The sequence below is a fragment of the Leiobunum rupestre genome, chromosome 8 (assembly GCF_980474605.1).
Source record: "Leiobunum rupestre chromosome 8, qqLeiRupe1.1.hap1, whole genome shotgun sequence".
NCBI lineage: Eukaryota > Metazoa > Arthropoda > Arachnida > Opiliones > Sclerosomatidae > Leiobunum > Leiobunum rupestre.
The window spans coordinates 43,093,520-43,165,608 of NC_143391.1; the positions used below are offsets into that span (position 1 = coordinate 43,093,520).

A 72,089-nucleotide genomic window follows, 5' to 3' on the forward strand; every position below is an offset into this window, starting at 1 on the left:
AATATTTGTCACTTGAATTGCTTCTTCAAAATATTTGTTATTTGAATTGCTTCCTCAAAATATTTGTTATTTGAATTGCTTCCTCAAAATATTTGTTATTTGAATTGCTTCCTCAAAATATTTGTTATTTGAATTGCTTCCTCAAAATATTTGTTATTTGAATTGCTTGCTCAAAATATTTGTTATTTGAATTGCTTCCTCAAAATATTTGTTATTTGAATTGCTTCCTCAAAATATTTGTTATTTGAATTGCTTCCTCAAAATATTTCTGTAAATTTAATTGATTCCTCAAAATATTTCTGTAAATTTGATTGCTTCCTCAAAATATTTCAGTAAATATAATTGCTTCCTCAAAATATTTCAGTAAATTTAATTGCCCCGTCAAATTTTTTCTGTTTAGTTTTTTCTCAAAATTTTTGGTTATTTAATTGAATTTGTGATTTTTATTGATTTCTCAGAATTGTTTCTGTGATTTTTATTGAATTGATTTCTCAAAATTGTGTCTGTGATTTTTATTGATTTCTCAGAATTATATCGGTGATTTTTATTGATTTCTCAAAATTGTTTCTGTGATTTTTATTGATTTCTCAAAATTGCATCTGTGATTTTTATTGATTTCTTAAAATTGTTTCTATGATTTTTATTGATTTCTTAAAATATTTTTGATCTGAATGGCTTCCTCAAAATATTTCTGTAAATATAATTGCTTCCTCAAAATATTTCAGTAAATTTAATTGTCCCGTCAAATCTTTTTCTGTTTAGTTTTTTCTCAAAATTTTTGGTTATTTAATTGAATTTGTGATTTTTATTGATTTCTCAGAATTGTTTCTGTGATTTTTATTGAATTGATTTCTCAAAATTGTGTCTGTGATTTTTATTGATTTCTCAGAATTATATCGGTGAATTTTATTGATTTGATTTCTCAAGATTGTTTCTGTGATTTTTATCTATTTCTCAAAATTGTTTCTGTGATTTTTATTGATTTCTCAAAATTGCATCTGTGATTTTTATTGATTTCTTAAAATTGTTTCTATGATTTTTATTGATTTCTCAAAATATTTTTGATCTGGATGGCTTCCTCAAAATATTTCTGTAAATTTAATTGCTCCTTCAAATTTTTCTGTTATTTAATTTGCTTTTCAAAATTTTTGGTTATTTAATTGATTCTGTGATTTTAATTGATTTGTCAAAAATGTTTCTCTGATTTTAATTGATTTCTCAAAATATTTGTGATTTCCATTGCTCTCGTAAGATATTGATGTTTTTCATTGATCTCGTGAGATATTTGTGATCCCGAATGGGGATTTGACCGTATTAATTTCACACACAGTGTATAGCCGTCGCTGTTCTGGAAAACTCTTCAACCGTGAGGGTTTAAATGGTAAATGATACCTCAAATTACAGAGAAGTACAGATCCTCGATATCCGAGTATTAACTTTGGCGATTGGGGTCTAAAGTTGGTTATTGGCACATTTTGGCGCTTTTGGGCGACTGGCGCTTTGAAACCAAAATTCGTATTTCGATGAAAATTATATTTTTGGTTAGGCCATCTATCTTCAGATATTTAATATAATAATATAATAAAAATAATTAATTTATAGCTTGGATATGATTTTTTATATGTTAATTAAGGGTGTATTTAAATACTAAACACTAAATATGAAACAATAAAAGTTTCAAGTGAGAAAACCTCTTCAGGACGGGCACGCTTTCTCTAATAGAACAATTGGGTGTTTCTACTATCGTTCTAGACTAGCGCCGTGAGCGAGAAAAGAGAGAAACAAGGAGGGTTCTACTCCCTTTAAGCGAAGCGGTTCCTCATAGTCCGGTTACCTACTTATCTGTTCAGGAGTGTTCATTTTCGTTCTGTTATTAAAATATAATACATTTTTCTGTGTGGTAAATAATAACTCTTAGTACATTAAATGTTAAAACATCTTTTGTTAATGGAAAGGGTGATTGACATATCTTTGTAATGGATTTTTCTTTGTGGTAAAGTTATTCTTCATGATGAATGCACTAATGATGTTGAGGGACAATGTGATTGTGATATTGTTTGATAGGTGATTGGGAAAACGTTGTAATGGATTCTTTGTCGTAAAGGTAATCTTAGGTTGTTAATGCTGCGCGCGCTAGTTACGTTAAGGGACAGGGTGATTGATATATTGTTCGTTAGAAAGCGCTTCTTTGAGTAGATTGCAAAGATAATGTACAGGGTTATTTAAATACTATCCCTAATGGACAGGGTGCTTGTTATAGTGTTGTACTGGGTTTTCCTTTTTGTTCAAGATAACTCTAAGGTTGTTAATGTTTAGTGCACTAGTTATGATCAAGTACAGGGTGTTTACGAAATTAATTCTTAATGTACGCTAATTTTTGTCAATACGCAATCTATAACGATTATAGTGCGCTTTTTAAGTCCATGTACAGGGTAATTAAGAATGTATTTTGAATTTCCATTTAACACATCGGGGAAATTGTGTGTACTCAAATGTCTGCGACATCTTGTTAGAAATATTTCTGTGATGTTCATTGATTTCTCAAAATCTTTCTGTGATGTTCATTGATTGTTCAAAATACTTTTACGATGTTCATTGATTGCTCAAAATACTTTTATGATGTTCATTGATTGCTCAAAATACTTTTATGATGTTCATTGATTGCTTAACATTCTTCTGTGATGTTCATCGATTTCTCAAAATCTTTCTGTGATGTTCATTGATTGCTCAAAATACTTTTATGGTGCTCATCGATTTCTCAAAATCTTTCTGTGATGTTCATTGATTGCTCAAAATACTTTTATGATGTTCATTGATTGCTCAAAATTATTTAATGATGTTCACTAATTTCTTAACATTCTTCTGTGATGTTCATTGATTTCTCAAAATAATTCTGCGATTGATTTTGACAAATATTGTGTTGACTTTCACGGTGATTTTATAAACCTTAGATTTGTACGTGCACTTCAGGACCTAATTGACTACCCCTCGATCACTTCTCATTCGTTCACGCGCGCAGCTGACCATTTTGAGCGGTCCCTGTTCTCGTTCACTCGCCGCAACAGGGACATTAGCAGCCTAACCCGGCCAAGTGACAAAGTTCCTTCTAAAAGCGGCAGAAGAGAACGCCCTATTATTTTGAGTGGGCCTAAAAGGGGGGGGGGGGAGCTTCACCCCCGAAATCAATCGGCCACAATATTCAATCGCTCGAAACGGGACACATTTCGGCGGAGTGGCGGCCGGGGGACATTTCGCTCATTTTCCACGTGCGCGAATCCGATAGATGTAATGAATTAGATATAGTCATTGGGACAGCCTGAACCCGTGATTAATTTTTGGACTGGTACCGGGGGTCTTAGAACCCCAGCTTCTATATATATAACGAATGGGAGAGTTTTAGGGGTCCATTATTGGTTCCCCTTCTCGTGTTCTCCGTACAGTCCACTATTACCGGGGCTAAAAGTGAATTTGTAATGGATGATACATCTCGGCTTACGTTGATGGCATTCTAATATCTCGATGGTTTCAGCCCTTTCCAAATTTCAGGCTTGGACGATTCGAGAGAGAGTAGGTCCCCCCCCCCCGGACGAAACTTAGCGAACGGAAACCATACACCTGCGACACTCATTTTCGGTATTAAAGGCGCCACCAACCCGCGATCAATAATTTCAATTCAGTCTACAATTTAATCTCGCGTATACCGTCGTTGCGAAGCGGCCCTCCTTACGTAATTACTTTCACGTATAAGATTCGAATCCCGCGCCCAACCACCCCAATAAGTTTCTCTTATCTTTATAAGTAGCCAGACAGTGTATATAATGTACGTCGTTCTCCGGTAACGGACTGCCGACGGCCTGGAACAAAGACACCTTCCGAAACGATTTTGACTCCAGATAAGCGAAACACAGCGCCGCCGAAACAGGACGCTAATATATTGAATACTCGTTACAGGTATTAAAATGTATTTATTTTTACCGTTTTAAGTAATTGAAACGAACGGCACGCGTGGTCCAAATCCACCCGCCAAAGGCTCTTCTCTCTCTCTCTCTCTCTTTTAACTAATACCGAATCGTGCGGGAACTTTCTATTAGCGAGAGTAGCTCGCATTTTACGGTCATTCTACACGGAACATAAACTAAATTACAAACGCCGTTGACCCTGAAGTGCCGTACCCTAAAATAGCCAAGTCCGTTACTGACTTTCAAACCACCTCGGCACAAAAAAACAATAAAGAAGGTTCATAAAGTTTCGAATAATTTTACACTTGAGAATTTCGTCTTATATCAGAAGTAGATAATATTTATCTTACTAAAGAAGTATCCATCGAGATCGTAACACTGAAATATACCAGTGGCGTATAGAATTGGAAGTTTCCGTGTGCAAACTTTACTAAATTTTCACCCCTTTTCTACCCCCTGGGTCAATTTTCTTGCTACGTCACTGAAACATACGTTCTTTCGCGGGTTCGAAGTATATACACCACATCACTACTGAAAATTAACCACCTGACGATTTAAAATATAAAAATAACACTGGCTAAGGATTTTTTGTTATTTATAAAACCAGGAAACTATAGAGGTATACACTTGGAATGTCTAAGGTTCCATTGGGACGGTGATACGAAAGCGCGCCGAGAAAAAGGCGGGGCTTAACTACGTCAAGTGTAAGACGTAACACGACATTTCAAATTCATTGGCTCGAGGTTTGACGCGAAAAGAATGCGTCGTCATGGTAACAAATAGGCGATCTTCCCGCGCAAAAAAAAGCTTATAAAACAATGGATTTAAAAACCTCAATTTGTTATCGTGCTTAATATTTTGAAGTAATTATAATGTTCTTCGCGAAAGAAGTGTAGTGATACCTAATTTCAGGTATTTGTATGGTTATAAAAGAGATAATCAGGTAAGCTAATAATATAATAACCATGACTAGGCTTAATGACGAGTGTTCGTCGAATGAGGGTAGCGAGGCGCGAGAGTTTTTCTCGTGAGTTTTCCCGCTTTAAGACACGCCCATTTCTACAAGCTTCATCACGGCCGTAAAAATCTTCCTTAGACATTCCAAGTGTATACACTCTTTTTTTGGGAATTTTGCTGGGCGCGTTCATGTTGAGTTTACCCCCCTTAACCCCCATTCTCCATATCCTGGGACCAAAGACCCGAGCCTAGACCCCCCACCGGTGGTTCCAGGTAATGGCCGACTAGCGGCCGGCCAAAAAGAGGGGTCGAAAAGACCGCAAAAAAGAGTGTATAGTTTCCTGATAAAACATATTTTCTTATGTATTAGTTTTCAAAATGGACATAGTCTTTGAACAAGCTGTTGTAAAGGTACGTGTTTCAAGCGAATAAAGCTACTTTCACATAGAAAACAGTTTAAATGGGTTTAAAACGCCTGGTTCACACCACTCCTTCGGGACGTTTTGAATCGATATTAAAGCGAAGTGAGAACGCGACTTAACATTAACAGGATAAGGAAATTAATTAACATTAACCGGATAAGGAAATTAATACTTCCATATATGATATACGTTACTTAATCCTGGTTGTATTGATTTTTCCCCCTTAAAGATCTTGTTCTTAAAATAAGGATGACATTCTTGTCAACTTTGAGCACCTAGGATTAGGGTATTTTGCTTGGGTTATTAAAATTCACCAAAACCAGTTTTATCATGATAGAACGGAAAAATATCTTTCCCAAGAGTGCCTCGGGCAACCGGCTTCTACCATAGACTATTCAAATAAATAGACGATCAAAATCGGCCCGAAAGAGATACAGCGTTATATTATTTAGAACTTTTTGAAGGTCATTAAGATGTCGACGTAAACAGTCGAGCTACGTCGAGGAAATTCGCAATTTATTTCTGGAAAAATGACAGTTGAAAGTGGACAAACATCTTGGATTTTTTCCTCGTAATTTTTTATTTTTTATTTGATAAAGCAGCCTTGATAATTATACGTTATTATGTCACGAAAAATGGACAAGTACTGCTTATCCGTACAGACTTTGTTCGTGACAAAATGTAGGTGGTGTTCAGTGCTGGATTTCCCATTAGGCAAATTTCTAGGGGCGGACAATTTCTGGGCCAAGATTTTGAAAATGTAAATATGAGTGCGAAACCCTACTCATTAATCGTTTAACTTTACGAAAACCAACCATGGTATGCAGTGAAATAACGTTTTACTATTTTTACCTATCCGAGGGTACTTTTTTTTTTGAGATACACAAACATCGGTGTCGACCCGAGGCCTTAGACACCAGAACACACACAATAACTGATTAATCAGGGTGAGATATGTGTAACGGCCACGCCAACGGGGGGATACGTGGGGACAGGGGTGGGGACACCCGTGGCGGAAGTATCCCGACCACCCGTTGGGGGATTGGTAGTCGTCCTCACACGGCCTTCCACAAACTCTGCCTCCCGGACGCCTGGGATTACAGGAGTGAGCCACTACTCCCGGCTATCCGAGGGTACTATGTACCCTAAGAGGGGTTTTACAATCACCGTGTGTGTCTGTGGGTCGGTCTGGGCTACGCATTTTCGGGGGAAAGTGTAATCGCTGCGTACGCAGTTTTTTAGAATTAGGGAAAAGGTTTTTTCCAAAAGCCCCCTCTTTTTATTTTACGATTTGTGATTGTACGTGACGCACCTTTGACGAATTGTGACGGATCGAGTGCTGAAGGTTACGTTAAACTTCTAAACGTCCAAATGGCTAGGTTTTTACCAAAGTCTTAATGCGAATTTGCGATCGCATCGGGCGGGTTTCGAACTCGAGCCCTCCTGCGTGACAGGCGGGCGTTCTACCACAGAAACACGGATACACATTACGCTTCACTGAAAATTATAAACTCTTCCGAGGATAGGTATATTTTGGCTTGCCAACTTGTTTTCTTATTATTCCATTTATAAATTTAATATACTTTGAAAAATATTCTATTCACAAAAATCGACTTTCTGGCTGGTGAGTTAAGAAATATCAAATTAAATGGTAATAGGTCAGTTTACAGTTCGTTCGACGCAGAGTTTGCTTAAAGCCTAGTTCCCACTTAGCGAAAAAAACAATTTTCGCGCTGAAAATTGACGCTCGCGAATAAAATTTGCAATTTTTTTTTCAAATTCGCCGCTCAAGTCGCGTCTCCGCGGTATCTAGCGAATGTTCTATTTTTTGACGTCCACACCTTGGCGATAAAAAGCTTCAGCCAATCAGAAAACGCGTTCCCTCGATCTATTCCGCTCCCGTCCGTCACTTATTAAGCCTAGGTCTTTAGAAAAGCGGCTCAGCCAACTTGACCAAGATACTGAAGTAAAGGTAATTATCTCACGAATAGAATCGTTTATTTATTGAAATTATCAACAGGAACATCCATTTGGTTCATTTTGAACTGATGTTTTATATTAGGTCTAAAACATTACTAAAAACCGCACGAGTTGTTTTCAGCGTTTTTAAATTTTCGCGCTAAAGTGAGAACCGCTTCCCCAGCGACCAAAAAAACGCGTCTTTTTTCGTTGCGCGAAAATTTTATTCGTCTCGAAAATTCGCCAAGTGGGAACTAGCCTTTACAGGGGTACGCAAAAACTCGGATTTTTTTTAGCTTCTTTCAATCGAGAGATGGCGCCAATAGTTCCTAAATTGTAGCGAAAACGTCCTAGTGGCGCCATCTCAAGAACTTCTGAAATTAAAAACAAAATTCTAACATCGCCCTGCCCCTGTGACTTACTACCCAGTTATACATCAGTAAACCCACCTATTTTCTTACAATTACGAAAGCAATTTGCCGTTCATGATTTGTACAAAATGGCACCCACATTTTCACGAGAAATATTTAAATTAAAAAATTTACTCTTACAGCACGAGCGAGTAATTCATTCTTTTAATGAAGTAAAACTTAATTATTACAAAAAATCGGCACACATTCTTGGTACTAATAAACAATGACGTTAGCCATTAGACACATCATTAATTCCTTATCGACGTACAGCTTGAAGAAAGTCGTACACTTCACCTGAAAAAGAAACAGATTTCGATTTTCTGACGAAGTTAAGAATTCTGATGTATTGAACTGACCGCTGGGAATACGGGTAAAATGTTGAGATCAACGCTGTATTGTTGGAAATCTCCTTTTTTGATCGGACAAGTCAAATTTCCGCTTTTGCAGGCGTCTCTTTTCAACCCGGGGAACGTGACTCGAATATCTTCTCCCAAAATGGCGCCCACTTCGTGACGTACTTTAGTCGCGTCCAAAGCTAAAATTCCACCATTTTATCTTAATTCATTCGTTATTTGAGTTATACCTAAACATATTGCACACTCTCCAACAAACTAACAATTGTATGTGACCCCACTGACTAGTGAATATGAGTAAGGGGTAAAGTTGTGTACAAACAAGCCTAAATGTTGAAATGTTACGTCATATGTATCATAATTGTATTTCTAATTTATAATTAGTTTTCTAGAGGTAAAAATAAATTGAATAAATTTAGGATTCATGATGCCATTGTAATTCAGAGGTTTTGAATATTTATGACGTAATTTAGGGCTGGGGGGTCTTACCAAATGTTACCAATCATTTCGAGAGAGAGAGAAGTGGTGGTGTTAATTTTACGGAAAAATTTCCAGAAATTTTTCCGCAAATCGGAAAAATAAAAAATATAAACAAATTACTTTTTAATGGTTTTGAATTTTTTAAACTTTTTATCGATATAAAATGTAATCATACTACAAAACATTAATAGTGTTACATTGTTAATCAGTTTGGCCTAGTCTAGGGGTTTAGTTTTACTTTTAGATTCGAAAAAATTAGGCGAAAATGCCGCTTTATTTCAATTTGCAAACAATAGATTAGACTAATCATGGAATGAAAACGTTTTTTTATTTTTTTCGGAAAAAACGCCTCGGTCATTTTCCGGGATATTTTCCGACTTACAACACTAGAGAGAAGTTACTGTAAGTATCGAAAAAGTCGAATATTGGGATAGCGTAATTACTGGAAAGCCTCTAAATGTTGCTCTACATACGTAACTGAATTGCCTCACAAAACACAACTAATTCCATAATATTAGGAAGACTTACTTGACGTGAAATTAGCTTGAACTCGGAGTGGATTTGTACCTCGTTTAACTTCGCACGGATCGGTTTCGCAAGGCGTCACGTGCATTTCCGCGATGTCCGTAGCTCCTTGTTACGGATACAAATATAAATATATATAATAAAGAAAAACAAAACAAACATTTTTGTCTCACCTCCGCAGTTTTCAAATTTAATAGATTTGGATGACGCCAAAGGCATCCAAAAGCAGAAAAGGCTGCAGCCAACGAGCAAAATCAAACGACTATCAAAATCCATCGCGTCGTCTTGAAAACAAGCGCTTACTGTTTTAAAACCGTTCAACCTCAAAATGAAATCCAGTCCCGCAGCTGCAGGACAATCTTTTTCTTCCTTTCCTTTCGTTTTACAGCTTCGGGGTCTCTACCTTCGTTATCAGCCAAGGTCACACCCCGATTTTCCAACAACTTTTGTATCCCTATACAAAACTAGCTAGAAAGCTCGGCCCCAGCTAGTTGTAGTTATAATTAGTGTACTAAACTAATAAAAGGACAGTTCTTGTACATCATTAAGATATTAAAATAACTAAAAACCACTGTTGTACAATTAAAAGGTTTTATTACAAAAAACACAGCTACGGCCGTTTCGACGCTGGTGTTGGATAATTGGCAAAAATATCCTGGAGTTATACTTACCGCTGTGATAGAGTAGTATCGCTCTGTAGCTATGGCTGCCATTTTGAGGGCAGTTCTGAATAGAGTGGTAAAATTTAGGTCTAGTTGTCACAATGTAGCATATCATACCTTTGAGGTTTGTAGTGCAAAGGACCCCCCCCCCCCCCAAAAAAAACGTTATAGAGCTGGCAAATCTTTTAATTGTTTTCCAAAGTTTTAAATAGTTGCCCAATTTAGGCCTTATTGAGTTTGAAAGTTGTAAAGAACCCCCCACCTACTACCCCCTCGAAGAGATACAGTCCTTTCTAACTATATCTCAAGGTTGTTTTATTATTCCATTTATAAATTTCTGATATTTTGAAAAATATTCTACTCACGTATAGATTACCTTAGCTATATTAAAAAAACCGACCTTCTGGCTGGTGAGTTAGAAAATTCCAATGAAATGGTATTTTTCTTACTATATCATTTGTACTGCCTACTTATAAAGCAACCATGATAACAATTAATAGTTATGTTTTATCGATGTTTCGACAAAATGATAAAATGAATTGCCCCTCACCCCCTCATTGATAAAAAGTAGAAATATATGATTGCAGAAGGTTGGATTATGACGCTGTACCAGTAATAGAAACGCGTTTTCACAATAAGTGAGATTTACTACTACCAGCTGGGCAAATGAGGGAGATTTTATGTTGATTTGTCAACAGCGCACTCATTTCCAGATAAATAATTATTATATTTATAATAATATTATAATTACAGTGTCACTTTTTTAAATAAAGTCCATGTCAGTGGCAAAAAGTGGTAAATATGTCAAAAAGTGGTAAATATGGCAAAAAGTGACAAATTGCGACTAATAATCAGTAAATGCATTTAAATGATGTAAATAATATCTTTCAGATATATAGCATCACATTTGAGATAATGTTTCAGATTTTCACAAAAGAACCATTAAAAACACCTTAAAGATATACAGGGTGTTAACTAAAAAACGATACAGAGCCAATTACTCAAAATGGGTTTTAGGTATGATTTTGAAATTTGCAGGTTACATAGAGGGTGCAGGGGCACAAATGACAACGAAAATATCAATGACCTTGAACCAAGTCTTCAAGGTCATTCAAATTTTATCTCGAGAGCCATTAGGACTAGAAGAATGATTCCAATTAGAAATGTGTTCTAGGTTTAATTTTAAATCTAATCAGCTTTAACCTGATCTAATTTGACCAATTGGAAGCCAATAAATGTTAGACCAAAACCATAAGGTCGTGTGTGCTATCTAAACAACACTTGACATTTAAGGGCTTATAAATCGAAAACTACCAGGTCTAATGAATAAAAATTGTCGTGACACTCTAAACTGAATGTGGGAGTTCGAAATCTGTAACTTAAGATAACCTTGAAACATTAGTTCAAGGTCATACAAAATTTAACTCGAGAACCATTAGGATTAGGAGAATGGTTCCAATTTAAATAATGCCCACCAAGGTTTTTTAAGTTTTATTACCTTTTACCCGAGGTAAATAAACCAATAAAATTCCAAAATAAACGTTAATTGATTTTAGACGTAACAGGTATTTTTAATAGTAAAGCAATCTCCATGGTAACAGTTTTTAACGTCTTAAATAAATTAATTAACGTTTATTTTGGAGTTTTATTAGTTTATTTACCTCGGGTAAAAGGTAATTTGACTTAAAAAGCATTGGCGGGCATCTTTCTAATTCGAACCATTCTCCTAATCCTAATGTTTCTCGAGGTAAATTTTTGAATGACCTTGAACTAATGTTTCAAGATCATCATAAATTACAAATTTAGAACTTCCCCTCTCAGTTTAGAGTGTCACGACAATTTTGATCCATTAGATCTGGTAGTTTTCGATTTATAAGCCCTAAAATGTCGTGTCTTGATTAGAATACCACACACGACCTTATGGTTTTGGTCTAACATTTCTCGGCTTCTCATTAGTCAAATTAGATCAGGTTAAAGCTGATTAGACTTAAAATTAACCGTAGAAAACATGTCTAATTGGAACCATTCTCCTAATCCTAATGGCTCTCGAGATAAAAATTGAATGACCTTGAAGACCGGGTTCAAGGTCATTGAAATATTCATTGTCATTTGTCCCCCTGCACTCTCTATGTAACCTGCAAATTTGAAATTCTTACATAAAACCCATTTTGAGTAATTGGCTCTGTATCGTTTTTTAGTTAACACCCTGTATAGCAGACGAATTCAAACTCAGGAAAAATCGTTGGAAAATAGCCAAAAGAAATAACTAGATTGGGCTATAAACTCAATTATAGCCCAATCTAGTTATTTCTTTTGGCAACTTAGCCAGTATATTTGTCTAAAATAGCACAAATATATTTTTTTCTTTGGTATTGTTTTTTATTTTTATTAAAATTTATTATTTGCCACTATTTGGCATATTAGCCAGTAAAAGAATTATTCGCCATGTCGGTATTTACCACTTTTTGCCACATTACCTGACATTTAACACTTCGGAACACTGTATAATTATTATATATTATAATTATAATAAATATTATTAGTTTTCTAGAGCGTTACGTAATTTATTTTAATTATATAATGTATATATAGATTAATAAATCAAAATTTAATTAAAAGAGCGCTTTTCATAAAATCCATTAACTTTTAAAATAACTAAGTGATTGGTTGGAGAATAGCAGCTTCTCCTAAATGCAATACGAGCAATTGCTACACCTACAATAATATCAAGCGAATGCACAAATTAACTTTAACTTTTAAACTAATACTTGTCTCGAATAATTTGACGGCTGTTGACAGTAACTTCGACTAATTTCCAACGTTTCAAATGCTAATATTTACAAGGGAACGAGTTATTTACAAAACCCAAATTTAACAAAATCCACATTTAATGAGTTCCAGATAGAAGCTTCAATAAAATCTCAGTCAAAGTGAAATATAATATAAATTACAACAAAAACAGTTCTTCGAACTGAAAAAACAGTTTAGAGCTCGTTAGAGGTGCGGCCTTAAAGGGACATATATTATTTTTTTTTGTTGATTAATTTGTCAAATTAATTGAAATAGTATTAAAAAATACTCCTGTGAACAACAGAATGACGTCATTCTGCTTTCAAATCACAGTCCACTGCTCCTCCAATTTTTAACACAAAATCTTTGGTCAAATTTTGCCCACAAAGGTATCATATTTATATTTATTTTCTTCACACTCATTTAACATTAAAATTTTAAAATTTATTATTATTAGTTTATTAGTTATTTATTGCAGTAATCTGCAACAAAAAATAAACTAATAATAATAAATTTTAAATTTTAACGTTAAGTTGACGTGACGCGGATTCCCCCGTTTTGGGCTGCCTTAAAAAGCATCCTATACAATTCAGCGTGTTTTTAAGGCGGAGGGAAAAGTGAGCTCTAAATATACTCCGCTGCCGCGGAGTATAATATAATATATAGCGCTACTGGGAGTGGGCCAGCGTTGCCAGACGTGCGATAATTATCGTACAAGTCGTTAATTTCGAGCTAATTTGCGGGACGTACGATATTTTCAATGGCGTACAATATAGGACGCATTTTTCGATAATTCAGCTTGCGCGTACGATAATGTACGATATTTTTTTAATAAACCAGCTAAATCTGCGACTTTTAAACATAAGTTTTCAATCGATCGAACTTTAAGTGTTATTGAAAATCTTTGATTTCACAAGTGTAACGTCAGTATTTCACACAAAATTCAAATTTACCGCCAGTTTTCACGCCTACAATAATAGTTTTTACACACAAACCTAAGGGATTTGTGTGTACTGGGCCCACGTACAGTGTAGCCGATGCCGCCGCTGCCGTATTCCACAGAACTATTCAACAATTAGGTCTAGAAGGGTCGCTGATATGTCAATCGAAAGCATAAGGCACGCCCTCGGAACAAGAAGTTAATCATTTTCTCATTTAAGTGGTTTTTGTCGATTTTTGCCTTAAAAGTTACATACATTTTTTCAACTAAACACGACTTGGTTGAATATTATATTTTTAGTTAGTACTGATCATTTCTGAACTACGTTTTCGGTTGCATCAAGAAATTTTAATTTTAAGCGAGATTTCTGGTAACTCGAAAAATTCAGTTTGTTTAAAAATTAATTGAAAATAAATTGTTTGCGTTTCGCTACTTTATTTCCAAAACCAGGTAACTCGAAAAATTAGGTTCGTCTAAAATTTTATTTAAATTAACGTGTTCGCGTTTCGCTACCTTGTTTCCAAAACCAGGTAACTTCAAAAATTCATTTTCAATAAAATTCCTCTTGGTTTTATTAAGATATTGCACAAAATGATTGAAAATGTGTTCAAATTTAAATTTAATATTTAAAATAATAGTTATAACAATAGGGGGGGGGGGGGATTGTGTGTACGTAAATGTCCGTGACATCTTGTTTTAAATCGATAATTTTTTCAGGAACTGGCAACGCTGGAGTGGATTCAAGTAATATTTACTAGGAAATAGGAAAGGCGTAGCACCAAGATCATTTAGCTGCGCCCTCTAGCTTCCTTTACGGAATTCAAGTGTTTTTTACGGTGGCATTCGATAGCCCTTAGTGAACGCTATTACGTGGGGAAAATTCACAATCATAAGTTACCCAAAACATGGTTTATAAGTCCAAAAGATAACTTTTTATTATGTTGACATTTATTCCAAAAAGAGCAAGCGGATGATCAGAATTTTACTAAATAAAACTCTTGTAAGTCCATTTCGTAAGTATTGTAAGTAAAATAAAATTTGTAAATAAAACAAATAGACGCCCAAAATTTACTAGAAATTATCAGTTCGAAAAATTGTTTAGGAAAAAATCAACATGCTCAAAAAATACCTTTTTGAACCATAAAAGTGATTGTATACACTAAACAGTGATTGTATAGCGGATGAATGAAAAAAATTCAACAGTAATATTTTTTTTGCTTTTGTGAACGATTTTAATCCTGTTAAACACAGTGAAACAAAAAATGTATTCGATAACTCGAAAAAGAGAAAATATGAGAATAAAGCACTGAATTTGTTTATCACATATATACAATGTTAAAGTTGGGTTTTTGCGTGAAGCTGGTAAACACAGTTGATAAATTTAGAAATATTATACATCAACTTTATATAAATTAATTTAATTTAATAATAGGATAATATTATTACATTACAAATATATCTATTTTATTTTTATTTATAACGATAAATAATTAAAAAGTATCTGAAAGATTTGCTATTTCAATAAACATTATGCTGCTATGGGCTAATATGCGTTACATACTATACTTATGAATGTACTGAAGCCACAAGTAACAACATAAAAATAAGTAGGACACTTGGTGTAAAATTTGACGTCCTTTCAAATTTGGATATTTGTGAGCTCACAAATATCCAAATAGCGCCACACGGTAGAGATTCCGTAAACTATACTTCCGTTTTATTATCATTTGATAGTGGCGTTGATGATGGTAGTTAGAAACATACGCGTCGACATCCCTACAAGTGTCATACTTACGGATTTATGTTATTTAGGCTAAAAAGTATTGATTTCTACGAGAAAAAAATTGATGGCTTGCTTTTTAATTTAAGATGCTTAATTATTTCGCTGGCTATTTTGGCCGAAAATTTTATTTCTAAAGCCAAGATAAAATTTGTCTATACACTTTACAATTTCAATTAAATACATAAAATTCTAGCGATGGGCATAAACCGATATCGCGATTTTACCGATTAATCGGATCGTTTATAAATTATCGACTTTGGCGATAACGATTTTACCAGATTTTTCTTGAATTGGATGGGACAGATGGCGCTTTTGAGAAAGCTTACAACATTGAATTTTCGCTACTATCTCAGTTTTTTTCGGTAAACAAAATCGGTGTCGCTATAGATTTAGCACATCATTAAAAAATTATAGGTATGTTTTAAAAATCGTTATCGCTTTCGATATGCCATATAAAAAAAATTATAGGTATAATTATCGTTTAAAAATATCGCTATCAATTTTTCATATCCATTGAAAAAAAATAGTATCAATATGGTTATCAGTAAAAAATCGGTATAGCTATTGATTTGCCATATCAGTAAAACATTCGGGTAGGTACCGGTATGGTTTTCGTTTAAAAATCTGCATCGTTATCAATGAGCTAAATCGATAAAAAAAGCTATTGGTATCGTTTAAAAATCTGCATCGCTATCAATGAGCTAAATCGATAAAAAAAGCTATTAGTATCGTTTAAAAATCTGCATCGCTATCAATGAGCTAAATCGATAAAAAAAGCTATTTTTATCGTTTAAAAATCGGAATCGCTATCAATGAGCTAAATTGATAAAAAATAATTATATGTATCGTTTACAAATCGGTATCGCTATCGATTTGCCATATCGGTTGAAAAATAATTTTCTATATCGAGATCGGTGAAATGACGATATCGGTCAACACTGGAAAAATTCATACAATTTGTGACGCAACTTTTGTAGTCATGGACGAACTAAGTAAAATACCAGTTTTAAAAAAATGGAAGGGACGTTTTGGCGGTAACCTAAATACTGCGAGTTTCTTTGGCTTTTAAAATTGTAATCTCTCGCGATGGGGAAGAAATTGTGGGGGTCTTAAGTAAAGAATAGGGTATAAAAGTGTATCTGAATCGTTACGAAAATGTATTTACAACGACGACGCGTCAAATACTGACAGGAAAAATAAGCTCATATGAAGATGATTAATATTATGATATAAAATAAACATCGCCAAATATATTTCAGACTCGTAGTTGGGCCCGACGAGAGAGGGAGAAACCGGCCCCACTGAGGGCCCTAAATTTAGTTAGCTCCAGAAAAATGTCTCTCTTAGGGCTCAGAATTATTTATTAGAGGGGTCCAGGCCCGTTCTCGGCAGCTCTGCTGGAAAATATACGAAGCTTTTTGCGCCATATACGATGCGGTAACAAGGAGAGTACCGATGTGTTTATTGCCGATTTGGTTCAAAGTCGGCCATAATGTAGACCTATATGAGATATTAAATATCCCAAAAAGAGACGTTGCACTACCCATTCAATTTGCCATGGCAACCGAAAATGTTTTCGACCACTTAAATCAAAAATAAGATTTTTTCCTTATTTTACCCCAAAATTCTTAAAATTTCACCCCAAAAATTACCAATTTACCCAAACTTTATGAAATTTACCTAAATGTGGTCCAAATTACCCATTTCGTGAACCCGAGAAAAACCCATGCTTTTATAAATGGAGATATTTTGTTTTAAGTGGTCAAAAACATTTTCGGGTGCCATGGCAAAAATTGAATGGCTAGTGCAACGTCTCCTTTTTTGATATTTCATATCTCATATAGGTCTATATTACGCCCGATTTTGAACCAAATCGGCAATAAACACCTCGGGTACTCTCCTTGTAAGTTAAATAAAATTCTGCTAGTAATATGCCATCTGAGAGAAGTACGCGTTTCAGTGCTTTGCTATAGTTACTCACTCGAAACATTAAATTTCCCAACGCAGTGTAAGTTTTGAGATTTTAAATTGATACCCGGCAGTGTTGCTTGCCTAGTCAGAAAGTTTTATCGAACCAGCAACTTATTTGAAAGATGAAAAATACCTCATATTGTCTGAAAAATTTACAAAAAACAATATATTTTTGAAATGTAAGGTAAATGAATTATTTTTCGATTGTGACAAACGATAATTATCGATTGGAAACGTTGGTAAGCAATATAAATTTTGATTTAAAGGCCTAGGATTTCTTCTGCCAGTTTTCCCTTAAAGTTTTCTTCCCGCCGCGCAAATATCCTGGTGGTAGGCCAACGTGTTCTGCGGTTGGCCTACCACCAGGATATTCGCGCGGCGGGAAGAAAACTTTAAGGAAAACTGGCAGAAGAAATCCTAGGCCTTTAACGGTTTAACGGGAAATTTAGAACGCGCGTTGGGTTTCGAAGGTTCAAGATTCATTTTTATGCACAAACGGATACTTCTCTCATAAGTTACTTATTATATACTTCTGGTACGCTAAATGTGTCTTTAAAGTTAAAATAGCTATCCTTTGCATTTCTAAATTGTTTAATAAATGGTAGTATTCTATTATTAATTATGATTTACGTCTTAATTTCTTAAATATTTGTACTACCGATAAAATAAAAAAATACATAATAATAGAAATATATTTGGAATTCAAGAAGCGCAAAGTTGCAAAAAAGTAAGCTTATTGAATAGGCGAACCGGCCTGTGACAGGGCAATTAAATTCATAGCTGCTTCTTATAGCGGGAATAAATAACGCTACTAGATTAAGCCTTGACAGAAGTTAAATACCTGAATTACTAATTAACTAGGCACATTTTAAATTCAGAGTTTTAAACATCCAATTTTAGCGTTGTTTATTTCAGGTATTCTTTTTAACATTTCGAAAGTTAAAATTTCGACGTTTCAGTTTTACGTCATTTAAGCGCGACAAATGAAGTTTATCTACAAAATATCACGCGGGGTACGGATGGAAAGTCATTCCTAGTAGCGTTATCTATTCCCAGTGATTAAGAGGATTGTATTAACGGTTACCTTAGCACCTCATTTGGTCATGGAAGCTATAATTGGGAGATCAACCTCCATTCTTACGCAATTTCAGCATTCTAGCACGCAATTTACAGTAGGAGGGTCGCGGCAACCACACGCTCGTCCAACAGAATTAAGAATAGCAAACGATAAAGCCTAGCAAAAGTTCGCTGAAATTGCGCCTAATCTTTGTCGGCTCAAATTTCTCGTTCCAAGAGCTCCTCGGTTTCCGGCGTTTTCACCTCGTCCAAGGATATTTTGACGGACTTGCCGCTGTTGCTGGGACTGGGTTTGCGGCTGTTGTTGCTAACGTTTAGTTGGATCATCATCTTGGCGTCTTCCGCGTTGGCCGCGGCTTCTTCGCATTTGGTCAATTTCGTTTGTTCGGAGGTCGTGTTGCTCGATTCGTCGTTCTCGATGGAGGCGCGCTGCGGTTTGCGCGCCTCGTTGAACCACAGCGTGTTTTCCTTCTGAAAGGCCTTCATGTCGTCGATGGCCTTCAACAGCTCTTTGCCCTTGCTGTTGGACATGAAATCGCTTCCCGGCATTTTGGGGAATATCTTAATTGGAAAGACTTTCGATTGTTGACAGTGTATCTGAAATCGGAAATGAGGCTCTTAAATGGTCTACCTTAAACGCCCGCAACAATTTTAGGGACAATGTCACGTGAAAGGACGGACAATTTTTCAACCCTTTGGAAATACTATAAGTATTTTGTAAGTAGATAAATAAAATGTCTTTGTTTTTTCAAAAGATTCGCATTTTTCATCCTATGAAATTAAATCGTGTAATACCTTCTTCGCCATTGTCTCCACGATTTTTCAGCGGTGTTTATTGGATTAAACACCAGATTAACAAATTTCTGACTTTCATAAAGTTACACTACTCTCCCAATGGAATTAAAGTTATTTTAGCTTGCCCAACTTGTCACTTTTTCAAATCGTATTTTTTCAGTGAAAAAGACGTCTATTTTTTTCGCACCAACGCTATTTGTACGTTTTCGGTGACGCTCTACAATTTTTTCATTGACAATTTTCTTTTAGCACCTCGCGGTTAAAATTTAAATTTTCAAAAAACGTGAAAATATTTTTCGATTTAGATGCAATTTTGGTAGTAAGTGTCCCCCCGGTACTTATAATGTACAGTACAAATTTCAACTTTCTAGAAAAAAAACACCCTGTATCTGCCTATTTTTCTAATATCGGTATCGGCCAATATCAGTCCCCTTCCTCAGAAAATGTGATAATTCCCGTGATACTTAAATGAAAATAGTAATCGAGGTTTTGATAATACAGTATAGGAAAGTAACACCTGTGATACAGATATGAAAATTAAGTTATTATTTTGAACAATAACATCAAATTAATTGTTTTTCGTTAGTCTATCGCGTATCGTTCTATTATCCATACAAAAACGTAACACTGGGCTATTTATCTATCCTTAAAACCAAAAACCAATTTAGTTGAATACATAAATAAGTCACAGGACCAGATTAATATTTCGGAGCACTAGGGGTCACAGGTCCTTAGGACCAGTTTGAAAATAGACCTTTTTCATAAGACTGCTTATAACAGGAATCTATAACTACTCCAGACGGTCGATCCGTTAACGATAATTTTAAGCCTTGGCAAAAATTAAAATATCATAAACCTCTCCTGCTTATGGCCTTTTTACTATTGCTATAGTTTCGTGTATCCTGGTTTATAACAAAACTTGGCAAGCGTGTGTTTTTTTAAGACCGAACCTTTTCCGCGAACTTATAACTTCGCAAAATGTTTGTAATCAGTAATCTTTTAGGAACAAGTTAGTTACAGAGTTTTTTTTAAATCGTATGACTGTGACTTGGTAAAATTCTGGCTGGGTATTAAAGACTGATAAATATGGCTCCCCAACTTAAAGGACACGGTATCATTTAAGAAATTCGGCCCGAGTTTCAGCATATATGAACAAATTTCAGCCATAGACGCTTAAATAAAATCTGTTCAGCGATTTGCCAAGAAGTAGTAATGCAGAGAGCCACGACATACTAACAGCGTTATATTTAAAGCACGCGCTTCTTAATGTTTCAATATACAAGTAGAAGGGCTCGTTTACTTTCGCACGCGTCTCTTGAAGGAAAAAAATGCGTGCGCGCGCTATGAACTTTAGCCTTACAAAATAACACTTATAGCGTTTTCCATTTGATTGTTCTCGAGAGCTCTAGATCGCTCTGATCAACATTTTATGTTCCATTTGCTTGCTTGATCTGCTCCGATCAAGTTTGGCGCGTTCCATTTTCCGCTCCATTTGCGGTTTTACTCTAGTCGATTGTGGCGAGATATATGACGTCAGAGACAGATTCGGAGCGAATCTCGAGCAACCAAATGGAAAACGCTTTAACATAAACGCGTGACTATTTTATTCAGTGACTCGCGCGCATGCTCGTAGGGGAGGAAAGAAAAAAGAGAGCGGCATTTATTGAAACACCTATTCAAACTGCTCTGTTTAAATGGCAACAACAATGGTAAAATCTGCTCAAATTGCACAGTGACAGCTAGGAGCAACATAAAACACCCCACACAAGGAGAACGCAACCCGTCAAAAGTCGTGGATTTTCTTGTGTACATTTTTCATTGGCTAGACGCTTTAGCACCTGTTGCCGTCGGAAGGGGAAAATTCTAAAATTGTCTCCCCCCCCCCGCCCGTAAAACGTTCAGCGTAAAGGCTCGTGACGCTCGTCCAATGAAATTCGTACACAACCCTTCGTTAGCGTGTTTAAAGGCTAGCTGCGTTATCCTTGCGTTTGTTGCTCCTAGGTGACAGTGAGGAAAGGGGGAACAGTACTATGGAATGATCTAGTTCAGAAGAAGTCCACCTGTTTCTACTTTTACTATAAGCTAGTGAAATACTAAAAATAAAACACTGTGTATACGCCATATCATCGCTGTTAAAAAAAGGCAGTCAGTTGACAATAAAATGGCAAAATTAACGATTTTCATTTACCGCACGAAATTACGACTAAGTTCCCTTTATCCAATTAAATTCTTCATTTTAATCCGAAAATAAAGCTGGAATTTCTAAACTCATAATAAGCCATTTAAAAACTAGGACGTCTCAAAACCCGGAGCCGGCATTCTCGACAAAGACTTGAGCGGAGCGTGGGCGCTACGATAATCGTGAATTACGGAGAATGTTAATGTTGCTTTCATAACTTATATAGACAGTTGTATACAAAAACTTCTGAACCTTCACCGATGAAAACTCCAACGACCATGAGAACACCACCATCGGCCCGCACTACGCCAGCTGTCGGCGCAAATCTTTTTTCGCCCATCAAAAAAACCTTTGCGCCAACTGTCGGCGCAAATCTTTTTTCGCCCATCAAAAAAACCTTTGCGCCAACCGTCGGCGCCAATCTTTTTTCGCCCATCAAAAAAACCTTTGCACCAACCATCGGCGCAAATCTTTTTTCGCCCATCAAAAAAACCTTTGCGCCAACCGTCGGCGCAAATCTTTTTTCGCCCATCAAAAAAACCTTTGCGCCAACCATCGGCGCAAATCTTTTTTCGCCCATCAAAAAAACCTTTGCGCCAACCATCGGCGCAAATCTTTTTTCGCCCATCAAAAAAACCTTTGCGCCAACCATCGGCGCAAATCTTTTTTCGCCCATCAAAAAAACCTTTGCGCCAACCATCGGCGCAAATCTTTTTTCGCCCATCAAAAAAACCTTTGCGCCAACCGTCGGCGCAAATCTTTTTTCGCCCATCAAAAAAACCTTTGCGCCAACCATCGGCGCAAATCTTTTTTCGCCCATCAAAAAAACCTTTGCGCCAACCGTCGGCGCAAATCTTTTTTCGCCCATCAAAAAAACCTTTGCGCCAACCATCGGCGCAAATCTTTTTTCGCCCATCAAAAAAACCTTTGCGCCAACCATCGGCGCAAATCTTTTTTCGCCCATCAAAAAAACCTTTGCGCCAACCATCGGCGCAAATCTTTTTTCGCCCATCAAAAAAACCTTTGCGCCAACCGTCGGCGCAAATCTTTTTTCGCCCATCAAAAAAACCTTTGCGCCAACCATCGGCGCAAATCTTTTTTCGCCCATCAAAAAAACCTTTGCGCCAACCGTCGGCGCAAATCTTTTTTCGCCCATCAAAAAAACCTTTGCGCCAACCATCGGCGCAAATCTTTTTTCGCCCATCAAAAAAACCTTTGCGCCAACCATCGGCGCAAATCTTTTTTCGCCCATCAAAAAAACCTTTGCGCCAACCATCGGCGCAAATCGTTTTTCGCCTATCAAGAAATCACAGACCGGAAGTTCTACCAAAAGTCGCTCTACTCCGATCAGCCCGGCAGTTATAGTTTCGGACATGAAAACACCACCGACCCACCGTTCTTTTGCCTGCTTGTCATTAGGAGCCCTTACTACTCCATTGGCCAAAGCCAAGGATAGAGAAAGCACTAGCAACCGCCCAGTCAAGTATGAATACTTTTATAATTAATATTTTATTATTATTGTAGTTATTATTTTGGAGTATCAATTTCAAAAAAACTTGCGGCCAGAAATATCGCATCATACTTTTTGTTATTTTGTTAGTGATGATAATAATAATTATAAATCGATCGAGAGATTTCGTTAGTATTATTATAATTATTATTCTTCCATAACAGACGAAACCTTGCAATGGATCCAGATTTCGATTTCGACAGCGACGACGATTTTGGAAGCGCGATCCCGGAAAGCCTAATGAGCGGGGAAATAGTGGTGAAATGTGGTCACCGTATAGTAGAGGTGGAAGAAACTGGCGGCGATGGTATTTCCTTAGAAGGCGTAGAATGCCTAAATAATATTATAAATAATGTTTGTAAATAATGTCTTGATAATAAAACGTAATTAGCATAAAAGCAATAAGAAGTGTATTTTTTTTGAACCAACTTAAAAACAAGCAGTTTATTAGTCCAATCTTTTTTATAACTTATAATAAGTCCACTCTTTATTTTTCGCTTAAATTATATCCTGAACGGCAGTGCCTTGTCCCCCCTCTCTTTTCTTGCCCCCCCCCCTCTCGCGGCGAAGGTCTCCCTCTCTTCCCGGCATTACCGCGAATTTCCCTCTCTCTTCTCCGTCTCGTTTTGAGTCCCTTTCTCTTCTCCCCCAAGTGCGACACACCCCCACACACACACACACACAGCCAACTTTCCCATTGAAGTCACCACAGTGAGAGCTCCACTCACTCGCTACGCTCGTTCGCTCCGCTCAATTATAACAGAAAATATGTGATCTCATTTTGCAGCTTTGAGGTTTAATTTACCGTTTAGGCCATAGAGTAAACCACTCGCATAGAGTGGAAGGCCCTATGGAAGCCCGTGAAACATTAATCCTAACTGGTCAACCTATTTTCGAGGCGTGAATCAATATAGTCCGAAGAGCGATGGTGTTGTTTTTACAATTTTTAGAGTATAAACTTACATTTTTATGCAGATATTGTACATTACATTTAGACCAACTTGTTTATTTCACGCCTCGGAAACAAGACGTTGTGTTCACAAGTTTCGCTGATAGCCTTCCACCTAGGAGCAACAAACACAACACCCCACTGTCAGACACAAGGAGAACGCAATCCGTCAAAAGTTTTGGATTTTCTTGTGTACGTTTTTCATTGGCTAGACGCTTTAGCGCCTGCTGCCGTCGAAAGGGGAAAATTCGGAAATTGTCTTCCCCCCGCCCGTAAAACGTTCAGCGTAAAGGCTCGTGACGCTCGTCCAATGAAATTCGTACACAACCTTTCGTTGGCGTGTTTAAAGGTTAGCTGCGTTCTCCTTGCGTTTGTTGCTCCTAGCTTCCACTCTGTGTGAGTAGGTTTCTCTATGGTTTAGGCTGACAGCAGAGAAAGACAATAACATAGCACAAGGACCTATCTGCTTGCTTTTTATTAAGAATTATAACATTAGATTAAGCATTTTAAGGACACACCCACAAGCAAGCTACCTATTCTTTATTAGAATTTTCTAAATATTTTACCCGCTAGAAATGCGTGTTTTTGGGTCTGGTATAAAAACTACGTCACTTTCAGTACATTTTTATAATTAATGACACACTTATGTGAAATATAATTATAACTGTCCTCTGTCAATGTTTTTCTCGAATACCGTAATTAGATCCACTATATATAGACACGGTTTATATATTTACACAGGTTAGACTACTTGTAACTTCATACGTGCTAGCGTTTTGAGCCTCTTAAGTTCTTCTGACAGGCAACCCTGTTTTCTACTATGCTACTGGTACGCCTCAATGTATATAAACAGTACTAATTAATTTATTATAAATTAAATTTTTATAAATTTTAATTATAAATACACTAATCAGCTACCGTATTTATAATTTGATAATATGTATTTTAAAATTTATTAATTATCTACGATACATTTAAATTTAAAATATAGGTGGCGCTCCATTTTTAAATATAAATATTATTTTAACAATAGTTGATTATAGTTCAGAAACTTTACACAAGCCGGCGCTGTAGGCGCGAAGTAGAATTTTTCAAATTATCTAAACGCGGGAGTAGCTCATAAGCGTCCATCTTTGAGCCGAAGTAGTCTAACCTGTGTAAATATATAAGACGTTATATAGATTTGAAATGCTGCGAAATCCTAAACTACGTCGAATGGACGACGTAACGCGTTTTTTTGGAAATTCATTGGCTGGCTGCCGTCGCTAAAAAGACACTATTGGAAAAATAGGTTTACCCAGTAGCGGCGCTAATGTTTTTTCACAGGTGGGCTAATTATTTTGTGGCCCCTAAGAATGTTGTGGCCCTTACAACATTAGTGGCCCCTAATAAATTTTCCAGGAAGCGAGAAGAGCATGGTCGTTTTATTGTTGCGGCTCTCGTCGCGTTTACTGTACCCCCTATGACCTTGTATCCGACTTGGAGGGGACACTTGCATGCCCGGGGTATTTCCCTAAATTCCCTTTCTTTCTATTGTCCATTCAACTTTCTTTAAATTTCTGCTCCCTTCCTCCCGAATCTATCTGTTTATGGTCTGCTATCTTATTGAGTAAACAAATTGATTTTGAAAGTTTTTTTTCCAGAAAAACTTTTCTTGGCAATAAAACCAATTTCTACTGGGTTTACCAGCAAAGGAATTTATGAAACCTTTATTAATTGACCGATTTTATAATTACGTTTTTGCGCGTGACAGTACCTTTACGAAGTGAGGCATAACAGGCATATTTAAATGCTTTTATACCCTAACATGGAGGCGTATTTTCACGCGCCAAATGAATTTTAAGATCCACCAATTGAATTTTTCTTCGGGAAATTGGTCTAGTTCCGCGTAAAATCACATATTTACATGCTTAATATAGTGATTTTCTATAGACTCTTAAACGCGCCTTCCCAATCGACCGCCATTACCTTACAGTCTACGGGGAGGGTGATTAAAAAACCGGTTTTGGGGGGATGAAATTTCTGCGGTAGAGGGCTTGCTCGTTGGTTGTCTGTACGATAATGGCGGCGTCCAGTAAACGTTTCTAAAAAGAGTGTATTCGAGACAAGGCTTAATGTCGACTAGGAGCCGAGTCTAGGAACGAAATCTCCGACAAAACGCAACGGTTTCTAGTTGTATATCATACCCAAAAACAAAAGTGCCTCTAGCGAGAAAAATACGCAACTCAAAAACAAATTACCGCCAGCAAGGGCCCTTTTTATTTGTAAACAATCGAAACCCAGATTTCAATCGAAAACTCTCGAGATCTTCGCTTCAAAATTCGAGGACTCCACGTAAATGAAATTCTGTAAACATTTCGAGTAAGCGGAAATCAGTAGAAAATGTGAAAATCGAAATTTATAAGGCAGGAGCTATCGAAATTGAAATCTCGTTTGATTGTTTACTTGTCTTGGTCCTTGGCTATGCACGAGATAAGTACGCTCGCGACATTAACTGGGCGCGTGCAGAAAGAGACGAAAAATGAAATTAAATCATTCGAATACGATTAGAAATGGTTCTAATAAAAGAGAGGCTTAAAACTAGGAGCAACAAACACAAGGAGAACGCAGCTAGCCTTTAAACACGCTAACGAAGGGTTGTGTACGAATTTCATTGGACGAGCGTCACGAGCCTTTACGCTGAACGTATTACGGGCGGGGGGGAAGACAATTTCCGAATTTTCCCCTTCCGACGGCAGCAGGCGCTAAAGCGTCTAGCCAATGAAAAACGTACACAAGATAATCCACGACTTTTGACGGGTTGCGTTCTCCTTGTGTGGGGTGTTGTGTTTGTTGCTCCTAGCTTAAAATACACAATCAAATGTCCCAATAAGCGAGTTTCAATTACCGCACCGCCATCTATAGGCTTTAAAAATAACTAAATTAGGATGGTACTTGCAACAACAAAAGGGAAGCCTAAACTGACGTCATAGGTCACCGAGGTCACACTCAGGGCCGGCAGGTGGTGTTCGTCTCGTGTGGGTAGTTGGCCGGTAGGGGGGAGAGCATGGATTAACTAGTTAGTTAATCCATGGGGAGAGCCTCTCAAGAAAATATGAAGAGGAAATTGAGGAATGACTTATAATAAACAGAATAATTTTATAGGTAAAAAACTACAAAAGAAAATTGTTTAAACTCTTATCACATAATTTTTTTAATTATCAAATTTAGTACAAAACCTTATTTGCGCAAAGCAAAAATTTTGCTGCGCTTTGCGTATATGAACTTACTTTCGATTTCTAGCACCCACTCCTTGCTACTTTCGTATCTTCTAAATCGAGAAGTGAGGAGGGGCTTCCGTTTAAATTAGCGACGATCTGAGGTTATATTACTAAAAAGCTATTAACAAGCGATAATTATGCAACATTGCACTTTAAGGCTGCGTCCGTTATCTTCCAGGCTGGCCGTGATAGAATAGAACTAAAGCAAAGTTATAAAACGAACTTAAAAGGGGACTCCTGGAACTCCGGGACCCCCCGCACCACGTGACCACAGGGGACCCTATTTACGCCACTATTGTTTATTTTATAAATCGAAGTCGGACGTGGTAGCTACTAAACAAACATTTGTAGTAACGCAGTACTCGCGACGCTAAAGGAAATAGAAAATAAACATAGGTTTATTCATAAGCTCGTCTGGTCGACGGCCGTAGCTACTATTTCTAGTAGACACTATTCACTAAATCGGAAAATCGAAACTGGACACTACGTACTTTGTTTGGATATTTTATTTACGTGACGGTTCTTGTTGTTTAAAAGTTTTTGGAATAGCTTTTAATCGGTTTAACAACAATTTTCAGTCGGACCCAGGGCCGTGCTTAGGGGGTGGCGAGCTGGGCGGTCGCCTATGGCCGCTAAAATTTTCCCATAAGGATGTATATACCGGAGAGCCGATGCACTCAGTTTCGCCCATGCCGCGAGACCTCTAAGCACGGCCCTGGTCGGACCAGTCCATTAACCTAAAGTTCCGAAACCGTTCACCGTTCTTACACACATTAAAATTATAATAGTATGAAAAATTATAACACAAATCATTACCTGAATCTCTGAAGTTTTAAAATTTGTTAAACAAACTAACCGTTAAATTATAAAATACGGTCCTCATTTATTCCCTCAGTTAATAGAATTTGAGATACAAACGATAGCACGACGCGAGACGTAGCTATGTTTTTAAACAGACACTATTCGTAAAAATAATACAATAAATCTAGGAGGTTGACGAAACAGTTCCTTAGAAACTATGAAGATATGCGTAGTGCGATACTCGAGAAGTCGGTTTCTAAACCAAATTTGACGAAGTGTTGAAGACTTCAAATGTTGAAAAATATGAAACCATTTTCAATTTGAGGACTATTTTTCCAAATGCTGGAATAGAATATCAAAATTTTCATTTCGCCAAGTGGGCATTGCTTTGCCAAACTCTTCGAATTTAAGGGGGGGGGGGAAGCTCCCCCATCCCCGAATTCTAAGTGGGTATTTTACCCACTTGGAATTTACCGTGTGGGTAGTGCTACCCACTATACCCACACCTTCCGCCGGCCCTGGTCACAATGCGGTATTACGTCAAAGTACTATCGTCATCTGCTTTTAGTCTAACATGTGTCGGATATTATTGAAACCCGCTAATACTTCTTTCTACAAAGTAACGTGGCCTTCTTGTTTTAATGTTGCTCTTAAGTCACAGTCTCTTACTTTTACAAGTCTACGAGCGCGCGCTATAGTCGCCAGAGGAATATAGGTTTTACTAGCGCTCGTGCGAAGAATATACTAATAAAGCTGTGTCAACATAATATATTTATTACTTTTTATTAATTTTATTTTATAGAAACATCTATTGAAAATTAAAACAAAAACTAGAAAAAAAATACACAAAAAGTTTTGCATTTCGCACAAGGCTGTGTTTTTGTCTCAACAAACACATGGAAATAACCTCTATCAAACGTTGCGTACGTGATTTGGAACCTCAAAGTGATTTCAGAAACTGGTTTTGAGATTTCAGCACACGATTTTCGTGTTGATTTCTGTGATTTTGTACTGATTTCGAGATTTTGGAACTAATTTTCGCAGAGATTTCGGGAATTTCAAGAGTTTATCAAATAAATTTTCGAAAACCTACATGTAAATCTTCTGTTCGTTTTAATTTATTTTCAGACAGTGTAATTAATGATTGGAATTCGCTCCCCAATGATATTGTAACCGAAAAAATTATCTCAAATTCCGCTCAAAATTGTCCCTCTTTTACAACGTCGATTTTTAAAATATGTTCTTTATTGTATTCTTTTTTTATCTATATTATTTTGTTAAATTGATTATTTGTCTTTCTGCCAATAAGCCACCCTTGGGCTCGTGGTTGTTGTTCAATAAATAAATAAAATAAATTTTCTCTTAAGTGTACAGGAATTGTACGAATGTCGGACCCCACGGCCGTAAGTCTAAACGTGAAAATAAACATCAAAGCAAACCACTTTAATGCACGCGATCGGATTAAGGGAACTTACATTGTTAGTGGTAATAATATCGTGGGGTAAATGAAAATGGTCAATTTCACTAAATATTTTTGTCAAATGACTGCTATTGTTAATGGCGATGATAGAACTTACACAGAGTTTAATTAAGTATTCCACATTCTCAAAGTAAAAAAATATAAATGAACTTTTTCCACCACTGTACCTCTGACGTTTTACGACAGCGCCACGGGTGGACTTCCTCTGAACTAGATCATTCCACGGTTTTTCCCTTTTTCCCATAGAAAATATACAAGAGGAATAGAGGAATAGTATATCTAGCTTGGACAAGACTTTAAAATGTATCTCGAGGCTCTAATGGTACAGGTTTGCACAGAATGCTTCTGGTTCAATAGACAAGGCTTAAGTCTTAACAATACCGGAAGTTAATAGGCCTATTTGACTACCGTGTCACAGAGCAATTTGAGCAGATGCAGCATAGTATTTTTTCACATGCCACTTTTTTTTAAATATAGCGAAATCCAATGGGTCAACTTAAAAAAATAATGAACTCGTTTTTACCTGGCACAAGAATTCGTTCAGCTGATTCATGAGGAAGAAACTCGGTCCAATTTTGAACAAAACACTAGGCACGTGGCGCCAGCTGGAATACTCGAAACGGACTTTGAGAACTTGGAATGGCGGCGCTGCCGACGCGGCACTTCCCAATTGGCCGTTGTGATAATTTTCGTTGTCGATTTTGCTATTTGCGACTTTATTCATCAAAAGGTTCAATGCAGGAAGGAATCGGTCGCCGTATGGGCTACCCTCAACCATCGGGGGATTGTTCTTGCCCTCGGCCTGTTGGCAACAAATAAAGACATATCAGTCGCTTAAATATTAGAAATGCGATCAATAGAGTAATGGTACTGTGACGTCCTAGTACGTCACCCATGCTCTTTCCTATAGATAAAAAATTTGCGATCAAAATGGCGGCCATGGCCAAAGCTACGGAGTGCTACTATCTATATCTTTGATATAATTAATTTGAATTTAAAAGCGCGTATACAGTATTTGGGAAAATGGGGTAGTAATTGCCCCCAGCGCTCGAGCGAAGTGAGTGCGCGGCGCCATCAGGCGCCAATATTATGTTTTCGATTGCACAAGTTGAGATGTTTTTTTCTCACTTTGTCACTGTTGTGCATTAATTCTTTGGCCAAAAATTTTCTTTCAATAAAATGCTTTGAAATTGTAGACTTTCAACACGCGTTAACTTCACTAATAACCATTTGCGGAAATTTAAAAAAAAATTCCAGCTAAATGTCGATGCTCAAAAAAAGGCACGTGCATAACGTATTCCAAGTGCTCAAAACGCGGAAAACGAAGTACTTTGAGGTGCATATCATTTACATATTCAGTTAACACACAAATCCCTTATTTGTAAGAGTTAAGTATAGTCTACACACTTATTTCTACGTCATGTAACCTACTACCACTACAAATTTTATTTTCAGTATTAGGGCCCACTACTTAGTACACACCAAACATACATTTTGATTTCACGTGTCCTGCTCTATCTCTGGGGAAAAAGTATACAACTTCCATTAAACCTTGGAGGAATAAAACAAGTATACAGGAGTTGCGGAGACCTGCGAAATCGGTTTCGTCAGTGACCGTGATCTCGCGCGATTCGGAGGGGTTCAAACGCGACTAGCGCCAACTGCATTCGGGATTTTGCAACTATTTTCATTTTATAGCATTGTTTTCGCGTCGTCTGGTTTGTTTTATTCCTCCAAACAAATACGAGTCATTTTGGAAAAAGGCGCAAAGAATTTAGAAATGTTTCAAAACCAACCAGACGACGCGAAAACAATGATATAAAATGAGAATAGTTGCAAAATTCCGTATGCAGCTGGCGCTAGTCGCGTTTGAACCCCTCCGTCTCGCGCGAGTTCACGGTCACTGACGAAACCGATTTCGCAGCTCTTCGCAGCTCTCCGCAACTCCTGTATACTTGTTTTATTCCTCCAAGATTAAACTAGTTACGAAAATGCATTGAAATTCGCGATTTTCAAAACGCGTTCACTTCACTTAAGGTCTTTTCACACGAGCCAACTTTTCAAATCAAAATGCTCAGTCAGCAAAAATGGATCAGTGATCCATTTTTTTCTGGCGTACTTTTTTGGTGGATCAACTCATCGAACTTTTATTCACACGAACCAACTAGTTTACTCAACTCAAAGTTGACTCATCTAGTTGGATCAAAAAGTTGGCTCGTGTGAAAAGGCCTTAATTCTTATTTGCGGTAACTAAAAAAAATACCATCATACTCCTTACACACTAGGCTTTCATCTAAAAAAAAAAAAGTGGGGGGGGGGGAATGGCTGTTCTTCACTTTTGCCCAAAATATAAATACAGATGGGCGGTCATCTGCGAGATGAAGAAATTCCAACGGACTTTTTAGCTAAAGTTCAGGCTATTCCCATAGTTTGTAAGAAATTTATGCCATTCTACATTCTTAGATACTTGAATTCATTCTTTAAGGAATAGGAAACTCACTAGTTCCCAATGTCTGAAGCACAGTTTTTCATCTGTGTAGACTAGGTTTAAAACCCCCTTTAAAACACCAATTTACTAATTACTTTTACAATTTGCTGCTCTAGATCAACCCGAGCAGCATTTCATATTCATATGTTCATTGAATGGTCTTGATCAGTCTAGTCCTAAAAGCCAAATTCAACTAACGAAGATTGTTCTCGGAACAACATGCTCTGTTTATCCGCGTGTTCCAAAATAAACCTAACTAGACATGTATCATTTCTCCCTCTCCTAGCTCAATGATGACAGTTAATAATCACCTAAGCTAATACCTAAGGCACCACCTTAGGCCCAAGTCATCTAGCAGCGACTTTTTATGCCTTAAACAGGTGGCCGGGTTACAATGTATAAGATGGTTAAATCTCCAAACATTATACAATAAAATGGTCTAAACCCCTATTTAGCACTATACGTACCAATAAATATAAATACAGTGTAAAACTAGTACAATTGACGGCTTTAAAATACATTTTGAGCGTGAAAATACCAATACATGTTATGGTCAAAAAAGGCTGTGTGCCCAAGACATGTACCTGTAGTGTCGTGCGCTAAAACGTCATTCCAAAATCCGTTAATTACAATATGGGGGCAGGGTACAGTGGCGTAGCCAGAAATCCGGCAAAATTGAACTACAGCGGCCTCATGTAATTTTGCTTTTTTTTTGGTGGAGAATGTAGCACTTGACGCGTAGATTACAAAACTATTTTTTTTTGGGGCCGCAAATGATAATTTTTTTAATTAACTGAATTTTAAAAAGTAGTAATTTTAGGGGATTACAGTTTTTTTTGGCGGAGAATGTAGCGCTTGACGCGTAGATTACCAAGTTATTTTTCTTTGGGCCGCAAATGATAATTTTTTTAATTAACTTAATTTTAAAAAGTATTAATTTTAGGAGATTAGTAACGTTTTTCTAAAAAATAGTTCCGTCGTGTATCCGTCGACACCACTTTTTTGACGCGCCCCAGCCCCATTCCGAGCATTGACGGTGGGCCTTCTGTAATCGTACCTAGTGGCATCGTAATTAGTTAAATCGTATAAACTTAAATAGTAACAAAAATGAGAACAGGTTTGCTTAAAAATCACGTAAAAGACGTTACTAAATTCCCCGTATTGGCGCTTGACGCACTTTGAGATTCCCCGTATTGGCGCCTGACGGCGCCGCGCACTCACTTCGCTCAAGCGCTGGGGGCACGCGGCGCCTCCCCAACCACATACTAAAAAAAGCGATGGGCAATCTATAACGCGACCTAGAGGACAGTACCAAGCCTTACGCATCAAGTATATACTTTTAATATCTACCAAAAACACAAAACACCTAGAACATGAACAAAAACTAATTGATTTTATAAAGTATGGGAATATCACGTGGAAATTATTAGGACACCGAAACTGTGGTGTCGGCGAACACACGACGGAAAAAAGTACAACGAAACACGTGAAAATGCCCAAAAATGAGAAATTATTAAAATTTACATTAAAAAATTAAATAATCATTTGCGGCCAAAATAAAAAATACCATCGGCATCTACGTGACAAGGTCTTATCAGGCGCAACCAAAATTAATATAAAATTCAATGAAAATGAGAAATTTTTAAAATTAAAATTAAAAAATTAAATAATCATTTGCGGCCAAAATAAAAAATACCCTATATGTGGGGCAGTCATGATGGCTGTCTCACTGGCCGAACGTTTTTTCGCAAAGCGCACTTTTGTCCGGGCCTGTTTAATCTCGTAGGCCGCTGTAGTGCTTAGGCGGAGCGGCGGGGTACAAATACATAGACTTATGTAGTTCACTTCGCCCAGCCAGAGATATGCCCCAGAGGGATGTTTTGAAACCAAAACCCTCCTTGTCTACGCCAAAGGCAGGGTATTCCAAAAAAGGACGGAATTTGCATATCCAATAAAAGTTAAAATTTTACGCTGCAGGATTTGTTAATTTTTTTAAAAAATTCTAGTATTTTCAAAATTATCCTCAAAAGTTTATTTTTCAGGGATTTCATAGATTTTTTGGATCATTTTCAAAATCATTATTCGTGGATTTTGAGGATTATCTTTCTTAGATTTTGGGGATTTACTAAAGAATATGCCATTTTTAATAAATCCTAAATTATTGGAGAAATTTTAAATAAAATTTTGGGTTTTTTCAGGGACAGTAAAAGATTTATTGGAATGTCCAACAACACGAATAGAACGTAATAATATGAACATACTTTGTGATGAACCCCGCGGGAAATTACAACTACGACAAATTGTGAAGCTGATATTGTCTGCGACAACCAGGTAGCCACAGTTGATTGAACTCCCATATCCAATTCGTCTAGCATCACCTCCATGTTACAAAATGATTTCAAATACTCGGCGAATTTAAGGACAACATCCATATGTCTCGTACAGTCAAAAGAATACAGAATCAACACTTTTGGCTTTGGCATCTCAAGCATGGCGGAATCTAGAAAATATTCGAAATATTAGCTAGAATTAGTACATAGGAAAAAAAGAAACTGCGATAAAATATAAATTAAAACCGGCTTGCCACAATTTTCTTAGATTCAAATTCCCTGACCATTCTAAGTTATTTTGCCTGACTTCTTAAGGCCAAAATTAGAGTTTTAACTTTTACATTTAACAAAAGTTAATAAATTTTAACAACTTATATTTCAGTACAAAAATTATTTCAACGTTAAAAAACCTTTCAAGGATCTAAATAATAACAGAATTTGCCATAGATCCGAGAGCAAAATTACCTTAAAAAAATGTCAAGATGAAACTGAATTCCCGGACTTTTCCATGACTTTTTACAAATTCTTAAATTTCCCTGACTTTGTAGCTCCATTTTTAAATTCCCTGATTTCCCTGACATGTGGCAAACCCGGTAAAAATACTACTGACCTTGTGGACCAATTTTGTGACATAGTTTATGCATTACAAATCCTAACAGCACTACAACAAATAAGGAACCACACATTATTAATCCAAAAACTAGTTGGTGGTTAAAATTCCCTGGAAAAAAAAGTTTTTTTTTTAAAAATTCGCATCAAATTTAACTAAAGCACAAACATACCAACATCAAAAACCAAAATTTCCAAATAATCATTTGGTTTGCATTCAATTGTGCTATTTGTGAAATCAATAGGAACAACGGAAACATTGTAGTTTCCGTTTGGCACATGCTCGAATATGACCGTATGCCATTCTGATTGACGCTGATAAGAAACGTAGCTGGTGAGATTAGATGTCAGTCCATTGGAACTGGATAACTGAATTAAATAAGAAGTGACTGGATGAGGTGACGCCGTAAATTTCAATTCAACGATATTTCTTTTCAGAGCTTCCACATTGACCATTTTCAGAGGAGACCATTCACAAGGGTCGTCTGTGGTTTCTAATTTTTTTTTTGAAAATTCAAAGTTTGGTTAAATAAGGTTGCCGCAAAATTTTCAGATTCAAATTCCCTGTTTTCCCTGACCATTTTAAGAGATTTTTCCTGACTTTTTAATTCCAATTTTTTTTTGTATTTTACTTTTATCAAAAGTTAATAAATTCAAATGAACTTATAATTGCAATGTTGAAAAAATTAGCCAAACTTTCAAGGTAATAAATGATAATCATAGAATTTGTCATAGATCTAGAGTAATATTACCTTCAAAAAGTGTCAAGATAAATTCCCTGACGTGTGGCATCCCTGTTAAATATTATTTTACATCCCACTTGCAAATTCTCAAAACATTTTGAAATAAGTTCCTTGAAATCTTTTTGGTGGATTAGATTTATTTTTTAGAAATTAGAGGATATGTAAATTTTTTTTAGCATTAAAATCAATGCGCTATTTCTCGAGGATTTTAGATTTATTTTAAGGTTCTTTCATTATTTCAAGGATTTTGTGTATTTTTAATAAATTAATCTTTCAGTATTTTCAAAAAATATTTTGAATAATTTTGTTGATTTTTCAGTTGTACACCTCTTAGCATACACTAACCAGTGGTTACCAGAAAGAGTGAGCTATATGCTTAACCACAAATCATATTTACATGCCGATGATATTAATAGAAATTAAGGTCTTTATGTCTTTTTTCGTTGGGACAATTGTATTGTTCTCTTCAAATAATAGGAAACAGATGAAGCATATTTCGATTAAAATTCAAACTTTACCAGTTCGAAGTGGTGGGAGCAATACTTTGTAATGAATTTCTTCATTTGTAGGTATTGCGCTAGCTATTACATCGTATAAGAGAGATCCCTGATCCATCGCCTCGTAACAGTCGTAATACAACGAGATATCACTACTGGATTCCTATAATGGTTAGAAAACCAAATACATTATTAGTAATATTAATTAAATAACATCAAATGTTAAATTATGAACATACACTATTAAAATTCCTCTTGGCCCCACTAAAGTCGAAAAGTCTACAGCTTTGATACTGATCATGGTTACGAATTTGACTAATATTGAACAAAAATGCAGATATTTCTGTTGGGATAAATAAATTTAATAAGAAATCCTGTGTCTTAAGTTATTTAATATGAGAGCTTGATCCTACCAGGGTTGGAAGTTTTTAAAGAAATATTCAGAGCCCAATTTTGGATCTTGAATTTATCATGGAGATATTTGTAAGCGAAAAGCATGAACGTAAATGAAGTTTGACTTTCTAGATAGAAGACTCTTCTCCCTTGCAATTCATAATGCCTACAAACTAAAAAGAAAATGTAATGTTAGAATTGAATTCCTTCATTAGAAAGTTAAAATACAGAAAATTTGACAGCCCCTTATACACAAACCAAACAAATGATACAATGACTTCATTTATAAAAAAAAAAAAAAAAATTACTCTTTCGCCTACTCCACTAAATTCGTCACAACTTTACTACATTTATTTTGGGTAAAATACTCAAACTAGATTTTAACTATAAAATATTAAATTATCAGTACTAAAAAGTTATTGAAACTATAACACCCAAAAATTAGCAATAAATTTACCCATTTATCACATTGCATAAAATAATCAAGTAGATTATAATTAATAATTAGATTTTCGTTAAGAAATGGACCAACAATACGACTACATTGTTCCATGAATAATCACTAGTCATTATATTATAGTACAGGTACGGTGGAAATATAGAAGTAATGGGTCATCCGTATCCCTAACCTCAATTAGCACTAAGTATATCCTTTCCTACATTTTTCTCATGTAAATTTTTTATCAGTTCACAAATTTCACATAACATTTGCATACTTTCAAGAGGATAGATTGTGCAAGCTCTGACATCCTCGTCTCCCGATAGCTGTAAATTAAACGTTTATAAAAACAAATATTAAATCATATTACAATCATTTGATAACGATGTAAACATACAGGATTCGTACAAAATTTTTGAATTTCAAATCCCTGACTTATCCAAGTTATCCTGGACCATTTTTTGGCAATATCCCTGACCTTTTTGGTAATATTCCTGGTAATTTTCATGATTTCAAAGTGAAACAATTTTTTTTAAATATCAAAAACTTAATTATATTTTATAACAGCATACTGAGAGAGTCTCTCTCCTCTCTCGGGAAAAGGTGCCAGGTATGAGCGCCCAACATTTAACATTATTATTTAAATCCCTGACTTTTTTCTCCAATTTGGAAATCCCTAACTTATCCAGGTTCTGTACAAACCCTGGCATATATGAGAATTAAATATATCAAAATTCAGTTATTTAAAGATTGAAATGGTACCTGTTGAGAACAGCTGACATTGGATTTTACGTCACATAAAGAAGGATTACTGAAATGACTTACACCTCCAACTAGAACACTTTCAAAATAACTTAATAAAATGTACGTTGCTAGTCCCGTAAGTTTCATAGAGGCATTATTAAACCGCTAATTTGTAACAAAATTTATTACACTAAATACAAATTCAATTAAAATATATTTATCATTTTGTTCCGAGGGAAATTACAGAATGATACGCGTTATCAGAAGAAGGCGAGTTTCCGAGAAAAATAAAACCCTAAATTAAGCAATCAATAGACGGAAATCGTTCGCATGCTCCAAGCAGAGGATCTCTGGCTTCAAGCTGCTAGCGTCTACACCATGGCCAAACTATTCCCAATTGTTTACTAAAAGTATGAATCGAAATTGGACCAAAACCTGCACCTGCAAGGCTGGCAGGGCCATAGAGATAGAAAATGAATAGAGGGAAGATTACCGCGTTAAGGCACCCCTGTTTTTGACCGGGAAAATTCTTCCCCCCCCACGCATGTATGGAAGTGGAGATGGGCAGAATTTGCAACGCCATCTATCCTTCTTTTGCTTGCATCAAATGACAGTTGATTTTCAAAAAGACATAATGTATTTCATTTCACCGCGCGTCGATGGCGCCACGTAATCTGCCCATCTCATGGCTGCCTACATTGGTGAAAAGAGGGGTCGGCACTCGCGGTCAACTTCGTCAGATACAATAGGGCCTCTATTTCTTTTCTATCTCTATGGGCAGGGCAGACGAATAGATACGATTTTGAAAACTTGTAACGTCACAGCTGTAGTGTTAATAGTGGCCGCCATGACAGTTACCGTTTTTTATCAATAGGCAAATTACAATGGTGACGTCGCAGGGTTTCAGACGACAACACTCTATAGCTGCACCTTTTACTTTGTGCTACCTGAAAGCACAACTCAAGCAAGTCGTCTCTTTCAATTTGAAATAAATTCGAAAAAATAATCCTCTATGTGTTTTTATATTAGGCTGACTCGTTACTTAATTTTTTCTAAACATTTTAAAATTTCTATTAATAGTATACTACTGTCATTACTGAAAACAAAACCCTGTTTTCACAAATAGGGTTTTTAGACTTGCCTGACTTTTGCTGTAAGCCAGGGATTTGAAAAAGGGAGGAGCTACAGTTCAGTTCAGTTTTTGTACGGAGTTCGGAAATTACAGGGATAGTTGCCATATGAAAAACAAAACTTTAGAAATTCAATAAAAATTTAATATTAAAATTAACTTCAGGATATTACACTTGAAACTTCTTTAAGCACAAAAACAAAAGATTTTAAATAAATGTATATTATTGAAGAAAAAATGCATATTGCCCCACGTGACCATAATATTATAATATTTTATAACATAAAATAGTATTTTTAAATTAATTGATTATATGAAGTTGAGGAAAAATGTTTATAAACATCAATATATTAAAATGCCCATAATTAATACATAGATAGGTTTCAAATAAGAAGTTAAACCGAAAGTTTGATAATTTAAAAAAAGGGTTTCTTAAGAATTATGGCTTATGGAGGGTCTGATATTTTGATCAGCATCTATAGGCTGGCTAAAAGCTTCGTATATATTAGCTGCAAATGTTTTAGATTTTTCACCTTGCAGTAGTTGTTGTAAAAGCGATGATTTAGTCCCATTAATTGAGCAATTGTTACGGGTTTTAAAATGAGAATGCACAGCGGGTAGTATTTTTGCCAATGGTACAGCAACTTGGTGGGGATTAACAAATTCTCCTTGGTTAATATGCATCATGCTTTCAGATATTCTATCAAAAATTGACACAAATCCCAGATCAATTCCCTCATTTAAAATATTTCTAAAATCGGAAGTGTCAAGGACATCTCTCGTTTCTAATAACATTTTATGAAAAATCGTTGTACTAGTTTCAACAGTTGCATTTGCTGTAAGAGCTCCAATCTCAAGGGCTCCATCAGGTAAAAGATAGGAAGAAATATTTTTACAAATTCCCTTATTTTCGTTCAATATGGACTTTTTAACAGTTGCTAAAATTGGTTGGAAATCAGAAACAACCAATCTGTCTTTCAAACTTAAATGGCTCAAAGAATCTTTTAACGTATCCCTTATTACTAAAATTAATTCTTGGATTCCCGAATTAAAGAAATGGTTAACACAGCCCAAATACTTTTGTTGAACTTCTTGGGAACAAGATGAAAAAGCCCCATTTAAAGGTTCCGATATTCCTAATTTTTTAATTTGTTTTTGGGTATCCATATACATGTAGCCGCCTATGATACTTAACTGTACCCTTAGAAAAACAACCAACAATACTTCCCCACAAATTTCACTAATGCTCTCGCAAAAAATCAAAATTTTCAGTTCTTCCCATACTTCTAACTTTTTCTGGGGGTTAGTTTTTAACTTATCTATCAACTCATCTACTTTCAATATTGATTGAACAGATTCCCGAACTTTGGGAGTTAAAGACAACACGGTGGTGTCACAAGTCTGTAGCGTTCCTTCAAAATGATGGTAACGTTTCATTTGATCTAAGAAATCTTGAGTTTGGCGGGTCTCCCATTCGGATAGCTTTGATATCAAGATGCGTCGAAAAATGTAAGCCCCTCCAACGACTCCTCCCAAGACAAAAAATTTCCTCTTATGGCGGCGAAAGAATCCGCTGATACTATTCCACATGTTCAACGCCTAAAAAGAAATGGAAACCTTGGATTACCAACCATGCTAAGCAGGAATTGCAAAAACCATAGACCAACACCATAATGCAAATCCTTACCAAATCTCAAATTTATGATTGATAAATTACAACAAAACGCTTAAGCCATTATGCTACGAAAAATGTTTTATCGAACTCCAGATCATGGACTAATTATTTAAGCATACAAATTAAAAATTCTGCAGTTATTATTTCAAAAAAAAACCTAAGATGGAAACAAACAACTATCAACACTCAGACGTAGGTAATACCAAGGAGGATAATACCCATTTACAAATTTTACAAGAATTTTCTGTACATTAGAGTACATAAATGTTTCTTTTTGTTTTAGAAAATTTTGCCTATGGTGTCAGCCAAAGCCCTTAGACACCAAATGAAATGCTTTCCTCTATTTTGCTAAAGCACACTAGTTTATCGCGCCTTATAATATCTAAAAAATAATGATGGAATAAAAACTGCAGCTTTTAGAAGGCACTTAGACTATTTCGAAGTTTGATATAGAGAGTTTATTCAGAGAAGTGACTATTCGGGGTATTCGCGACCGAAAACTATCGCTACGCCCCCTTTAGTTCGCCACTGAAACCTAGATAGATAGAGCCTAAATTAAAAGCAGACGCTACTAGTTTTTCCTCGTCATTATTCGTAAGTTTGTCTTTATAAATAATGATACTTGCATTTTAATATAATTTGGCATCGTTTGCTTATATTTTAATAAGGATACACTCTTTTACGAGCGTATCGCTCCCCCCTTTACAATCTCCCATGTGGCGGCCGCCACGGTCATACTACCAATGTCTCCACTATTGAAATTTCTTTCACCTAAGGGTCCCCTCCCCATGTAGTTAAGCTATGGATTCCCCCACGAATATTATCCTTAAAAGAATCAACATTTAAGAAAAAACGTACTTTATTTTTATTTATTTTTTAAGTCGATTGTGACGTGTGGGACAATTCAGTCCTCTCCTCCATTTGATTATTGGGACCCGTGACCCCTTGCCCTTTTATTTTTTACTAGTCCAATATGCCCCAATATTATCAAAATTTGTTTACACAGTAACACAAGGGCCTCCCAGGCTCAATCTAACGTCGTAAGTATTAGCATAAGTGTAAAACACTGTTCCATAAGTTTGTCCCTTTCGGGAATATTTTACTGAGAGCTAGTAACGGAGTGACGTCATCACAAGAAATAATCACCCCTAGCGAGGTGCTGTCAAAAGCTACGTGTGACGAGTTAGCATGCAAGCGGACACAAAACGGCGACGAAGCCCGTAATGCAGTCTGTCTTGTGAATAGCTCTCAATAAAACTTTTGCATGTGAAGAATAGGAAGTGTCTCACTCATGTCTATTATTATACACTTATAGTATTAGTAAACATTTTTTCCTTAACTTTAATTTGACATCACAAAAATATTACAGTACAATCAGGTACTTAATACATTACAAGCTGTTCTAAGAGTCCTGAGACTCCTGAGAGTCCTGACTTACTGAAATGCCAAATTCAGTTTGAATGAATTCGGAATTTCCAATATCTTTGATAGGGTGGGATATTTTCTTAAAGTTAGAGAGTACACGTCTTTAGGACTGTCCTTTACTTTCCTTCTAAACTGAGTGGCTACCATTCGTTTAAAGGACATCCACTCAGTTTTTAAATTAACTTGTTCTTCTTCACAAAGAATTTCATGGACAAAAATCTCCCACTTGCTGAATTTCAAGTTTATACCGAAATTATCGAACTCTTTTGGGTTACATTCTCTATATGCTGGCTAAAGTTGTATCATACAGATTCTCTAAACATGAGGCAACACGTATAGATATAAAAGGCTACCATTTGGTATATCGTCCACTTCTGAAGAATTCGTTTAAAGGACATCCACTCAGTTTTTAAATTAACTTGTTCTTCTTCACAAATAATTTCATGGACAAAAATCTCCCACTTGCTGAATTTCAAGTTTATACCGAAATTATCGAACTCTTTTGGGTTACATTCTCTATATGCTGGCTAAAGTTGTATCATACAGATTCTCTAAACATGAGGCAACACGTATAGATATAAAAGGCTACCATTTGGTATATCGTCCACTTCTGAAGAATTTCAGCGACGTTTATTGGAATTTCTGGATGGTTTGAATGGTGTTTTTCATATAGCTGATGATATACTAGTCATTGGGTGGGGTGCCACTATGGAAGAGGCTATGCAAGATCTGTAAAGCCCGCATTTGTTGTTTTGGGCCAACGCTGCTGGGGAAGGTAGGGATGACTCATCCTCGCTCACGTCGTCCATCTTTGGAATTCTCCGAAAGTGGCGACCTCTGACCCGAAGGGTTAAGAGCGGGATAAAGTTACTGGTGACGCTTACTATTTCACCACAGTGAGTCCGCAAAGATTTCTTGGCGGCGGGCTTTCTTCTCCAACCAATTAGGTTGGAGACCGGCAGCGTCATCCGAGGGGCCCGCTATATAAGGGACGTTGGGACACTGGACTCTCTCTTGGTTACGGAGTGCGACCTAACCAGTCATATCTTTTATATTCTCTCTTCTAGAGAATTTACTTAGTAGCCATGCCTTGTAACATTTGGTAACTATTTATATATTATTATTAATAAAGGGTATTTTACAGTTTGACTCTGGTACATGGTTTATACATAAGCCGACAATTTCCAGGCTTCACGGATCATAATGCAAATCTGGAAGCAGTATTGAAGCACAAGAAGTGAACTTAAAGTTCAATAAGGAAAAGCTTCGTTTAGCTGAAACAGAAGTCTCGTACATGGGTCATCGTATTTCAGCTGAATGTCTAAAACCGGACCCTGACCGAGTTAAAGCTATAGAGAAAATGCCTGCCCCAAAGGATAAAAAAGGAGTTCAGAGATTCCTGGCTACTATTAATTACTTGACTTGGTTTATACCAGATATGTCTTCTATTACAAGTCCACTACGTCTGCTTCTTTAAAAATACAATTTGTTTATGTGGCAGTCTGCACAGCAGAAAGATTTTGATAAGCTTAAGTCATTGTTGGTTCGATCCCCAGTCCTAGCCTATTTCAAGCAAGATCAAGAGGTCGTCGTACATTGTGATGCATCAGAAAGTGGACTGGGAGTAGTACTACTTCAGCAAGGGAAACCGGTTGCATATGCATCCAGGGTGTTAACAATCACCGAACGAAACTAGGCACAAATTGAAAAAGAATGCCTAGCTATTGTTTTTGGTTGCCATAAATTTGAACAATATCCGATCGGTCATCCTGCATTGGTTGTGCAAACTGTTCATAAGTCTTTGGTCCCAATTTTTGATAAACCCTTACGTTCAGCTCCGAAAAGACTGCAGCGGATGTTGTTAAATCTAAAGGCTTATAATTTTACCATCCATTTTGTACGGAGCTGTACATTGCCGATATGCTCAGCAGGAAAACATATGACTAACCAGGGAGAGGTCGCATTATATGAAGATATTTCGGCGATGTCCGAAGCAAGACATTTACAGTAACCCTTACCGAGGTGCAAAGACAAGCTGCAACAGACAATGCATATAGAGATAATAAAAAATGGCTGACTTCGGTTGAAAAAAGGCGGAGGAACATACTTCAAGCTAAGATTTTATTATTTATTAGCTCTTCGGTTTCCCCTTCTATAAACACTTGTAGAGGTTAACGGTAATAGTTAGTGTAGGTAGCTGTTGGCTCGCGTGGCATCCAGGGCTTGCCACCACCCTCCTACGCATTGTAACCCGGCCACCTAAATTAATGGCTTTAAAAGTCGCTTGATGACTTGGGCCTATGGTGGTGCCGTGGGTATTAGTCTAGCTGATTATTATTATTATTATTAAGGCAATACTTCAATGATCGACATATGTTTGTGGCAGAAAATGGGTTTATTTACAAAGGGCACCGTCTATTGATACCTCATAGTTTTAAACAGGAAATGCTTAAAAGACTCCATTATTGTCATCTGCGCCCCGATTCTACTACTCGTAAAGCGCGTGACACAATTAATTGGACAAGTATAGAGGCGAACATCAAGGAATATATATCAAAATGTGGAGCTTAATTAATTAATTAATTAATCCATGATCGAGTCAATGAGAAACGCCAACCTCCTGATTGCAGGGCCCCCGGAGGTCCTATAATTCCTATAAAATCCTATATTTTCTAAAATGTCCTATAACATCCTATATTTTTAGCAAAATCCCTAAAAAGTCCCATAAAATCCTATAATTTGGATATTTTGCCCATTTCAAAACCCGCCACTCTGTTAAATTGCTAGATTTAGCTATAGGATAAATTCCTATACCAAGTCTTTCTAGTCTATACTTTTGTTATTGTTAACATGGTTAGCTACTATATTTTTGTGATGAAATGGTTCAATAGTTTCTATTTTTCAAGTGAAAATCAAAGATTTATTTCACTAAATATAGATTTTGTTTTATAAATGCATAAAGTTAGTAAATGAAATAGCATATTTAGTCCTATAAAATCCTATAATTTGAAAAAATAGTCCTAAAAAGTCCTATATTCTTAGAAATATAATCCAATTTTTCATATAAAAAATTTGAAGATTTGAGTGGGGGCCCTGTGAATGGCTTAAGTGATTGTATAAAAACTAAAAAAGGCACCCAGATTGTATAAAGGGTATAGTTCGATATTCATGGTTGAATATTAATTCAATGTGGAGTGGTTAGCACTTTCACCTCGCAACTAGAACCAGAGTGTGTCACTAGATGAAGATTTGGAACTACTCCTGCGTGGAGTTTTCGTGTTCTCTCTCCACTGGTTCTATAAAAACACGTGAATGTTACCGGTGAGTGTAGAGAGCTGTTGGCTCGGGTGGCATGAAGGGATTTCTACCTTTCTTCTGTAACCCACCAACCTGAATAGACGCTTCAATAAAATAATCATCTTCCCAGGAAATCGCCAAGAAGTGATATTTCCGAGAGCCAGGACCTGCAAAATTACTGTTTATATAGTGCTTGTGAAAAGTTTTCATTATTTCCACAAGCACTATAGAAACAATATTTGCAGGTCCTTGCTCTCGGAAATATTTATTCTTGGCGACTTCCTGGGAGGATGATTTATTTAAGCGCCTTTTGCATTAAAAGTCGCTAGCTGACTTGAGCCAAGCTATGGTGGTCCCTTGGGCATCATAACTCCCCTGGCACCGCCACACGATAGACGGCATGCACGATTTACGAACCTTGGGCGATACCATAGAAATCCCATAGGTAACTAGAATGTTGCCGTCTATCTCTCGGCGGAGAAATATGAAAGCTGCAGAGTGAGTGCAGACGATGCTTTCGATAGACAAGCTCGGGAAATTCCCATATAGGATTTGCTGTGTTTTTTTTTTTCAGATCTTAATCGTTTTGGAAAAATAACGTAATTATAACGATAAATATACCAAGTTTATTAATTTGTTTTTAAATATGTATAAATAAAGAACATTTCGAGCCATTTGGAAGTTTAATTCGTTGGTGCGCTTGGAAAATATTAAGCCTAGGTCAATCTGCTTGGCAAAAAGTGGCGAGCCGAGGCTCGGCTTGTAAAAACTGCGTATGATGAGGCTGATAAGTGATTTGGTAGAAGCACGGCCAACTTTGATCTCTCACGCTACAGCGGCCATCTCATTCGTTGACGTTTCTGTGTTAACCTATGAGCAAAAAATGTGTATGACGTGAGCGCCCCTAGCGGATTATTATTTTTAGAATAGTTTTTACATTGAAGCCAATATAAAAACCGAGCGTGGCGCTGAACTCCTACACGTTATAGTACAGTTTATAGGGGGAAAATCCTTGCTCGCGGAATTTCGACGAATGTGTTGGCCGCTGTAGCGCGAACAGCGCGTGATCAAAGTTGGCCGTGGTAGAAGAAAACCTTTATTTTTAAATGCACTGTATAAAACCTTAGGCTTGTGTCTAACTTGCCCCAAAACAATAATCCCTCAATTACAATGGTAATATCACTCTAGCTCTCACCATTTAACTATAACTTTGTTCTTTCAGAGAACCATAGAAATCTCATAGGTAACTAGAATGCTGCCGCCTACGGCCGAGCTTGTCGACAGTTCGTTTTGAACCTTCAGCCAATGAGAGGCCGTAGAGTGGTTCCGCCAAGGAGAATAATAATCCTCCTTGGTTCCGCTACAATCGCGGGAGATAGGTGTCGTCATTCTCTCTGGTGACATTAAATTCTTGGCAGAACCACTCTTTGAGCTCTGATTGGCTGAGATCTGGCTATCGTCTGCCACGGCGTTTGGTCCATTTGCCAGTTACACGGCAGCATTCTAGTTAACTATGAGATTTCTATGCAGAGAACTCATGCCTTAAAATCAAATTCAACAAATTTGCCAAAAATTAATTTAAATAATGTTTTGATAGAATAAACACAGATCTAACCCCAAATTTCTTATTTTAATCTGCGATACAGTCCCGTTTATGATAAAATTTGGGGCTGCGTTGCTTATTATAACCACACTATGTTTTACAAAGAAGGAAGTTTCTCAAAACGTATTTATGGTTTAACAATACCCATCTGCTTGCCAGAGACACAGCCATAAATTTCATTACAATCAAATTCCCAAGACATTTATGGAATACATTCCAGTTGGCTTTACTGAATATGCTCACAAAGGATAATTTTCCTTTCATCAATACCTGCATTGGGCATATACATGTATTTTGTAATTTCAATTTTAAAATCGTTCTGCGTCACTTAAATTGAACTCCGTTTAAATAGCCCGCTGCTTTTTGGTACGCCGTAATCGACCATATTCCTATTTACACCATTGAGTTGGGAATAAATAGAGGTACAACTAAATCTGGCTGGCGCGGGACCAATTTCGTTCAATATGGAGACTTTTTCAACTATATCGTTCAACCGTGGCGGCATCTGTCTCTAGTGGTGGCAACTATATTGCAATTGAATTTTTGCGCGAATCATATAACTTTACAAAATATAGATGGCGCTACCGCCTAATTACAAAGATGAATTTCGTACAGTCTTCTCAGAACAGGTCCCGCGTAACCATGGCAACCGAAATCGTAATTGTAATTCTAGCAGTATTATTCCCAATTCAATGATTTACACCGAGGTGCAATCTTAAAAAAATAAAAATCTTGAGTTAGAATATTGACTTTTGGTTAGAATTATTAAAATTGTTTTTATATCTTATCACCTCGTTGGAACCATTGAGTTGAGAATAATGTAGAGCCCCAGAGTAGATTTTCTCCATAGGCTTTAAGCTTACCATTAGTGGCAACGGAACTGAAAATCAAGGAACTTTATCATATACCTTCTACAATGCATTCTCGTCTCGCACCAGACTGCGCGCGCATGCACGTCCACGAGACATTAATGCTCTGTCAAAGCAAATCGTCAAAGGCTATTTAATATTGTCAACAGAAAGCGCCAGGCGAACTTTGATAAAGTTCCTGGATTTTCAGTTCCGTTGCCACTAATGGTAAGTTTAAATCCTACATGGAGAAAATCTGGTCTGGGGCTCTATATCATTCTCAACATGATCGCCCGCCATATTTAAAAACCTCGATTGTAAAATTAAAATTAAAAGATATATCGGCCAATGAATTGCTGGTTCTATAGTGACGTAATGTATAAAGTAATATATTATTATTAAGAACTCAAGCTAGATGGCACACGTTACCGGCGGAGGTCGCTCTTTGGGTTCTGATTGGTCGATCGTCTGCCACGCCGGTTTTAAGCTAAGTACAGCACGAATTAACTTATCAGATTACGCCAACTCTCCAAGTTTATATGGCAAACCAGTACAACTAGTCCCGAAGGAAAAAGATTTTTTCTGTGAATGCTGTTTCCCTAAGACCCTAACGCTTCGCCAATTAATAAAGTCTGTCATGAATCCATACCTCTACTTGGAATGCTTATCCTGCCGTATCACGTATGGTCAAAAGTAAATATTGAGATAAAGTCTAATAGTGCCTTCAGATTTTACCTTCCACCATGCTTGACATCCTTTTTAAAGAGCTATCGATCACGTTTTTTTTTTCACCAATAGAAAAGCACTTTATTCGACATATTTACCCGCGAAAAGTAGTGCATTCCGGGAAATTTTGGGATAAATTGTTTCGGTCCTCACTTTCGACGTCTCGAATCGTCCGCTTCTGTTACAGAAGTAACAGAAACGCTAGCCACGTAATTAAGCAAAGTAGGGTTTTCGTGCCGGTTCTGAAACGTGCAGAGGGACCGACTGAATAACGTGGAAACTGAATAACGTGCATCCGGATTTACGTGGAAAAGTTAGTAAAACCTGAATAACGTGGAAACTGAATAGCGTGGAAACTGAATAGCGTGGAAACTGAATAACGTGGAAACTGAATAGCGTGGAAACTGAATAACGTGGAAACTGAATAACGTGGAAACTGAATAGCGTGGAAACTGTATAGCGTGGAAACTGTATAGCGTGGAAACTGAATAACGTGGAAACTGAATAGCGTGGAAACTGAATAACGTGGAAACTGAATATCGTGGAAACTGAATAGCGTGGAAAAGATTCCTTTTGGCGTTGCTAGAAGTCGCCACTAACTGAATTTTGAAGGCGTCGTTCTCCATATAAACAAGGTGGTCGAATCGTACCCATAATTTCACTCGCTGATTTCTTCAGTGTAACATTAGATATTTCTTCCTCTCTTTTCTCGGCTTTTTTAGAGGCTGTTATTTTCTAAGATGATGTTTGCGGTATTGGTGATCACTTCACGCCGCACTGACGGTTTTAAAACGTGCTGCGAAACGGAAATATCTCATCAACGGTGTATAAAGAAATTTCAATTGATACTTCGTTAGATAGGTATTGATCAACTCTATATTATGGGTAATTCCACGAGAGATTGACTTATGCACCCTACCATCGTGAAATTTAGTGAAAACTTGTATTTCACTTGTCCTAACGTAGACAAATTTGGAATTTTTGGAGCGTATCTCATGTCTGCAACTCTGTTTCTCAGAAACTAGCCCCCCCCCCTATGCGGTTGACTTTAAATATGCAAACTATTTGGCTATTTGTAAACCAAATACGTCGAATAATTTGATATTCGAATTACTATTTGGTATTTGATCAGTTAACTGGCCTAAATTTTTGCCCTAAAAATATTAGACCAAATTATTTGACGTTATAAATATTCGATTTGGTATTTGCCGTGCTTTAAAAAAAATATTTGATATTCGATTCGATCCCCCAAAAAATGGTATTTGCACACCTCTATTATAGACCCAAGGACTAAAACTTCTAAATTTCACACTCCAAATTATAGAACAAATTGTATTTGATTGTAATTTCAATTTTACATAGGATATCCCACTGTTGTTTGATGGAAATTCAGTTTTAAATAAACCCATTGACGTATGTTAAAAAAACTTTTTAAATAAAAAATTAAATTATAGGACGTCTGGCAACGCTCTTCTCTTGACTTCTAACTGCTAGGAGCTACGGGGTCCCAAAAGTAAAATCAAAATCACGCGACTTGTTTATTTCCGAATTGACTTTTTTGAGTCGCAACCCGACTGTTCCCCGGCTGTCGGGTAATAGTCGAAATTCGACTGCACGCCATTTTAAGGTCTTCCACCGACTCAATGCCGACTTCGACTCCTATCCGACTGTTTCGACTGTTAACCGACTAAAAAACGGAAACACAATGCTACTGGGGTAGTCGTAAGCCACTTCCTTTCACTAGCAGACCAAAACTTTAGTCGTGGCATTAGCGTCCATGGTCGTGGCTGGACGGGAACGGCTGCCGGCAGAGAATTGCTGCCCTACGTATAACCATGGACGCAGATTTAGCGTCCATGGTATAACTTGTGCTTACCGGACTGTCTCGAGCGATGCGCTAAGGGTCATTGCTGGTGAGTCAGGAAGCAGCTGTATTCAGGTCCTTCTGTTTCAGAGAAGACAGCAAGCATTGTGAGATGGAGTTACAAGGTGGTAACTACCTCTAGCCAGGTGACCCACGGGAGGACCACCCAGCGGTCAAGGGAATTATAAACATTGTCCAGTAGGGGTGCCAGAGTGGCTTTTGTTGTGTAAAAGAACGGTGTAGAGGTCTATAACGTGGTCAGTTGTATTAATGAAAAGGTAGATGCATTTTATCTGGAGTTCTTAGCAATACATGAAAGTATTTGATGTTGCAACGGATTTACGGATTGTCTTTTTGCTATTAACGCAATAAGCAATCATAAAAATAATCATGGCTTATGCCATAAAATGCGTAAGATGTTGAAACGGATGATCACGCCGGTCACGTTTACTTGGATTAAGTCACACACTGGGTATGTAGGGAATGAGAGGGCTTACTTTCTTACATATGCTTAATTGTGTATGTCTTTTAGGATGTGACTCCTAACTTCGTATACAGATCGGTGGCTCAGCCAGTACATATGATGATAAGCCCCTGTAATGCTTAGGCAGTGCACGGGGTGTATAAATACAATAGTCTGATGCCGGCGGCAGCGGTCCCTTAATGAGTCAGATTGTGCGATAACTGGTGGCTTTACCGGGGAGTCAGGGTCCGGCTTTTGTAACCCATAAGGGCGGTGGTGCACTAGGAGATGTTAGCTCCGTTCAAATGGTCCTATCTCATCCTCCGACTTCGGTCAGGAAAGGGCTGGAAACTGAGTTTCGGCTCAGGCTAACGGAGAGGGTACAGGCAAACTGGCCACCTCGAAGGATTGGGTAGCCTGGTTTGGGGCGGTGGGGTCTCCGTATGAGGCGCAGAGGTCCTGTTTCCCAGCCTCTTGGGGCAACAACGGGTTTCCGGTGCCAACTGTGCCAGGTAACGTGGGCCTCTGTGTACCTGTCATTCCCCTTTAGGAGCTCTTTCTGAAGGGTATACGGCTCTCTACATACGTGGGTAGGGTGTTGGCTGGAATTGAAACTTCTGCTGGGTTAAGTGGCTTGCGCTGAAGGTGAGACCGTCATCGGTAGGGTTCTCTACCTGTATTGGCTGTTCTGGCCCTCAATGGGTCGGAGTGTGCAAAAACTGGTGGCTTTACCGGGGAGTCGGGGTCCGGCTCTTGTAACCCATAAGGGCGGTGGCGCACTGGGAGATGTTAGCTTTGATCAAATGGTCCTATCTCCACCTCCGGAGAGGGTCCGTGCAAACTGGCCGCCCAGGCGGATTGGGTAGCCTTCTGTGGGGCGGCGGGCCTCCGTATACGGGCACGGCGGTCCTGTTTCCCGGCCTTTTGCAACAACACCGCGATCTCCGGTGCCAGCTGTGCCAGGTTATGCGGGCTGCTGTGTGCTCGTCGTTCCCCTTTAGGAGCTCTCTCCAAAGGGTTTGGCTCCTTACCTTCATAGGTAGGGTGACGACTGGAGTTGCTATAGCACCCATTCTAAATCCCACTGCTGTGTGCGAAGTGGGGATTGGTCCACCCATTGCTGCACCTTCTGCTGGGTTGAGTGGCTTGCGTCAAAGGTGAGACCATCAGTAGTAGGGTTCTGCTACCCATGCTGGATTTGTCACCTGACCGGTGGTATGGTCTCTGTTACTAGGTACACCGGACTATAAATTCTGACACACTGCCTAAAATATCGGTGGCCCAACAGATATTCCTTGACGGTTCTTCGACTTTAAAACTTAGTACTTGCCAACTCTAAAACTATTGAAGAATCGAAGCAAAATAAGGTCGGGCCGACGTCGACGCATGATTAAAATCTGTATTTTCGACTCTACTAGATTTAATTTTGTTTTGTCATTTAAACCGATAGACATGTGTGTTATACTAATGGGGAATTCAAATTACCGATAGACCAACACTTAAATCTATCGTGGTAAATATCCCATAATTCAAACTTCTATATCAGAAGTTAATGAAATTTGGGATCTTTTTGAACTATACTTGTTTCAAATAAATTCATCTATACCCATGTGACCTATACCAGAGGGGACTTATTATCAAATAATAGATTTTTCGACTGACTATTTGAACGTAGTAGTAGACGTCATACCAGAACTTAATTAAAAAATATTTACGTTTTTGTTTTATTATAGCGGAATATTTCCTAGTTTTGTGCGACGTAAGGGCAAATATAACGTCGTACATCAGTTGGAAATTGGTCGGCTAGTATACAAAAGATAGTTCATATTTCGACCTCTAAAAGTAGATTCAACCAACTGTTATTTAAAGATGCTTAGTAAATTTCAATAGATACAGTACGGAGTCGCGATTTAAAGGCCAGTCGACTTCCTGCCAAAAAAATGCACTAGGACATTTCAACAGTAAAAAATAATGTGGGCCGATCATGGGCCGACCGTACTTTATATTTAATTTGAAATATTAACATAATATATTTTTTTATGCCGACGCAAATTGAAATCTGTATTCTTTGCGACGTGTTACCGACTTCATGCCATCCATTTTGACGGCATGGCAGAGTCGGCATTCATATTAAAAATAGGGTAGGCAACGTGAAAAAGTACAGACGGATTTGCCAACCTATAAACTTCCTAATTTTCGTAATATTTGATTTCAAAATCCTAAGTGTCGGCAAAGCCAACCTAAAAAAAGCATAGGTGGCGTACCCAAAACAAAGATGGTTTGACCAAACATAAAACATCCTACTTTTCGACGAAATAGTGATAGAGTCGTTTTGGCCAACATTAAAACGTCACTAAATTATATGTTCGTTAATAAGTAAAAAACGTCAACCCCCAAAATTCCAGGTTGGCTCTTAGTCGGATAAAATGGCCATACTATTTTTCCGGTGTCCGACCATTGGCCGACTGTAAATTGGAAGATTTGTGCTACATGGGTTATTAGACTCGAAGTCAGACTCGTTCTCCCTCCCAAATAATAATTTATTTTATAAATCGGATCAGGAATTTGAGAATAGTTCGAGGTCGGAAGCTATCGCGTCGTGGCTGGACGTTAAAGGCTGGTTTACACTAAGGCAAAACCGCCGTGACGGCGGGCGCTAACTTTTGAAATCCTCGTTAGGCCTAATAGAAAATTTTTGCGTTCACGCCCGCCGTCACGACGGTTTTGCGCTAGTGAAAACCAACCCTAACGGTTTACAGCGGTGGCGGCAGGACGGAAATGGCTGGCGGCGTCAGAACTCGTTGTAGAAGCGGCTTATTAGACACGGAGTCGGACTCGTTCTCCTTCCAAATAATATTTTATTTTATAAATCTGATCAGGAATTTGAAAAAAGTTCAGGTTCGGAAGTGGCTGGACGGGAACCGTTGGCGGTGGTGGCGGTTGGCCGGAAATATCAGGCGGTGGCTGGACGGGAATGGTTGGCGGCGGTGGCGGCTGGACGGGAACCGTTGGCGGTGGTGGCGGTTGGCCGGAAATATCAGGCGGTGAGTGGACGGGAATGGTTGGCGGCGGTGGCGGCTGGACGGGAACGGTTGGCGGCGGTGGCGGTTGGACGGAAATATCAGGCGGTGGCTGGACGGGAACGGTTGGCGGCGGTGGCGGCTGGACGGAAAAAGCTGGCGGTGGCTGGAGGGGAACGGTTAGCGGCGGTGGCGGTTGGACGGAAATATCAGGCGGTGGCTGGACGGGAACGGTTGGCGGTGGTTTCGATGGACGGAAATGGCTGGTGGCGGCTGCGCTGCGGCTGTACGGGAGCGGATGGCGGTGTCAGAACTCGTTGTAGAAGTGGCTTATTAGACTCGGAGTCGGAGTCGGACTCGTTCTCCCTCCCAGATAATATTTTATTGTATAAATCTGATCAGGAATTTGAGAAAGGTTCGAGGTCGGAAGTTATAGCGTCGTGACTGGAGGGGAACGGTTGGCGGAAAAGGCTGCAGGACGGAAATAGCTGGTGGTGGCTGGACGGAAATAGCTGGTGGCGGCTGGACGGAAATTGCTGGCGGTGGCTGGACGGGAACGGTTGGCGGCGGTTTCGGTGGACGGAAATGGCTGGCGGCGGTGCAGACTGGATGGGAACGGTTGGCGGCGGTGGCGGCTGGACGGAAATAGCTGGCGGTGGCTGGACGGGAACGGTTGGCGGCGGTTTCGGTGGACGGAAATGGCTGGTGGCGGTGCCGGTTGGACGGAACCGCTGGGGGCGGTTGCGGCTGGACGGGAATGGCTGGCGGCGGCTGCGCTTCGGCTGTACGGGAGCGGCTGGCGGCGTCAGAACTCGTTGTAGAAGCGGCTTATTAGACTCGAAGTTGGACTCATTCTCCCTCCCAAATATTATTTCTCTTATAAATCTGATCAGGAATTTGAGAAAAGTTCGAGGTCGGAAGTTAGAGCGTCGTGGCTGAACGGGAACGGTTTACGGCGGTGGTGGCTGGACGGGAACGGCTGTTTACGGCTGCGGCAGGACAGGAACGGTTGTTATATTGTATACTTTTGCCATTAGTGTTAATATTATATACTCTTGACCTACACCAACGATTATAATATATAAATTCCCCTAACTTATAGAAAATACTGCTCTTGACCATCTTGTTGTCGCGTATAAGGAGTAATGTTTAGCACATTAGTAAGAATTAATTACATGTAATTCGAATGTTCAATACGTCAGACTTGAAATTTCAACCCCTTATAGATAAAAACTTGCCCTTGTGGTTTAACGCAAAAATTTTCTATTAGGCCTAACGAGGTTTTCAAAAGTTAGCGCCCGCCGTCACGGCGGTTTTGCCTTAGTGTAAACCAGCCTTAAAGCAGTGGCCATCGAAACTCTTGGCTCCTTCGGTTTGGAACTGACCAACGCTATAGGTCGTAGTATTCGATCCGTCACTACTTAATCCAGCGCTTCGCCGTCGTTGGTCAACGAGGTAATGCCTCTTCGACACTGCACACCTTCCCATCGGGAACTTCCCTGGATGACTATTAGTTCATTATAAATAAATTACACTAAGTGTCAATTAAAACTCTCAAAATAATTTTACTTGGACTTTTTCCGTCCAGCCGCCACCGCTGCCAACCGTTCCCGTCCAGCCACCGCCAGATATTTCCATTAAGCCGCCACCGCCGCCAACCGTTCCCGTCCAGCCACCGCCAGCTATTTCCGTCCATCCGCCACCGCCGCCAACCGTTCCCGTCCAGTCATGACGCTATAACTTCCGATGGAACTTTTCTCAAAATCCTGATCAGATTTATACAATAAAATATTATCTGGGAGGGAGAACGAGACCGAGTCCGACTCCGAGTCTAATAAGCCGCTTCTACAACGAGTTCTGACACCGCCATCCGCTCCCGTACAGCCGCAGCGCAGCCGCCGCCAGCCATTTCCGTCCACCGAAACCGCCGCCAACCGTTCCCGTCCAGCCACCGCCAGCTATTTCCGTCCAGCCGCCACCGCCGCTAACCGTTCCCGTCCAGCCACCGACAGATATTTCCGTCCAGCCGCCACCACCGCCAACCGTTCCCGTCCAGCCACCGCCAGATATTTCCGTCCAGCCGCCACCACCGCCAACCGTTCCCGTCCAGCCACCGACAGCTATTTCCATCCAGCCGCCACCGCCGCCAACCGTTCCCGTCCAGCCACCGCCAGATATTTCCGTCCAGCCGCCACCGCCGCCAACCGTTCCCGTCCAACCACCGACAGATATTTCCGTCCAGCCGCCACCGCCGCCAACCGTTCCCGTCCAGCCACCGCCAGATATTTCCGTCCAGCCGCCACCACCGCCAACCGTTCCCGTTCAGCCACCGCCAGCTATTTCCGTCCAGCCGCCACCGCCGCCAACCGTTCCCGTCCAGCCACCGACAGATATTTCCGTCCAGCCGCCACCGCCGCCAACCGTTCCCGTCCAGCCACTGCCAGATATTTCCGTCCAGCCGCCACCACCGCCAACCGTTCCCGTCCAGCCACCGCCAGCTATTTCCATCCAGCCGCCACCGCCGCCAACCGTTCCCGTCCAGCCACCGCCAGATATTTCCGTCCAGCCGCCACCGCCGCCAACCGTTCCCGTCCAACCACCGACAGATATTTCCGTCCAGCCGCCACCGCCGCCAACCGTTCCCGTCCAGCCACCGCCATATATTTCCGTCCAGCCGCCACCACCGCCAACCGTTCCCGTTCAGCCACCGCCAGCTATTTCCGTCCAGCCGCCACCGCCGCCAACCGTTCCCGTCCAGCCACCGACAGATATTTCCGTCCAGCCGCCACCGCCGCCAACCGTTCCCGTCCAGCCACCGCCAGATATTTCCGTCCAGCCGCCACCGCCGCCAACCGTTCCCGTCCAACCACCGACAGATATTTCCGTCCAGCCGCCACCGCCGCCAACCGTTCCCGTCCAGCCACCGCCAGCTATTTCCATCCAGCCGCCACCGCCGCCAACCGTTCCCGTCCAGCCACCGCCAGATATTTCCGTCCAGCCGCCACCGCCGCCAACCGTTCCCGTCCAGCCACGACGCTATAACTTCCGACCTCGAACTTTTCTCAAATTCCTGATCAGAATTATAAAATAAAATATTATTTTAATGATTGTGATTTAGCTCATTCGCTGACGACTCCCGCTCACTTGCAGACCATAGCTCAAGTCATGGATTTTCCAAGTCGAACTTTACTATAATTCTTTAAACTTCATTAAAGAAATCTGCGACTACATAAATTTTACCTCGTATAGTGAATTGTTAAACCTAATTGGCTATAACGCAATTTCCTTTGATAAATATTGTTCCACCAGTTCACTCATAAACTTCATTTCTAGTCTAAAATTTATTTTTCTATAGATAGTGTCACCCGTTCTTAGATAATTAATATAATAATAATATTTAATTTATATTTATTTGTTAATTAACCCTTTTTTTTAGAAATTTTCGTTTTATAAAATCTTACTATTTTCAAAAATTTATTTATTTTGGTTTTAAAACTATAGTCAGGGCTGTCGTTATACTTTTGCCGCCAAAAAATCTGCCACCCTTTGATTTATACAAAATCGTAAGTCTTTTCGGTGCAATGCATAAATAGGCCCTATAATTATCGAATAAAAAGAATTTCGAGAAAAGAGAAGAAGCAATAATACATTTCTCACTAAATAATTCAGCAAGTGAAACAATTTGTATGATTTTGCCCAACTTGTTTAAATAGAAAACGACGCCTTTAAAATTCAGTCAGTGGCGACTTTTAGCAACGACAAGTGGAAACATTTCCACTTTATTCAGTTTCCACGTTATTCAGTTTCCACGCTATTCAGTTTCCACGTTATTCAGTTTCCACGTTATTCAGTTTCCACGTTATTCAGTTTCCACGTTATTCAGTTTCCACGTTATTCAGTTTCCACGTTATTCAGTTTCCACGCTATTCAGTTTCCACGTTATTCAGTTTCCACGTTATTCAGTTTCCACGTTATTCAGTTTCCACGCTATTCAGTTTCCACGTTATTCAGTTTCCACGTTATTCAGTTTCCACGTTATTCAGTTTCCACGTTATTCAGTTTCCACGTTATTCAGTTTCCACGCTATTCAGTTTCCACGCTATTCAGTTTCCACGTTATTCAGTTTCCACGCTATTCAGTTTCCACGTTATTCAGTTTCCACTTTATTCAATATCCACGTTATTCAAGTCGCTGTCATTTTCCACGTAAATCAGGATGCACGTTATTCAATATCCACGTTATTCAAGTCGCTGTCATTTTCCACGTAAATCAGGATGCACGTTATTCAGTTTCCACGTTATTCAGCGTCTCCGTGCAGAGGAATTCCGCCACGCAGGTGGTGAACGTACAAAGGCAGGGTGGCGCTGGTGGTGAATGTACAAAGGCAGGGAACGTAGAGTGGTGAACTAGCAACGCTAGGCCACCACTGGTGGTGAATTGTAGAAGGCCGCCGCCTTTCTGTGTATTAATGGTTGACGGCCAGCTCTTTACCCCCTCGTCGAAAAGAAGGGTTATAATCCTGATTGACAGTCCCCGCTTTCGTTTGGCGGTGAACGTGTAGTGCTGTAGAGAGTGGTGCATAAGAAAACGTAAAGACTGTACCCCGATAAAATGAAAGCCTTATATAAGGTAGCAGTCTTTCTCGCTATTAATGATAGAAGGTCCCCACCTGCAGAAAGAAGAGTTTTCATCCTGATTGACAGTCCCCGCTTTTTCACCGCCTGTATGATGCGCGTACGTTTCTCCCAGTGGCGTAACTATAGGGTGGCAGGGCTGGCAAAATGCCACGGGCCCCCGATCCGAGAGGGCCTAGGCCCAAGCGGCCGTGAGTTCAGAAATAGCCTAACTTTTTTAACAAAATATTGTACCTAGGTACTTAAAAATTATAATTTTTTCGAGTACTTAATTAAATTACAATGTGACGATTTTTACTGGGAGGGCCCCATCCAAAGAATTTGCCACGGGCCTCAGATGGTATAGTTACGCCACTGGTTTCTCCGATACTATTGTACACGTTCTACCGTACGAAGACCGTGTAAATTACGAATTAAGAAATAAACATCATTTTAATATGCAAATTAGATTTAAATATTAACCGTTGATTTCCCCGGTATTATTTTCCTAGTGAGGGTTCCCTCTCCGAAATACTTCATGTACCCAAAATTGAACCACAAGTTTTTTCTTTTTAGGGGAATCTCTATGGGAGTTTAACATTACAATAAAGCTAATAGGTCCAGTTTAGCGTACTTTTGGTCCGAAATAGGGTACATAGGGCCGGTAATGGTGACTTTGGTCGCTTTTAGGGTACTTTTGGTCCATTTTTGGTTATACCAGAAAAGCAGTTGGAAAAACGAAGAGCCGTAATTTTACCACTCCTCCACCTCAATATTTCCAAGCAATGCTTTTTCCCTGTTACTATGATCTTCCAATCCTCTCTATAATTTAGTGGATACAAGGTTCCCAGCAAACACAAATACATTATATAGATGTCTGCGAGATATTTAGTTTGGATATTTAAATATCTCTGGGATATCCGAATATCTTCAAGTTACGAAAATAGGACATATAATGGATATCCAAATGTCTCAGTTTTCTACATCCCTAAAATGTCTGCGTAATATCCCAAGCTGGATATTTGGATATTGTGTAGACATCCCATTATCATCCATGTAATATCGAAAATAGGATATTTAGATATCCAAAAGTTATTTTAGAGTCGAGCTTGGGATGATCAACAGATATCTAAGAGATATCTAATTCCATTATTTTTCTTAAAAATATTGTAAAAGAAACGTCTAAAGGACGTGTTAGGCGAATTTTATGGATATTTAAATGACTTACAATTTGCATACATTTGTTTTATTTTTCTTAAATTTTTACACCATAATATATTTCATTAATAAGTCATTAAAAATTTTAAAAAGAGTCAAATTCTTCAAAAAGGTCTATGCATCATACATTTACATTGATTTCAGGCAGCTTCCAACATTTCTATTCAGGCACCGTCGATATACCATCATTAGAATTTTCTTCATTAATAATCGTCTCCTTGTTAGACTTGACTTTTTTTGGCATAATCCTTGCAGGTGCATGCCTGAACCAGTCTTTCGTCGTTTTTTCCACCTCAAAATTTGTAATAGATTTTAAACTTTTTAAATCTTTAATTGATTCTAGAAAACACCACCATTAATTTTTTATAACGAGAATAATTTCTTTGGGAAATTTTTACCTATTATGACCTCTGTGAGTTTAAGGTTATTTAGTTTATCCTTCTTCTTTTTTCCAGCCCAACTAAACTGAGCGGCAAGTTCATCTTGGAAGACGTGTTTTAAAATTCTTATCACGGCATCACTTAAATTCAATCCCCCAAATTGTTGGAGATAGGAATGCTGAAAATTAAACTGACTATAAAAAAATCGAAACAAAAGAGTTAAGAATTTATTTTTACCAGATTTTTTGAATTCAATTTATTTTCCAACAGTATTTGATTCTTCTTAACATCTTCTAAAGAGCTCATTGGGAAAACAAATTCTTTGAGGTTTGATTCGGAAGACTCTTTTATGGTATTTAATGGCGCTGCATTAGTGTTTCTCATTATGACCTCTTGACATTCGATGATGTATTTTACGTTAGCTTTCAAGACCTCTAAATTTCTATTTATGCTGTGAAACCAATCTACAGGGATAAAAATTTCTTATTAAGGCTTCTAAAACACTCATATTGGGTATTGTTACTGCACTTTATACCTTCATTTACTGCAAGCGTTTTCATATCCCCATCTTTAGCTTTCGTGAAAGAATGACTAGTTGATTTTTCTACAGAACTTGATCCGTTTTTGGAGACCTTACTTGAAGTACCATCCCAGTTTGCTCTTGAAGTATTGGTTTTTTCTTTGAGACTCGAACCTGCATATGAACTTCTTGGAGTTCTTGGAGTTTCAAAACTTGGTTTATTTAAATTGATTCTCGAACCTAAAAATTAACACTTTTTTAATTTTTTTATGAATTAATTTTAGAAGTTCCTTACGTTCAGTTTGCGATAACCTTTGCCTACTTCCAGGACCTCCCGCATCCAAGTCCAAATCTAAAAAGGTTAAACGAAATTTCATATTAATTATTAAATTTCAACTAAATTAAAGACAAATATACCAGGGTCATTTTCATCCAACTGATGTAGATTAAAGTCTGCATTTAATTCTGTGTAACTCCCTTCAAAATCTGAAAAAATAATTAATCAGTTAAGGTGTTCTTATAATTGAAACATTTTCAGTTTTTACCAGATTGCAGTTCATCTCCTTCGGCATTATTCATTTGGTCTGAAACGTCACATCTACTTTCCCCAGCTTTCAAATCACTTTTTTCCACAGCTTCGGAACTGTTTTGGCATGACATTTCTTCTAAAAGGCAATTAGAAATGTTAATCTATAAAATTTAATAGCATATACAAAACCTACTACGTGATTTAGATGAATGTATAGCTTTAAAGATCGGTAATGGTCGTATGGATATCACATCAGCCTCAGAGTCAGATTCATTGTTTAATTTATTTTCCAAAGAAGAAAAAAATTTTGTAGTTTTTTTTTCCGTTTCCCTCTGCCTTTTTCAGTTTCGCTTGCCGTTACGTCTGAGTCTCTAACTGAATTCTGCATTTTTTTCCATGCATCGTCAAATGTTTCTAAAATAAAACAGTATTATTCAAATAAATGTAATCTATAAATTTAAATGCAAAAGTACCGCATGAACAAAGTATGTGAATATGATACTCTTTCCATGATTCATTAGGTGTTGCCTGTTTTTTGGCAAATTGTGTTGCATCTTTTTGTCCAGGCCAAAAACAGGTCATGAGTGGTTTGGCTTTAAAGTTGATCCAATTAGATGGTGCAACAGCCACACCACCTATTTTAAATTCTACTAAGTAAAATTTGCCACCGTCACCTATGATCTGCAATTTAAAATTTATTCTTAAGTATAAAAATCAGAAATAAACTGCAAGCGTATTGATTTATAGCTTTAAAACTGCAAATATAATATCTGTACGTCCTTACCCAATTAAGAAAAATCACTATGTAACATCAAAATTATTAAATACGAATAGTTGTTTTCTAAAGAGTATTTTTGGGCTTTTCCTTTGATATCAGTCAGAGGCCACTTTCGTAGAGCCGATAAGTCTTTGGCACAAAAAACACCAATTTCTGAAGAGTTGCAAGGTTCAGTGAAAAAATTTCCAACTGTGAGAAATTTTCTACCAATTACGTATTGACTTTTATCGGCAATTGATGTTGCTATGTTTTCAACTATTATAAGTGAAGAATCATTTAAATAACAGCAACTGTCTCTCAAAGAACAACCGACTTCAAATTCCAGCAATTTCACTTTTTTTAAATTGAGGGTCGCCGCATTCCTCTAATAAAGGGCCGTCAGAGTGAGGTGTATGGAAAGTACACTCTTTATGGTTTCTGGAAATCCCTAAATTTCTTTCCTCACTAATGCGATTAATTATTTGTTTCAAAGCATATCCTGAGTTTGATAGTTTATTTTTCAAAGTTTGCAAATAGTTTTCAAATTGAAATGCGCTGAACATGTCAAGAGATCCATAGTTAATTACATCATTTGTAAGATGAAGTAGATTATGTACGTTATAAGATATTAGATGGCGACGATAGAGAGCTATATAGGTTTCAACGAAATATTTTAATAGAGTTTCAGCAAAAGCAATCATTTCTGGACGTTGATAAGGACATGCTAGTATTCTAATTGCTACAGTTAAGGATAGGAAATGCTCATAGTATGCTTTAGGCAAAATATTTTGAAGGACAACTAGACTTGAGTATAACAGAAACTGTCTGAATTCCGTTGCCTTCCAATGTTTTAATTCACTAAGTTTCCTAGGTTTCCTTGCAAATTCTGAACATGTTTGAGGTATTAATGAAGACAATCGTTTAGATATTTCAGAAATTTGAGCCGCATTAAGTCTAAAGAGAGCTTTTTTTCCTTGAACCCATGATTCGAGAATCTTTTTGACCACACCTAAGCAAACCAAATGCATATAGTCCAGAGGAAAATTTGCAATCATATTAATTCCTGGTATTTTTTCTAAAAGACTAGTTCCGTTGTGGTGATCCTCTTGCAATTTACCACGGAAGTTTTCGTCCGTTCTCAGTTCATTCTCTATCAAAGGAAAGCATATGCGTCGTTCGAGGTATTCTCCTTCCTGCATGCAGTTATCACAACCATAATACCCAGTGTGTCCCTTGATTTTGCAAATGAAAGCTCTTGCGGGCGTGTCGCAGATAAAACAAAGTAAATTAATTGTAATCCTTTTTCCATCTATTAAAATTCCGTCTTGCACTAGTGATGTGGCTTCATTGACAAATTTCAATAAAAATTTGTTTGAACAAAGTGGTTTTTCTAGTCCATGGTAAACGCCAATAACAAAAGGATCACTTTTTTTATCTTCATTATATCTGATAGAACAAAAAATGGATTGAAGGTGTGGAATAAGTAAACGTTATCTGAAACACTCCTGTAAAAGGGTATATATTATTCCTTGCGAGGATAGAGTTAACTACGATATAAGAAATAAACATTATTTTAATTTGCAAATTAAATTACATTGTTGCTAATTCTTGCGCAATGTAATAGTATAAATAGCCGAGAAATCATGATCGTAAAAACATTCAAACGCATTCAAAGATGGAACCAACAAGCTATACGTAAGTATATTTTCATTTAGAATTTATATTTTCCGAAAACGTACTTGAGTGAATGTACTAAAATTTATTTTTATAGGAATAAAAAAACTATTGTTATTGACTTCGAATTTCAGAATGGACGTACCGGAGAGATAGTAATAAAAGAGTCACGGTGACTTTGGCCGCTTATAGGGTACTTTTGGTCCATTTTGGTCCATTTTTGGTAGAAGTGCAGTTGGAAAAACGAAGAGCCGTAATTTTACCACTCCTCCAATCCATTTATCATTTCGCTTAAAAAACTTTACGCAAACGGAACATGATAAATTTATATTACCGTGCATTGAATTAACATGGCGAACTAGACTTGGCTTATGGTTGAAAACAGCAGAGCAAATTGTACAGGAAAACATCTAGAGGTCGAATGTGTCCTTAACATTACATTCTGACCCTTTTTATACTGTCCAGTATACCTATTACAACATGATGCAATTTTTGGATTTATTAAATAGTTTTTCTAAACTCTCATTTTGTTAAGCTTACGTATACCTAAACGCAATTTACCGTTGAAAATAGTATTTCCCATTGAAAATAACGCGAAGGTTCTTAAAATACCCCGATTTATATACTATAAAATAATTCTTATATTTAAAAAAATTTAACGTAACAATATTTTTTTGTATATTTGGAAATCGCACGTGTGATGTTAGTTGATTGACATGTTTTCGAAGAATGAGAAAACATTTCCCCGGACGTTTTTAGAGATTCTGTCATTCACGTTACCCATAGTACGTACGTTTTCTCGATGAATATTTTCTAACCCGGGCGACAAAGTTTATTTTAATATAATTTATTCATAACAGTAACCTAAGCCTACACACAAGAAACATCTTTACTCTACTTTAAATCCAATAAAATCTATTTCCGATATGTAAATAGGTGGAAACATACTGCAAAAAATCTCTTTTTCTACTTTTATTATGCTAAAATACAATTCCAATATGTAAATATAAGTATAAAAATACGACAAAAACAATTTACCTATATTTTAAATATGGTAAAATACAATTCTTATACACAAATATAGTCAGAAAGAAACTATAAAAACATAAAAATGAAAATAAAATAAAATTATTGTGGATAAGATTTGTAAATATCATTTTGAAACTAATAATTTAAGTCAAGCAATTACAATTTATAACAAGTTGGCAAGACAAAATATACCTCTCCTCGGAAGAATTGTCCCTAGTGGTATTAATTTCTTGAAATAACCCGTAAAGATATCTCCGCAATTTAGAGTTATTTTTTAAAAAATGTTATCCCAGTTCTATCCCGCCCGGTATAAAATTTTAATTATAATTGAAATAATTGAGACGAAACGACCAATTTATTCAGAATATCATAAGTTAAGTAGTTACAACAGTGAGTTAGACGTACTATAACAATGAACAATTGAATTAAACCCTTTTTACAGAACAAGTAAGCAAATTTTAATGAAAGAAATATCTACAGAGGGTATTATAACGACCGTTCACTTTTTGGTTTATAATTTTAACGGAATCGGGCCGATTTTTATTAAACGATAGTTTATCGAAATTTTGTTAAAAGAATATTCCCTAAGGCCGCGTGATAAATTTACGAGAATAATTTCCCGTCACAGTTATATTGAAAATTTATTTGATTCGGGATTGCCAGAACTGTAATGTTGTGGGCGAGTGATTAGAAAATAAAATGGCAACCAGAATTATGCAAAATTATAAATGTTTATTTTTATTCAGAACAGTCTATGGAACGTTCTAGATTTAACTTTCATCAATAACCCAACAATATATATCCCTTCTACGTAATTGTTTAGAACTGGTACTCAAGTGTCTAAGACTAGATTTGTCTTAGTTCATCGTGATTGAAAAATAAAACAAAACACACTTACCCTTAAGTAAATATCATAAATTATACTGAGTAGTTTTAACTAAATTCAAACTACCTAACTATAAACTCTGTCTTAATTAACAGCTGAGAGCTGTTCGCTAATAATTACTTCCAATCTACTTAATTACCCTCACAGGTTGAATTGATAATTTCAAGGGTATAATTAGGTTATTCCAATTCAAAAAATAAAAACAATCAATTTTATCTTATAGCTGACTTGAGTTAGTTCACAATTACTTTAACACTTTCAGTCTTAAACACGCACTGTTCATACACTGAAGTCCATTCACTCACGTTCCAAACGCGAAACACAATTTATCTTTTCTTGACCGAAGACCAAACATACTAATTAAAACCGCAAAGTTACCTCATAACTTTTGACCGACACCAGGACCCCGTCCTGTAGTAGTTCATCTGACAGCCAAGAACTAAGAAAGACTAAATCTCCTATATTGACGGCAACGGCCTCATATACTATTATTTTGTGTTTTTTTACCCGTCGAGATTTGACTAAAGTTCGAAAAATTGAAGAGATTATATTTTTTACCCGGTTTGATTGATAGTTCTCCACACGGTGGCGCTATATTATTACTTTGATATAGTTTCCGCGGGAGTTTTGAATAATAATCCTTTTTCTAAGCGATATTAAAAGGTAACAATGAACTACTTTTTGCGTTTTAACGAAATTTTGTTAAGAATTTAACAAAAATTTAAAACAAAACAAAAAACCGTACCAAAGAATAAACAAACAAAGTTCAATAAACAATATATACAGATATTGTATTAATCCGTTTAGTAAAAAAACCCGCCTTATCATATAATTGTTCCTTTACTTTAATATTTACCATAAGGAAGTCAATGGCTCGGCGGTGAACTATCCGCATTGTTACAATGCGACCCGAGTTCAATTCCTTATCACGATCAAAATTTATATAAAATACTAAAATATTTAATAAAATATAAGATTAATATAATCTATTATTATTTAATAAAATATAAGGTTAATATAATCTATAAATATTCAATAAAATATAAGATTAATATAATTTATAAATATTTAATTAAATATAAGATTAATATAATTTATAAATATTTAATTAAATATAAGATTAATTTAATTTATAAATATTTAAAATGATGTAGAATAAATTATAGTACCTAACGTTATAACTTTGTAAAGGACATTCGCCAAAGCTGTTTTTAGAAAACACCGTAATTTGACAAGCGTTGGTGGCTGAGTGGTTAGAGCACATCTCTTGCACAATGAACTACATTTTGTGTTTTAACGAAATTTTGTTAAGAATTTAACAAAAATTTAAAACAAAACAAAAAACCGTACCAAAGAATAAACAAACAAAGTTCAATAAACAATATATACAGATATTGTATTAATCCGTTTAGTAAAAAAACCCGCCTTATCATATAATTGTTTCTTTACTTTAATATTTACCCTAAGGAAGTCAATGGCTCGGCGGTGAACTATCCACATTGTTACAATGCGACCCGAGTTCAATTCCTTATCACGATCAAATTTTATATAAAGTACTAAAATATTTAATAAAATATAAGATTAATATAATCTATAAATATTTAATAAAATATAAGATTAATATAATCTATAAATATTTAATAAAATATAAGATTAATATAATCTATAAATATTTAATAAAATATAAGATTAATATAATCTATAAATATTTAATAAAATATAAGATTAATATAATCTATAAATATTTAATAAAATATAAGATTAATATAATCTATAAATATTTAATAAAATATAAGATTAATATAATCTATAAATTTTTAATAAAATATAAGATTAATATAATTTATAAATATTTAATTAAATATAAGATTAATATAATTTATAAATATTTAATTAAATATAAGATTAATATAATTTATAAATATTTAATTAAATATAAGATTAATATAACTTATAAATATTTAATTAAATATAAGATTAATATAATTTATAAATATTTAATTAAATATAAGATTAATTTAATTTATAAATATTTAAAATGATGTAGAATAATTTATAGTACCTAACGTTATAACTTTGTAAAGGACATTCGCCAAAGCTGTTTTTTAGAAAAACACCGTAAATTAACAAGCGTTGGTGGCTGAGTGGTTAGAGTACATCTCTTAGACGAGGCAGACCCGGGTTCGATTCCCGGCCAGCGCCAAAAAATCGCAAATTGATACTAAGACGAATACCGTGTACAACTGGTGGAAACCCTGCCATTGGACGTTGAGAGGTTGCATAACACTCAACACTCGGTCCGGCCCAAAGTCATTAAGAAGTAGTTGGAGAAAAAAACGCCCATACAAATACAACAGATCCAACATCCACAACCTTCATAACGCAAACACAAAAAACTCCACACCCACAACACCCACAACATTCACAACTCGAACTCAACATTCACAACAACCGTAAAGCAATCCGTTAACACGGTGGTTTTGCCAACCCTTCGAGAAACTGCGAACGCAGTGAGCCAAGAAACTTCGTACGCAGTGATTACCCTTTGCCCCGAAAATGCGAACGCGTTCGCAGGCGTGACAGACAGACCCACAGACAGACACGGTGATTGTATAACTTTGTCCCCTCGGAGAGGTAAAAATGAAAGACGTTAAACCAAATAAAATTTGTAAATATTGCAAATATTGTAAGACGATAAAGAAATTAAGAAATGTTTTAATTCAAATATTTTTTATTTTCCAGAATAGTTACCTTTTATTACTATAAATATTCCAATATTAAATGGGAACCGCTGCCCTAGAAGAAGTGCATTCGGAAAAATTTTAAATATTGTAAATTTGTACAGAAATTATCTCCAATTGGCTATAGACAGAATATTTCACCCAGCGAGGAATTGTTCACTAACTCATATGCAAACTAAGACGTTAAACAAAATAATATTTTAAGTCAATAAAGAAATTAAGAAATGTTTTAAATAAGATCTCTTTTTTCTACAATAGTCACCTTTTATATCTATAAATATTTCTATATTGATATATTATTATTATTATAACAGGAGTTAAGCCAGTCAATGGTATACAACATTACAAAAAGTTCTAATGGTACTGATTCACGATGTCAATTATTCTAAATTTCGTTTCGAACTGAGAGACTGTTTAAACTAGTTCGCGTGTTTCACTTTTTACCTCTGTGGGTCTGTGGGTCTGTGGGTCTGTGGGATTGTGGTTCTGTGGGATTGTGGGTCTGTGGGACTGTGGGACTGTGTGTCTGTGGGACTGTGGGTCTGTGGGACTGTGGGTCTGTGGGTCTGTGGGTCTGTGGGACTGTGGGACTGTGGGTCTGTTGGACTGTGGGTCTGTGGGTCTGTGGGTCTGTGCGACTGTGGGTCTGTGGGACTGTGGGACTGTGGGACTGTGGGTCTGTGGGTCTGTGGGACTGTGGGTCTGTGGGTCTGTCGGTCTGTGGGTCTGTGGGTCTGTGGATCTGTGGGTCTGTGGGTCTGTGGGTCTGGGGGTCTGGGGGTCTGTGGGTCTGTTGGACTGTGGGTCTGTGGGTCTGTGCGACTGTGGGTCTGTGGGACTGTGGGACTGTGGGTCTGTGGGACTGTGGGTCTGTGGGTCTGTGGGTCTGTGGGTCTGTCGGTCTGTGGGTCTGTGGGTCTGTGGGTCTGTGGGTCTGTGGGTCTGTGGGTCTGTGGGTCTGTGGGACTGTGGGTCTGTGGGTCTGTGGGTCTGTGGGACTGTGGGTCTGTGGGACTGTGGGTCTGTGGGACTGTGGGTCTGTGGGTCTGTGGGACTGTGGGTCTGTGGGTCTGTGGGTCTGTGGGTCTGTGGGACTGTGGGACTGTGGGTCTGTGGGTCTGTGGGTCTGTGGGTCTGTGGGTCTGTGGGACTGTGGGTCTGTGGGTCTGTGGGTCTGTGGGTCTGGGGGTCTGTGGGTCTGTGGGTCAGTGGGACTGTTGGTCTGTGGGTCTGTGGGACTGTGGGACTGTGGGACTGTGGGTCTGTGGGTCTGTGGGTCTGTGGGTCTGTGGGACTGTGGGTCTGTGGGACTGTGGGTCTGTGGGTCTGTGGGTCTGTGGGTCTGTGGGTCTGTGGGACTGTGGGACTGTGGGACTGTGGGACTGTGGGTCTGTGGGACTGTGGGTCTGTGGGACTGTGGGTCTGTGGGTCTGTGGGACTGTGGGTCTGTGGGTCTGTGGGTCTGTGGGTCTGTGGGACTGTGGGTCTGTGGGACTGTGGGTCTGTGGGACTGTGGGTCTGTGGGTCTGTGGGTCTGTGGGTCTGTGGGACTGTGGGTCTGTGGGTCTGTGGGTCTGTGGGTCTGTGGGACTGTGGGACTGTGGGACTGTGGGTCTGTGGGACTGTGGGTCTGTGGGACTGTGGGTCTGTGGGTCTGTGGGTCTGTGGGTCTGTGGGTCTGTGGGACTGTGGGACTGTGGGTCTGTGGGACTGTGGGTCTGTGGGACTGTGGGACTGTGGGTCTGTGGGACTGTGGGTCTGTGGGACTGTGGGACTGTGGGACTGTGGGACTGTGGGTCTGTGGGACTGTGGGTCTGTGGGACTGTGGGACTGTGGGTCTGTGGGACTGTGGGTCTGTGGGACTGTGGGTCTGTGGGACTGTGGGACTGTGGGTCTGTGGGTCTGTCGGTCTGTGGGTCTGTGGGTCTGTGGGTCTGTGGGTCTGTGGGTCTATGGGTCTGTGGGTCTGTGGGTCTGTGGATCTGTGGGTCTGTGGGTCTGTGGGTCTGTGGGTCTGTGGCTCTGTGGGTCTGTGGGATTGAACCGGGATTACGTTATTAGTAAATAACTCTGAATTGGGGAGATATAACTTTGAGGGTCATCTCGAGAAATTAATACCGCTAGTTGTATTTTAATTTTGACTGTGTTGAGCTTTTGGGCGATATTGTTGGCTTTAATTATCATTTTTTCGTGTGAAGTGGTTTAAAGAAGGTTTTCTGTGTTGTTATATCGTAAGCGATAAAAATACAAATACCCTCTGTAGATATTTCTTTTATTAAAGTTTGCTTCGTATTACATTTAACTGATAAAATTATTCTGTAAATAGGGTTAAATTCAATTGTGCGTTGTTCTAGTTCGTCTAACTCACTGTTGTAACTACTTAATTTATAATATTCTGAACAAATTAATCTCGGTTGTTTCGTTTCAATTATTTTAATTCAAATTAAAATTTTATACCGGGCGGGATTGAACCGGGATTACGTTATTAGTAAATAACTCTGAATTGGGGAGATATAACTTAGAGGGTCATCTCGAGAAATTAATACCACTAGGGACAATGCTTCCGAGGAGAGGTATATTTTGGCTTGCCAACTTGTTCTTTCTAGTTTTCTGCTCTCTTCCAACTATCTGGCAATATTTTCAATCAAATTATATCTGTTTTTATATCTTTAACTTTATTTCTCAGTACCATTTCTCTTCGACTAGCTTCATCTATCTTAAATTTCCACTCTTCAATATGCTTTTCCATTTCTTCCAAATGCTTTCTTATTTCTTGCACATCTAGCCACGTCACATTACACTCTTCCACTATTTTACTCGCTTCTTCAAATGTATTGAAATCCATTTAGATATAAGTAACAAAACATAATGAATATAAAAAGTTCAGAAATTTAGATCGTCTGAAAGACCCTTCTCTCTACTACGGCACAAATGTTTTGTTAAAGAGAATCAAATTATTTATAAACTCCATTTAATATCAAGTGTCTATATACCGAAGTGGCTCTTTAGCCAACATCACAAGCATTTTGTTAAAATAAATATCTCAAGTTTTAGTATGAGAAACGTATCTTTCTAAAGTATTGTAATTGTACATGTGATCCCGTATGAGAACCTGGTAAATTTATACATACGTAACGCTGCTCATTTCAAATGGGTTTACGAATACGTTAAATTACATTCCGATATACAAATATATATATATTTGACGTTCAGTAGTAAAATACAAAAAAACCTCTTACTCTACGTTAAAAAAGATTTCAAGACGCAAATATACGTGGAAAAATACTACAAAAACACCTTAACTTGGCGTTCAATACGTTAAAACAAGGAGGATAGGGAGGGAGGCGAAGTAGGAGGAATGAACGCGTCAGCATCCTTGTAAGAAATTCAGCGCGCGCTCGGCCGAAAAATTTCGGGAAAATGGTGGCAACACGTAGCGTAGCGCCCGCAATCTTGCCGCCATTTTTCCGATATCTTCCTGCCGAGATCTTCTTACAAGGATGCTGGCGCGTTCATCCCTCCTACTTCGCCTCCCTTCCTATCCTCCTTTGTTAAAATACTTTTCCGATACGTAAATATAGGTAGAAAGATACTACTAATACATCTAAACTACAATTCCAATATTCAAATATTTAATGTACTGAGGTACGTTTAAAAGAACCTTTTGTAAACATGAATTCATCCAATTGTAAAACATAAATTCCATATTAGATGGTGTATGTATGCTTGGTAACACTCTTGTCTGAAAGATGAATTCTTATGCATCTTTTATTTTGCTTTTAATACGGCAAAATACAACTCCGATAGGCAAATATAAACAGAAAATACCAAGAAATATTTACTTTTGGTATGGTAAGATCACTCTAACGGCTTTGGCCCCGCCTACAAGAAAAAAATCCCCTCTGCGCGTGCTCCCCTCTCACGTTGTTTTTTGTTAAGTTAACATAGTGACATAAAAAAAACAAGTGGACCAGGCCGTAATATTAGTTCCACATCAGTGTATTCGAGTGGGCAAACCCATACACCCTTAGTAGACACAGGTAGGCAAACTAATACAAAAACTGTTGAGGCTACTTGATTTCTTATCATTTGATATATAAATTGCCATCCTAAGTTAAAGAGAGGGTGCCGCCAACCTTCAGGATACGCAGGTGGGCAAACCAATACAAAAGATGTTGAGGCCA

At 37.7% G+C, this 72,089-nt stretch overlaps 4 protein-coding genes across 5 annotated transcripts; 1 reads left to right on the forward strand and 3 right to left on the reverse strand.

Moving 5' to 3' along the window:
• Positions 1–7,874: 7,874 nt before the first annotated feature.
• Positions 7,875–9,347, reverse strand: LOC149933403 (mite group 2 allergen Gly d 2.02-like). The gene is made up of 4 exons (XM_090156770.1): positions 9,242–9,347; positions 9,072–9,176; positions 8,067–8,245; positions 7,875–8,004 (listed from the first exon to the last, which is right to left on the reverse strand). Exons 1-4 carry the CDS (start codon positions 9,342–9,344, stop codon positions 7,924–7,926), a joined length of 468 nt encoding a protein of 155 aa, XP_090012896.1. The 5' UTR covers positions 9,345–9,347; the 3' UTR covers positions 7,875–7,923.
• An 8,233-nt stretch (positions 9,348–17,580) lies between these two features.
• LOC149933404 (uncharacterized) lies at positions 17,581–37,893 on the reverse strand. 2 transcript variants are annotated; one of them, XM_090156737.1, is made up of 10 exons: positions 37,527–37,893; positions 37,042–37,090; positions 36,346–36,498; positions 36,172–36,275; positions 35,954–36,095; positions 34,866–35,186; positions 34,694–34,804; positions 34,015–34,253; positions 29,789–30,067; positions 17,581–18,888 (listed from the first exon to the last, which is right to left on the reverse strand). In XM_090156737.1, exons 1-10 carry the CDS (start codon positions 37,653–37,655, stop codon positions 18,490–18,492), a joined length of 1,926 nt encoding a protein of 641 aa, XP_090012863.1. In that variant the 5' UTR covers positions 37,656–37,893; the 3' UTR covers positions 17,581–18,489. The 2 variants fall into 2 exon arrangements, with proteins under 2 accessions (XP_090012863.1, XP_090012864.1); XM_090156738.1 differs by lacking the exon at positions 37,527–37,893 and adding an exon at positions 37,162–37,287.
• LOC149933405 (uncharacterized) lies at positions 22,518–23,141 on the forward strand. Its single transcript, XM_090156452.1, has 2 exons — positions 22,518–22,748; positions 22,940–23,141. The coding sequence occupies exons 1-2, from the start codon at positions 22,639–22,641 to the stop codon at positions 23,139–23,141; spliced, it is 312 nt and encodes a 103-aa protein (XP_090012578.1). The 5' UTR covers positions 22,518–22,638.
• An 867-nt stretch (positions 37,894–38,760) lies between the features above and the next one.
• Positions 38,761–40,489, reverse strand: Pex3 (peroxisomal biogenesis factor 3). The gene is made up of 2 exons (XM_090155420.1): positions 40,325–40,489; positions 38,761–40,236 (listed from the first exon to the last, which is right to left on the reverse strand). Exon 2 carries the CDS (start codon positions 40,225–40,227, stop codon positions 39,070–39,072), a length of 1,158 nt encoding a protein of 385 aa, XP_090011546.1. The 5' UTR covers positions 40,228–40,236; positions 40,325–40,489; the 3' UTR covers positions 38,761–39,069.
• Between the last annotated feature and the right edge of the window lie 31,600 nt (positions 40,490–72,089).

Coding starts and splice junctions, on each gene's coding strand:
- LOC149933403 (XM_090156770.1), bottom strand. CDS start 9,344: ATGGATTTTGATAGTCGTTTGATTTTGCTCGTTGGCTGCAGCCTTTTC. Junction 8,246..9,071: donor TCAAGCTAATTTCACGTCAA/GTAAGTCTTCCT, acceptor GTGGAATTTTAG/CTTTGGACGCGACTAAAGTA. Junction 8,005..8,066: donor TTTTACCCGTATTCCCAGCG/GTCAGTTCAATA, acceptor TTTCTTTTTCAG/GTGAAGTGTACGACTTTCTT.
- LOC149933405 (XM_090156452.1), top strand. CDS start 22,639: ATGAAAACACCACCGACCCACCGTTCTTTTGCCTGCTTGTCATTAGGA. Junction 22,749..22,939: donor ACTAGCAACCGCCCAGTCAA/GTATGAATACTT, acceptor CTTCCATAACAG/ACGAAACCTTGCAATGGATC.
- LOC149933404 (XM_090156737.1), bottom strand. CDS start 37,655: ATGAAACTTACGGGACTAGCAACGTACATTTTATTAAGTTATTTTGAA. Junction 34,805..34,865: donor AATTTTGGTTTTTGATGTTG/GTATGTTTGTGC, acceptor TTTTTTTTCCAG/GGAATTTTAACCACCAACTA. Junction 18,889..29,788: donor TGAACGAATTCTTGTGCCAG/GTAAAAACGAGT, acceptor TTCCGATTTCAG/ATACACTGTCAACAATCGAA.
- Pex3 (XM_090155420.1), bottom strand. CDS start 40,227: ATGTGGAATAGTATCAGCGGATTCTTTCGCCGCCATAAGAGGAAATTT.